General features: G+C 35.6%; 1 long non-coding RNA gene across 1 annotated transcript; it reads left to right on the top strand.

Annotated features, from left to right (window-relative positions):
• The first annotated feature begins 39,695 nt into the window (after nucleotides 1-39,695).
• LOC116963270 lies at nucleotides 39,696-59,926 on the top strand. Its single transcript, XR_004408058.1, has 3 exons — nucleotides 39,696-39,707; nucleotides 46,734-46,738; nucleotides 59,843-59,926. It is a non-coding gene; the product is annotated as an uncharacterized LOC116963270 (long non-coding RNA).
• Nucleotides 59,927-72,089: the final 12,163 nt, after the last annotated feature.

Raw genomic sequence — 72,089 nt, 5'->3', positions numbered from 1 at the left:
ACATTTTTAGCAAATCATTTTTCTAATTGAGATGATAGAAAACAAAGACTAGACTCAGGATAACAATTTGACCCATAACCCATTGTTCTTCATTGTTAAAATACTGGCCTCAATTCACTGGTAAAGAATGTGGTCACAGTAACACTTGCTTATGAAAATTTCACATTTGTTATATTTGCACATCGTACAGTGACTTTTAGCTAGTAACAGTTATGTTTATATCTTCTAATGGTAGATAATACAGATTAATCTAGATGCTGGAGAGTAACACTTTCCGACTGCTGAAAATAGATTTAAATATGGGAAAAAGCCCCAACCAAACAAAAAAAAAAACACAAATACCAAAAAGCAGTAGATTGGTTTGAGCCTGCTCCTTCAACAATAGAAACATGTAATACTATTGAAGTTCCTGGGATCTCACTTTCATGAAGTTATATTAACTATATGGGTAGTGTGGTTGAAAGAAGAATAGTTCACTAGCCAGGTTGCAAACCTAAAATAATTACTGTTTCATGTTAAGATATTTTTGAGAAAATATTGAAAATAAGGTATCCCTTATTCAGAGGTGTGTGCATTATCAATTTTATGCTGTTTGCTTGCTGACACCAAGAAAACACAGCTATCACAAAAAGACAGGATGGCAACAGGCAAAATTAGTAATAGTCAGCACAGAATACCCAATCTCCTTTCTTCTCTGACATGTATTCTAAAAACTGTAGTGAGAGCTCTAAGTTCAGCACATTGATTTTAACAGATGTTTCCCAGTCTGTCTCAGGGACTCTTCATTTCTACCGCTGACAGTTTAAATCACTTTTCTTTTGATACAGGTATCCCAGGAATCTACTGTATGACTATCCTAGGGCTTAGCAACTGACAGGTACAAAACATAAATAATTTTTCTGTCCCTAGAATGGAATCCTTAAATTTATTAATATTTTAAAGAATTTTGATATTTATAGCAACTGCTTTAGCATCTTGAAGGTTTTCATCACTCTTTATTTTGATTATATTTACATTTTGTGCAATTTCTATCGTCCCAATGTGTGGAGGTGTATTGGTTTGGCTGGAGTTGTATAGATGACTCAGTCATGTGAGCTTTAGCCTATGAATTTATTATCTGCCTTGTTCTTTTTGTCACCTGTGTTTTTTATAGCCCAGTGATAGAAGAAAATACTGCTGCAATAGAGAAACATCACTTTCAACTGTATTGCAGTAGTCAAACTTTATGTGAGAAACTGCATGATAATTGTGAAAATCTAGACATGATATGTGAGGGCTTTTTCCTTTGTTTTTTGACCATGTCTTATTTACTGCTTCACAGTGGCCCACTTTCACTAGAATTGGACACCTGCAACAATTCATTTAGCTTCTGACCTGGTGTCTAGGTCATGTGTTTCCGCACTGAAAACATGTTTGAATCATGGCAGGCTGAATTATGCCTAAATCTGCTGAAGTTGTCTGTTTGGTAGGACACTATATAAAAAGAAAGCATCTCTACCCCTTGTATTTTTAAATGGAAGAGACCTAGACTCCTGTCCTTTTTCTTGGTTTGTTTTTGGCATCTCAGGGAAGTCTGTATATGCAGAGTGTTTTTGGAGCATTAACTTGTTAACTTCAGGACACTAAGATCTTGCCAGCCTATTTTCTAATTCCAGTGGGTCTTGTTTGGAGAGTAAACAACCTGACTGTTCAGATCAGGAAAGTTCTATCTATTGCTACAAAAGCTCTGGAGGAAAATTTCAGATCAAAAAAGGAAGAACCTACTGAATTTAGGTAGCCATTTAGCAAGTGTCTTCCCAATCACAAAAGCTCAACTGAAGCAGTTAAATGCAATCAAGATTTTTCTTTCAGTCTGGCCTAAATATTTTTAGTTAAAGACATTATGGGATTCCATTTTGGTCCCTCTGCATTCCCTTCTGCAGCAAAAAGAAATGAACAGTGTAAAACATCAACAACCCATTAAGACTGGATTATCATAACATCTGAGCATTATACTTATTTTAATTAATGTATCACCCATATTCAGCTCTACTGGGACTTTTCCGAAGGTATGGTCAGGGCTTCTATTTGTAACGACATATTAAGAGCTTAGTATATGATAGCTTCATACTATTTTTAATGATAAATTTAAGAGGGAGCTGAGTGACATCTCAGATATCAAGCACAGTTACATCAACTAATCAAATAAAACAATGCATAATTATCACAAACAGTTGTCACTGAACAGAACTCCATGGAGCTGCCTTGATCTATGACACATGAAGTTCTACACTTTGAATGCTGTTTTTTTTAAGCTGCTGTTGTGAAGTTGCATAACTGGAAAAATAATTAAAGTCACATCAGTTATCATTCATTTCTTTAAAGGTGCCCTGTAATTAAATAATAGCCACTCTAAATGTTTCTATGGTTATTTTTGAAGTTACTTATTTTTAGCTTTGGCAGTAGATTTCATTAGCATAATATGAACACTTCCCCAGCTTTAATTAATTCATCATTATGACATGTCTATGAGGTAATGTCCTTGCTTGACACACCATGAGGATGAGGCCAAATTTGCAGTGTTTACTTATTGTGAAAAATATCAAACAACCAGAAAAAATATTAGGACTGATAAAATCAATAATTTTGAACAACTGGAAATTGAAATCTGACAAGTATCTCAATTTCCTGACATTAATAGTCTCTGTAATTAAAGTATCTCAGGTAATTTTTTTTTTTTTTTTTTTTGTAATTATTCTGTAGGCTTCTTGCTTTTCAGAAGTCAGCCAGTGTAATCTTTTTACACACACAGGGTATAGAAAAGTTTTATCTAAGAGTTTTTTCATTTCAGAGACATTTTCTACTATTTTATTAACACTATAAGCCACATTACCTAAAATTCATGGTATAAAAATTGCTATAAGGAAAATAATGTTATTTCCTATGTATTCTATATATCATTAATTTAACCCATGCATTAAGAGTTAAGTAATCAAACCATATCTTTCCAAAGGTTTCATCATGAAAATAATATTATAGACTTTCAAGACCTAACACTTTTAAAATGTGAAGCCTGACAAATCTTGCAGTTTGGCACTGTTATTGATATCTTCTAGTCAAAGCTAGAGAGGAGCAGCTGTCAGTTCCATGACACATGGAAAATGAAAACAGAATAATATCTCTTAGCTACCAATCACCAACTGCAAAACCACACAAACAATTTAGTATATGGATCATTTTCTCTCTTGTCTGCTTTTAGAGAACATGTTACAGCAGTACAGTGCCAGTCCTAAAACTTGTTTAAATTGTCTTAGATTTTATGAAAAGCTCTAGAATGGTTAGAGGTTTTTGTCAGATAGTCATTAAATATGATACTAACTGTTAAATTAACAGTATTTTAGACATTTTGAACAATAATAATTTTCTTTCAAAAGTTGCTCTCCTTAGAAAAAATCTAGTTTGTAATTTAGGTAGAGGGGTGAAGACAGAATAACTAGCAGAAGGTCCCTCTTGAGAGAAAACTTCTCTAGTTCATTTTTTGTGTGTAGTAAGCAATAAATATATATTTATTACGTATATAGAGATTAAATCCCATAATGATGAAATGCAGATTTAGACGTGTAATTTTGTTCTTATAAAGTTAGAAATATTTAAGTGTTTAGGAATTGGGCAGCAAAGTTGACTAATTTTTTAATATTGAGCTCTTTAAATTACTTCAATAATATTTTGTCTAGGTGTTTTTTTTTCTTTGTTTTTAAAATTAATTTATTATCCAAAACAGTTCCCTGGAGTATCTAACAAGATGTCAAATAACCTGCCTAATTGTGGCCCTGTTCATCAGCACTTTTATATAAGGTCAGGCTGCAACAATCAACTGTAGATGCAAATGGCTTAAGAACTCATTTATCCAGAAATATAGGGCAAGAATGTGTCTGTTTATGAGACTTCATGTGCATTTACAACTTTGTATTAAACAAGCACCAGATAAAATACATAAAAGGCACAAGATGCTTAGATGTCATCTACTCTGGGTGAGTACCCTAGGTACTATTTTGCCAAGATAATACTCTTGTTGAGTGAATCTTGAATTCTATTATGCATAGTAAAAAAGGTAGAGGAAGTGTGGAGAAGACTGCTATTTGGAGTAGCCTGCATTTCTTTTCTCTCATACGTTCATATTTGGTGCTGGATTCTTCCTTTCCAGAAGGCAGAATGTGTCCATACCCATTTTCCTCAAAATACAGTTATCAGTAGAAATTGAGTCATCTTTTATAGAATTTTCCAATGAGATATAGGTCCTCTAAAGTGGGGAGCTTGACAAACTAAATAAAGAATGGCCCAGTTTCTACAGGAGAATAGAAAACTTCTTATTCAAATACCTTCTATGCTTAGAGTTGTTTTCTTGGAGTGTGGCAGATGCTGTTTCAAGCCCCTTGCTCCTGAGATGGTTCTTGAATACAAGTCTTCTGCTTCCTGACAGATAAGCTATTATGCAAAAAAATTAACATCACTTTGAGTTAAAGTTAGACTGTTAAGCACCCCGAAGCATAGCTGTTAGCCATTCCAGATATCTCAGACAAGAGGTTAAGTGAGGAGTTTTAAAGCTCATCTGCCAGCATTCTGCTGAAATGGCACAGTGCATGCAGAAATCCTTTCCTGGGTATCTACAGAGTCTTTCCATAGAAAAATACAAAAATGTCTAATAGTTATCCTCATTTTGTTTGGGAAACTAGTGGTTTTCAGTTCAGTTCATGACACAACATGACACAGTATAAAAATATTTACATTTCTAAGATGGGACTCTTATCTTTTCTTGGATAGATGATCAGTCATCTGCTATGTACCTAGTGTTTATGATCATGTTGATCTTGCACTATTCAAAGTCTTACAGAAGTTACTAACACTTTAGTCGAAGGTTACATCAGCAATTTCATCACTTAATCTGATGCACCATCTGGGAAGAAATGTACTAATCTTTTTTTACTGTATGATAGTTATTGTGCCCTATATCATCTGACACATTTATGCCTTGTCTCTGAACATGGGATTTCAAAGGTACTTTTCATCTTGGTTGGATGCTATTTAGCCCACAGGGGCAAAATGCCTGAAAAGCGAGTTTGTAGATCAATTATTCCTTGATAAGAGTATTAGTCAGCATCAAATACAATGTTTAAAGTTATGAGGTTGACATTCTGATTTTCATAATCTTAGCCCCTTAAAAGTTTTCTTTCAGTACACCAAACAGGAATAACTGATGCATAGGTAAATAGATAGTGCTCTATAAGCATTTATTACCCATTGCTGCTCTACTTTTGTACTTCTAGCATGAATCTTCCTTTAATAAACATACAGCTGTAATGCAGTTTAAGCTTATGAGGAATAGATAAACAAACAAACAAAATAATAATGAGTTATGAGTAATGTCCATTTTGGTTGTATGTTCCAGAATGACATTATTGTCCAAAACCTTCACTTTGCACACTGACTCCAAAGAAAGTGTTTAAGAACATGGAATACATCTGAACAGTTTTTCTTATATATGGTATTAGACTTCAATCATCTCACCACACTTAGGCTTGAATCTAAGTTGTTCACACTGCTTGTACATCTGGATTTGAGTCTGAGTCAGTCCTGTCCTGTTCATCCATCTTTTCCTTTTGTTCTTAAAGGAGACAATCTCAAATTTTCAAGTAAGTGTATGAGTAAGCACTTTAGCATACAAGTAACAGAAAGTAGGCTCAGAGTGCAAGCTCAAAAGACCCCAGGTCTTCTCAAAGATACCATGTGAGAACTCTTCTATGTGGCTATCATAACTTTGAGAGAGCAACTTTTTATGCTGAATTATTTTTTCCCCCAAAACCCTAAAAGTAAAAATTAGATCTTGTTAAAACTCAATTTTCAAATGACAATGGCATTAATGGGAAAGTCATGACACATTTATTTGTTTCATTAGTATCAGCTCAGTAAGAACATGTGTCAATGACTGCTTTAGCTAACATGAAAAACTGGTAAAATAGTTAAAAAAGGGCCATAAAATTTCAAAAGAACAGATTTTTAGAGTATATTCTCTTTGATACTGAGACATTAAGCAGTTCATACTGAGGCAAGCAGGTGTTAGGCCTATTACTAGATTTTTCTAACCAGACCAGGAGGCTTCTCTTAGAAAGTGTATTACAAATAGAATGATAATTGAATGGAGGGACCTGGAATAAGTTAATACAATTTTCCACACTAAGCATGTCAAATACAAATATAAAACCCAAGGGTAATCTGTGGCTTTTGTTTCTTACTTAATCATTTAAAACACACTTGATTGTTTACCCTCATTCTTTCTCTTTGATTTCATTTTGGGGTTTTGCATTTTAACAAGTTATTTTTTTATGAATATTTTTAGAAATAAGTGAAATTATCAGCTGCAAATCACAGACAGTGATTTGTGACAATTATCTCTGCACCAATAATGTTAAAAAAAGCAAGAAGAAAAAAATTTGTAAAACCTTTAATTGTACATATGGCAAGGCAGAACTATTTCAATGATCAGTGAAACAGATACAGCTGTTTCTGATGGATTTCCATTTTAGATTTCGTACATGTGAGGTCTGAGGTTTCAGAATTTTTATATGTTTCATATAATGATAGTTCTGGGAATGAGTTGATTGATCAGTTTCAATTGTTGATTGAATTGCTCACTGCTTATTGTATTTCTATGAAAAAAAATCACTAACTTTCAGTTCAATTTAGTCAAATATATTTGCTCTCATCACAGTTATGAAGAAGCCAAATATAACCCTGATTTAGTAAATAGTCATTTTTCCAGCTCACACATAAAATATCTGAAATATTCCTGAAATATCATGGCATTCAAATTATTTACTAATTAATCAAATTATTTACTGTCCATGTCAAAATACACAGCTTGTTTTCTTAAAAAAAAAAAAAAGTAAAAGATAAACTAATTTCAGTGTACACACTGTACACTGACCTGCAAGTTTCACAAGAAAATTATTTATTAAAATAAGGTCAAAATTTAAAGAATTTATTTTGATGCCCAGGCTTCCAGAACTACCTGTTACCTCATCATATAACTTCACCATATTTTATTTCCCTAGACAAAAAAGTAGATACGTTTGAAAAATAAAAAGTTTAATATCTTCTCAGATAAACCAGTGCTAACTTCACTGCTTCAATAACATTATTTCTGATTTACAAGGATTTACAAGGAGAATTGGGACTCACCCTTTTATAATGTTTTACATTTTCTTTCTGTCCCTCATGTTATAATTTTACACTTTGCAATGCTGCTGTCTCTTTCAGTATCTTATTCCATAGGCTGTCTCTGACAGCATGTTGCTGAGCTGGACAAAGATATTTTCATCACCATGTCTCCAACTAATATCCTAAAGTGATAGGAGATTGAAAGGAAAGTTGTGAGATAATTGCTCTGACCTATTTACTGCAGCCTCCTGTCACTGCTATACTCCCACAGTACTGTTGTCAGTAGCCTGAAATAAGGAAATAGAAATGGACTCTTTACATTAAGAAGCCTCAAAACCAGAAAAGTTTGCATTCACTGAAACTTGGGTATTAGTAATGATATAACAAGTGAAGTAATGAAGCCTATATATTCATATAGAAGCAGGCATTTATGATTTAACTATAGCTTGTTAAGTTTCTGCCATCTCATTAGATAAATTACTCTTTTCTTTAACAAGCACTTGTCACAGTGGGGATATAATGAAGCTTAGAATCTTGAATAGTGATTCTCTTGTTGGTTAAACAATAACACTTGCAAAGGGTCTAATGTAATGAACAGGTGATGAAAACTTACAAGTGATCAGTGCCACTGGGCAGACATTCTCAAAAAATATTTTTTTAAAATATTATTGTATTTTTAATAGTTTGAACACAACATATGAGAGTTCTCATGTTCATTCCTTTTTAACTAGAGCTAACTGTTGCTATTACTTATTAGTGTAGTGTGGTAATGCCTTCAATATCTTAATGCCATATAAACAAACAGTAAATGATTGCCCTTACTGTAAGAGATTATAATCATGAAAGAAACAAGCAAAATAAAAATATCTCTTATTTTCTAAGATGCAATGTAATGTCAGCTATTCTTGATTTCATAGTCATGTATGCCTTCATTTATGTTTGAGTGGAGAGTTAAGAAAAGGGCATAGGCTTTATAGAGAATTTAGCAATGAGTGACACTTGCTGTGTGTGAGAATCGATATAAATGGAATATGAAACAAGGCACACATTGATACATTGGCAGAGGTCAGCTGTAGACTGGCAAATCAGACAAACAACAAGATGAGCAGTTTTTCTAACATTTATCTATAGCTGAAGTGATGAAATTGTTTTCTAAGCAGTGAAAATAGTACAGCTTTATTTCCTATAGCCTTCTGTACTATGCTCCAATGACAGAACAAATTCAGCTCCCCTGACATATGTCCTGTATCTGTATTTTCCCTTTTAGTATTTCCTACACTTCCCTATATTTTTTTCCCCTCTGACCTTACACACTGTTCTCAGGATACCTCAGACTCTCTCATTCACTCATTAATTAGCAGTTACATAAGAAGTGGTATATGTTGATCCATTTGTAATTTTTTGGCTGCTAACAGGCCAAACAGAACAAAAAATTAATGAGCTGAAGCCTTTCTCAGACAGTATATGTGCCAACATTTCCTTCCCAGCCTCCTGATTGATGAAACACAAGATAAATTGTCTTCAAGATTTCCACTCTTCTCAAATTGGCAGAAATTGATCAATCATTAAAAAAAATAACGGGAAACAGATGACAAACAGATGGACAGATAATTAACTCATGTAAGCTTCATTTCATTAAGTAATTTGATAAAAATGAATTTATCATAATGGATTTTAAGGAAGTCAGTAAATACAAGAAGTCTAATTTTGTGCCTTCTATAATGTCATTATGAATGATACATAATTATTAAAAATTTAAAATAAAGCAATAAGTTGAACTAATTTTATCTAAGATTTGACACCTATACTTTCAGTTCAACTAAAATCTTATAACTGGTTAGTTATAAATTTATATCACCTTATCTGTCTTCCTGTGTGAAGAAATTATGGTTTTAAACACTGACATTTCTATATTTATTAAAAAAAAAAAAAAGATTCCTCCAGCAATCGATACAATTATGAACAACTATGAATACTAGAAATAGCTAGATTTCTAAAGTAGAATTAATTGTGAGGCTTTGGGAAAGTTTTAATTAAGAATTTTAAGAAAAGTACAATTCTGAAATCTGTTCTTTTGTTAGTAGAAGTGAAAGGAAAGGAGGGGAAAAAAGTAAGAAATAGCAAACTGGAGAAAATCCAAATCAGAGACTAGAAACTACAGATTAAGATTTCCTTTTAAAGAAGAGCTAGTTAGGAAACCAGTCTGGACTAGTGGTCAGATCTCCACCTCTCCTTGGTTGATAGAGAGACTGTAGCTAATTCTTCCTATCAGCCTTGGATTTCTATGTAGTAGCAAGATAAACTGTGCTCTGAATTTACTTATCTCTATCCACCAATGGAAGAGAGTGATGCTTCCACCACTGCTAACATTTTAGACAGCTAAAGGAGGCTGCATAAATTCCATTTTACTTTTAGCAATTAGTGAATCAAATAGTATCTGAGGGCTATAATGTTAAGATTATTGGTATCTCAAAATACCAGGAGTGAGTAACAGTTATTAAATAATGACAGTAATATGTTAGCTGTTCATAATTTACACAAAGTTACAAAATGGATTTTGAAGTATCTCATTTTACTGTATTCATGTGCTACATTGTTCCTCTAGGAACATCACTGTGACTTTACTTGCAATATGTCATAAGTGGAAAGTACTGAATCCAATTAGAGCTATTGGCAATAATAGAACATAATGTGATATTGTAACTAAAACAGAAAAGATTCTTGGATTACAAATGCAAGACTATCAGTTAGTTGTAGGGAGAGGACCAGTTATCTATGCATATTCCTATGGCGATTACTAGTGTATTACTAATACCATTTCTGGAGTACCTGTGTTTATTCAATGACTTACTACTTTTTTTTTTTTTTTTTTTTTTTTTTTTTAAAAAACAAGTAGTTTAAACAAGTGCCAAATGCCCCAGTAACAATGCCACACATAAACCAACTAAGAAAATAATTTTTGTGTGTGTGTTTTGTTCAAAACTGCAGTTATCACAGAAGACACAAGTGAGTCTGATTAGATAAAAACAATAATGTCCAATGAGAGTAAAACAGCAATCAGCATATTAAACAAAAACTCACAATCATTTCTCTACAAGCAGATAATTTGTTTGCACACATAGTTTGTTAATGTAAGTCAGGATTATACTTAATCAACTACTGATGTGGAAGGAAACTACAGTTAAAGGCGATTACAGCCATGTAATCACCTGTGGGCATTTATGTGAAGTTTTATTTTAGTCTCAGAGGGCTTTAAAAGCAAGGACACAATTAAGGATACCCTTATAGACCCCTTTCTGAAGGGTTGCCCAAAAAGGGAGGAGAAAGAGAGGACTTCAAAAACTTTCAATAAAGAACAGATGAGCCATAGTACTTCCCTGTTTTATGATATTCAGGTGCTTCAGTCTTGTACCAATATTAGATAGAAAATTTACTTTAAGATGGTCTGTGTTGTTATCTCTGTAAAGCAGATTTCCCCTCCTGTGAATGAGGCAGAAGAGCAGAACAAAATGGAAACACAAGAGTGGAAATTTCAGAAAAGCTTGATTACATGGTACAAACAATACTATGCAGGTGAAGCTTTTGCATGGAGTACATTAGTGTATAAATATGCTTTTCTATTTCTTGATATGTTTTAATTGTCAACACAGATGTCTTGTCTAAGTATACTAGTGGTTTTCAATTTAAAACAAACAAAACTTTCTTCAAAAGTTACAACTAAAAATAGCTCTTCACAGCTCAGACATTACTTACACAGTTCACTGTATTATTCTTTTCATCAACTACAGCACGTCTATAATATTTTCAAATAATTTATTTGCTAGATATTGAAGTAGAAAAATGCAACAGTAAATGTTGCATAACATAAAAAAGCATAAGCCATAAAGGCACCAGCTATAAAACATGACATTAAGCATCTTTTACATTGCTGTGTGTTCAGCAAGAGTCAGTCTGTAGCAAATGTTTCTAGAATTATTATCTTACAGCGTGAAAATTTTGGCTCATTGAGTTTAAGACCAAAGAAACAGAACACTTCTCTGAATGATGACTGGATGGAAACTGCTAGATACATTGGTTTTGAAGAAATAAAAAGAGTTTTCCAAAGGAAGAAAAGAACACAGACTTCTAAAATGAACTACTACACTTTAAAGGGGCAATTATTCAAACAAGATTTCATTAAACAAGAGACAGCAACAGCTTGATTACTATCTATGCTCGTTTGCATGGAAGATAATTTTAATGGTTGTGAAGGTTTATTGGACTCTACTGATTTAAACACCCTTACAGTAAAGAAATATTTGCTGAATATAGCTGAGGTGCACACTTACAATGCAGTGGGCGCTCAAGGTCCAGAAGGAAATGAAAGTTAAGCAGCTGAGGGGATTCGGATGATATTGGTAGTAGATATAGTAAATCCAAAAATTTATGAACAATTTCTTCATCAATTAAACACCTTCCCTAAAGTCATAAAATACGATGTAGCTATGTTACAGATTCACTGCCGCCATGTTACACCATCACTACTGGGCACAATTCTATTCTGCAGATATTTATCAGCTGTTTATGAGAGGCAAAAGTAATATGGCCTTCAGTAAGATGTACTAGCAGTTCGGAGGTACTGAGGTACTTCTCATCAAGCTGTTTCTGAATGTGTTGGCTTAAATGAAAACTATAGATTCTACCCTTCTTACAGAAGAGTCCCCATACATATGCTTATAACGTGATAAGCATGACATAACACCACAGAAGCAACTATGTTGGACAATTCACAATAATCAGATAACAAGTCTACAGTATTCAAAAACACTGTCATCTTAAAGAAAAGATCATGTGCCTGTTCCTGAACTTAACTCCAGTATTATTGCCGGTGGAATCACAGTCCTGAGTAGTGATAAATTTTCCTGTGAATACCCTGCTTAGGAACAGGATCTAAAGAGCCCTCTCTGAGGCAGAGAATGAGTGATAGTCTTTCCTTAAAATCTGGCATTCCTAGAGATCACAGAGACATGGAATGGTTGAAGTTGAAAGGAACCTCTGGAGGTGTCGTGGTTTGAGCCTGGTCAGCAGCCAAACACCACGCAGCCACTCACCCACCCTCCCCTCCACATCTCAGAATGGGTGAGGGAATTGGAGGGGTGAAGGGACACTTGCAAGTTGAGACAGAAACAGTTTAATAATGGTAGTAAAATGAAAACAATGACAGTAATAGAAAATATGAACGAGCAATGCACAATGCAATTTCTCACTACCCACTGACCAATATCCAGGCCACTCCCAGCTAGTGATCCCAAAATACCAGGATCCTGCAGTTGCAATCCCAGAAGTGAGAGAGAGTCCCTTCCTGATCACCCCTCCTCTATATAGTGAGCGTGACATTACATGATATGGAATATTTCATTGGCCAATTTGGGTCTGATGCTCTGGCCGTGCTCCCCCCCTGCTTCTTGTGCAGTTGCGCACTGGCAGGACATGGGGAGCTGGAAAGTCCTTGAAATCTCAGCAGCAACTGAAAACATCAGTGTGCTATCAGCATTCTTCTGATACTAAACCCTATGCTGAATCCAAAACACAGCACTATTCTAGTTACCAAAAAAACCCCATTAACTCTATTTCAGCCCAAACCAGGACAGGAGGTCATCTTGTCCAACCTCCCTGCTCAACCAAGGCCACTTACTGCAAGTTTCCCAGGACTGTATCTAGATGTTTTTTTGTTATTTCTAAGGAGGAAGACTCCAAAACCTCCATGGGCAACCTATGACAGTTCTTGGTCACCTTCACAGTAAAAAAGTGTTCCTGATGTTCAGAGGGAACCTCCTGTGTTTCAGTTTGTGCCCACTGCCTCCAGCCCTTTCATTGGACATCACTAGAAAGAATCTAGTTTTGTCTTCTTTGAACCCTCCCTTCAGGTATTTATCGATATTTAAGAGATCCCCCCTGAGCTTTTTCTTCTCCAGGCTAAACAGCCCCAGATGTCTTACCCTTTTCTTATAGGAGACAGGTTCTGGTCCCTTCATCACCTTAGTGGTCCTTCGCTGGGACTCTGTCCAGTATGTCCATGTCTCTCTCATACTCAGAAGCCCAGAAATGGACAAAGTACTCCAGGTATGGCCCCACTGGTCCTGAATAAAGGGGTAGCAACACCTCCCTCAAACTGCTGGCAATACTTTGTTCTAATGCAGTTAAAGATACCATTTGCCTTCTTTGCAGCAAGGGCACATTTTAGCTCATGTTTAACCTGGTGTCCACCAAGACCCCCAGCTACTTTTCTTCCAAGCTGTTTTCCAGTAACATCCTTGTTCAGACACCTTCATTCATAACTGCTTCATCCTGATAAGTGATGGCTCTAACATCTGGAAATTAGTAGACCATCTGATTTAGGAATAATAAGAGCTAGTTCTGGATGTGTTATGAGTCTATTTCCAGAATCATTGAAGAAAGGTATTGGAAGGACTGATTTCTACTGTGACACTTTCTGTTTCTAATAAAGAGGCGCTTTATTCAGATGAGTTTTCAGATTTTTCAGTTTTTTGGTTTTCTCTGGTTTTGTTTTGTTTTCCTATGTGTACAGATAACATTTATTTTATTGTAATTTTTATTAATAATGTTTAAAATTATCATACTGTATGTGATTTCTCAGATAGACCTGACAGAGGCACTAGTCATTAGTCTCCAAGTGTATTTATGGATAATCCTGTCTGTCTCTCCCACTTTTCAACTGGTCATAAAAGGACTGGAGAAAACTGGTCATTCACAGCAGTTTCTCATACTGTTATTAGAGATGAGTAAGGGACTCAGGAAACTAAAGATTATAGTACACCTTTTAATTTAAATAAGGGTAAGGCCGTTTTATTTTTTCCTCAACATAATATATAGTAACATTTGCTTATTGTGAAAACAAATCCACAAAATTCGAAATCAAACCCCAAATGTCTCCTGGATTTATTTGTTTTTTCTGATGATACTATATATAAAAAAAAAAAAAAAAACAAAAACAAAAAAAAAAAAAAAAACAAAGAAACAACAAACAGAAAACCAAAACAAGCATGACAGAAGTCAGACACAATACTTAGTAGAATATTTCAAAATTTAGGTATCATAGTGATAAGTGCAGATCCTACATATAAAATAAAATATGCTGTGCTGCATTATCTGTGGAAGATTAAAACAAGGAAAGAAATTCAAATAAAGGAAGAAGGAGATAGGCTGATAATGTTAAAATTATCTATAACATTTTTCAGATGTTCTGATGAATACCTTACTGTTGCTTGTTTGACAGATATTCTTGCTATGGTGTAGCATGGATTTTAATGGAATAATATTCTTAGCAATGTTACACTCAAAATTTTGTAATGGGTAGAAAGTATATGTAGTTCCATATATATGTAGCCATTGCTAATCCAATTCACTTTTAACAGACTAATAGTTCAAATCATCTAATTCATAGAGAAAAGCCTCGCTAATAAAACAAATGAAAATATTTTACATAATATTTCTACTACCTACTTCTATTCTCTAATGTTGTGCATGTCTTCTGTTTCAGTCTAAGTTTGATGGTGCTTATCTTCCTTAAACAGAGACATGACAGGGTATAGAAGTGAGCCATTGGGATTCCAAACTCATTGGTAGGAGCGTAATGTTCATGGTGGTGCCACTTTCTTCCTCATTCTTGTGTCATATTAAGGTTACTTTTCTGTGTTTTCATGTCCCTGTCTGCTCTCTCCTCCTTGGTTGACAGTTGGAGCATGACAGTTACTCCCCAGATTTACTGAACTACATATGCACACACAAGATACATATTTATGCATATCTTTTTTTTTTTTTTATATATAATCAATTTGCATTTATACTTTGATGTCAATGGATTGTGTTCTAAGAAGAAAAAGTGACCTCAACTACTCTGAAATCAATATTTCTAAGAGTGGTGATCCATGTACCTTCACATGTCTGGTCTAAGTGGATTTCTTCATCTTACCTAGAAATAAATGAATTAATTTCTTTAACTGGAACCCAGCCAGAGAGCCACCCCTGCTCTTCTGACAATATTTAATCAGTTTTAATACTGACCCATGTGCACTATCAGTGGAAGCAACACTGGACCTGCATATCATTTTACACAATTCCTCTGGAATATTCTGTCATGGGAAAATTCCCAACCAGAAATTAGTTCAGAAAATAATATTTTCAAAAATATTAATTATCTATTGCATGCTAGTCTATATATATAATTTTTAGCATTTCCTCAGGGAAAAAATACTTCAGAGTTCAGAATCTTAGGTAAATTTTCAAATTTATGATGAATAATAACACATGTATGGTGATTAAGTCTCAGGTCTGTTGGTATTCTAATACATTTCTTGATTAACAAATTTTTTAGACCTAAATATCAGCTTCTTTGTTCTTAGACTGGTAAGTTATAAGAAAGATTTTGTTCAAAAAACACACAGAGGCATTGACTGTTCTCTGTAATCATTAAACCATGTTTTGTAGTCACAGACTTCTAGGGTTTTTGCATATCGCCTTAAAATGCCCTCATGCGGAAAAACTAAGAATTGGCACTTCCTGCTGATAATCAATAGAGCAAAAGGAACATCTCATGGTGTTTGCTGAAATTCTGTATTGTATATATCTTTTGAAGTAATACAAGTCTCTCATTCCTTATTCATAAATTCTGATTATTATCAATTTGTATTTATGTACCACAAATAACAGTATTTTGTAGGACTGTCAGTGAGTGTCTAATACCAAGAAATCCCTGTGGCTGAAGAAGGCCATTGTACCAAAGTAGATATTTTTTATTTAAGATACTGATGACCAATTTGTACTTTATACTCCACAGTCTGTAAAGAAAAATTGAATATTTCAAAAATAAGAGTAGAAATAAAGCAGTTTTAAAATGTTCTTCCAAGATTTCCAAGACTTTTCAAGATGTTTTCTTTGTACTATTGAAAACAAAAACTTTTATATTTATTTTTTTAGTAGAAGTTCAGCTTAGCATGATTCCTAATAGAACCTTCCCTTCTGTTAAAACATATCTTTAGGTTAAATATTTCTGTCTCTTCTTTTAAGTGAATACTAATTTAAAAGCAATTGGCCTTACTTTGTTCTTTCTGAAGAATGAAGAATGCAGTGTCTTTTTACCACTGCGTAACTTTTACTGGTTTTAGAGATGATTGACAGAAGTGTATATCTTATCTTACCTCTTTCCTCTTACTCTTCCTCAAAGTCATCTCAGAGACCCCACTTATCCCTAAAGATATTCCATATGGTACAGAGCTGCCAGAGATACACAGCCTTACCAGATGAGATGCATTACTGAACCTGTTGGTCACCAAGACAAGTGAGCTAATCAGAAACATCAAGATTGAAGGCAGCCTGGGCTGCAGTCATATTCCGCTGGTGGAGTTCTCAGTCCCAAGAGATATGGGACAGGCAAAGAGTAAAGTCAAAACACTGAATTATAGGAAAGCACAATTCCAGCTGCTCAATGAATTAGTCAATAGGATCCCCTGGGAAACTGCCCTCAGGTACAAGGGAGCAGAAAAGACCTGGTAAATATTTAGGATCCTTAGAGCACAAGAGCTCTTGATCCCCAAGTGTAAGAAATCAGGAAAGGAAGGCAAGAGACCAGCATGGATGAGTTAAGACCTACTGGTCAAACTAAAGGACAAGAAGGAAATGCACAGGCAGTGGAATGAGGGGCAGGTATCATAAGAAGAATATAGGGGTACTGTTTAGCTATGTAGGGATGGGGTCAGGAAGGTCAAGGCACGGTTGGAGCTGAACTTGGCAAGGGACACAAAGAATAATAGGAAGAGCTTCTATATGTATGCCAGCTCAAAAAGTAAGGTCAAAAAAAGCATACCTGGTGATAATGGACATGACTGGCAAACTGGTAACAATGGATGACAAGAAGGCTGAGGTACTCAACACCTTTTTGCCTTAGTTTTCACTGGTAACTTCTCTTCCTACAACTCTTGAGTGGCTGGACCACAGTTCAGGGACTGGCGCAGAAAAGCCCCTTCCACTATGAAGAACCTGAATATACATAAGTCTATGGGACCTGACAAGATGCAAACAAGTCCTGAGGGAATGAAGTAGTTGCCAAGACACTCTCCATGACTAAAAAGTCATGGCAGTCAGGTAAAGTCCCTGGTGACTGGAAAAAGGAAGAAATAACACACATTTTTAAAACTGGTAGAAAGTAAGATCTGGGGAACTACCAACCTCTCAGCCTCACCTCTGTGCCTGAGAAGATCATGGAACAGATTCTCCTTGGAGTTTTCTTAAGGCACATGGAGGACAAAGGGGTGATTTGAGACAACCAGCGTAGCTTCACCAAGGTCAAGTCTTGCCTAAGCAACCTTCTATGATGGAATGACTACTAATTTACTAATTACCTAATTTGTAAGGCAATCAATACACGAAAAACTATGAAAGGAGAACTGCAAATTCTGTAAATAATATATTTACATATATATATATACATGCATGTTATATTGTCGTTTCTTCTATATTTTTAGGTAGTAGACAAGCAGTTTATGAAGAAAGGTTTTTTTCTTTCCAACACATCAATAATAAGATGTGCTACTACTACTGATATTTTTATTTAATCGCTTGGATCTAATTTTTTTATTACAGTTTTACCTTTTGTACATATCTGTGTGGTTTTACCCTCCCCTCTATATACCTAGTTATTGGTTTCAATGTTACCTGTCCTTTTAGCTTTTACAAATTTTTGAAACAATGAATCTGACTTTTCAGGAAAGCTAACTGCAGCTTCGTAATAAAGCTGTTCCATTAACACTGTTAGTGTGTCACTGATTCTCACATATATAACATTGTCATCCAGATTATTTTTCAAATTTTAATGGGACTGTTTGTGTAAATAAATTCAAGTATATACTACAGTTTCTTGTAAAATGAGATGATAATAGAGGTAAAAGGCTTTTCTGGATAGTAGTATTTATTTTACGAATATTTAGGCTTTTGTCCTTGGTTTACAAATAGCTTAGCAAAGCTAAGTGGATCCTGAAAATAGGCTCATGCTACAAAATAATTGTCCATCCATTCCAAGGTGTAGAAAAGAGACCTGGATGGGGGTCTAAAACATCTCAGAATTTCTCTAAATTATACTTTATGTAAATAAAGGATGTTTTGTTTGCGTTTTTTTTTTTGTTTTTGTTTTTTTTTTTTTTTTTTTTTTTTTTTTTTTTTTTTGTCTCAATATCTTCTCAGATAACACAATATTTCCAGTGGAAAAGAAATTGAAACAGTGACTGATACTTTATACTAGTGACTTCCCCAATCAGCTGCAGAGTAAGTTTTCAAGATTCAAATCCCATGTTTAATCAATGTACACTGGTTATCTTTATTACCTTCATTTAACTACAACATTTTCAATAGAATGCCAACCACATTGGATGAATGTACTTTGTGTGTACAGTGAAACTGATCCAAAATGTCTATAGTTTATTACTTACACTAAATAAAATAATTACAAAATACTAAGTCCCCAGGCAAATCATAATATGATGATCAGAGAATATAATGTGTCATATTCACTGTCACATTTTTTAAAAAATGCTTGAAAGATATTTGGGTACTCAGTAATTGTGAAGAAATAAAAAAAGTAGGTGATGCTGCACCACTGCTACACTTTTGTAGGCATTCTCACCGATAGAAGGTGATACGGAAGGCATTAATGTTTAACTTTTGGTTATAGGAAGTTCAGCTTTTCAGTTGAATGGTAGACTACTCTTTTACCAGGAAGCTGTTAAGAAAAATGCATTTTCAAGAAAAATGGAGCAAAGTAAAAGGAGCATTTTTTTTACTGTAATACAAACACATGATCTGAGAGATCTACAACCAATTATTCTTTGGTAAATGGAATTTCTGCAGTTAAAAATGCAGGATTAAGACTTTTTCACAAGAAAGGATAGAATGTTGACTTACTACTGTTGACTACAATAACTTTATATAGAATTTAGGAATTTCTGGATTCAAAGGTAATTTCGTTTGTGAATACTATGATGTTGGCATTAATTTACTATGGTTTTGGTGACTTGTATGGCATTTTCATTTGTTGGTTTTGACCTGAAGACATTGTTGCCCAAGTTGTATAGCTTTCCAGTTATAAATCCTGATTTGCCTTCTATTTTTCATTGTGCTGTTTATGTTTCATTGAATTATCATTCCTCATGTCAATACTTTTATGTGAAAATGCCATTTTTGTGGTGAATTGTAGATTTTATATGTATATACTTACACATATGCTGAGTGTAAGATACAAATAAAACATGTTCTGAAGATATAATTATCACACTTAAAAAACTACCTGAATATTTTATTCAAATAATAAAATTTTGTTTTGGCTTTACCCTTAGATATTTTGTTTTCCTGGAGTCACTACAGAGAAAATTTTTCATTTATTATTGTTGTGAATGATCCTGGCACATAGAAGTTAATAGTCTAAATGTAAACCAAAAAGCAACAAGTGGGTATTATACAGGAGAAACACACAGGAAAAAAAGGAAATATTGATTACCATGGTCATCTATGCAAGAATGAATGCTTTAAAAACTGACTTTAAAATTAACTCTTCTTCCCCACCAACTGTATTAGATACAGAATAATAGTTCAATTCCCATGTTTTTGATATAATTAATCTAAAATAAATTGTTTCAAATTGAAGAAAAAAGAAAAAAAAAAAAGAGTAGATTGAACAATGAGTTCAGAGGTTACAGAAAAAAATTGAAAAAGAAACATAAAGATAGTAAAATGAAGTAAACAAAGGTACTTATAACTGTGCTTTACATTCCATTAATTTCATTATGCTCAAATTATTACCAAAGGTGGATTTGTAACTGTATTTCTATTTTGAAGTCATAAGCATGTGAATAGGCAACTCAAATTAAATGTCATAGTTTGTAACAGGGAAAAAAAAAACAGGTTATTAATTTGGCTGTGTGCTTTTATATGTGAATAATGACCTTTTTCTCTTTAATGAATTTTTTAAATAATCAGGAGATTTTGGAGGAAAATACTTGATTTCTTTGGCATATAAAGAAAAACTGTTAATGCAAAATACTCCTTCATACACTCAATACATTACTTTGAGATTCAGGTTGTGAAATTATTTCATAAGGCAATTTTAAGATATTGTAAAGCCTCTCAGAGACCTTGTGAAAGATTTGTGCAAAGATTTTGTGGTTTCATGCTTCCAGCAAATATGTTTCTCAGGGGTGTCTGAACTCATCAGGATCCCTTATAAGACATATGATAAGGCTAGTCTCTTCTGAACAGAATGCCCTCCTAAACAGGGTGACTGGACATGCAAACATTGTATGGATTAGGGAAATTTGCATCCCCTTCATCTCTCATCATATACTTCAAGGCCAGGTTGGATGAGGCTTTGAGCAACCTGATCCAGTGGAAGATATCCCTGCCCATAGCAGTGGGGTTGGAAATAGACAATCTTTAAGGCTGCTTCCAACACAAACCATTCCATGGTTCTATGATGCTATGATTTAGAATGTATTTGTGCCTCTTTTCTGGGGATGTAGCTTGTACCAAGGCAACTCAGAGGCTTACATTAAAATAAAGGTAAGATCAGAAATCCATATTACACTGTATTGACTTACCAAGCAAGAGTCACATTTTTAACCAGTTTACAGCACGCCTAGGTAAAACAGGTAATTTTAGGGAGAGGAATGGGAAAAGAAAATATAGTAATGCACCAGAGATTAAATGCAAAACCTGACTACTGTAGTCCCACATTTTATACAGCTGTTTCCTAGAAGCTGGATGCCAGCCTTATATTACCATATCCAGCCTATGTTCTGCCTCTATTTACGATATAGTTGTCAGTTACACATGGAGTTTGAGATTTATGTAACTTTACCTGTCCTAGAGGCAAACATCCAGAACAAGTGATCTAAGTTCCCTCTAAGTCAAGGAAACCAGACAGGTAACTGCAAAAGGCAAGCTTTTCTATCTATCATAACTGTCTAAGAAAAATAAGATTAATTGCTTCTAGAAGGTGCTCATCTTCTCTAAACTCATTAGTTTAGATAAAAAGGCTGACATTTAGATGACCTACAGTAGAAAATATGAATCCGATCCTTAAGTTTTAAGCACCCCAGGGGTACTTTGTTTGCCCTTGCACAGGTGTCAGGTGCCATTTGAGATGAACTAAGCTTTCTGCTGCAGTTGCCCTCTAGATTCCATGTTATACTTTCCAGCTCAGTGTAGATGCCTCAGATACTGTAGGCCATCACACGTAGCGCTGTATGTTTACTTGATGGCAACTGAAAGGATCCTTTAAGGTTCAAAGAGCTGTATCTAGGAAACAACATAGCAGTTTCACAAATCAATTATTTAATTCTCAGTTTTCACCACTATGCAATTGAACAGTAAGGGCCCAAGCTTTATGTATGTATGTTTTCATAGTTTTCACTGACTTCATGGGGAATTGTTTGTAAGGATCTGAGAGCTCAGTTTGTAACTTCCTTTTTTTTTTTTTTTTTTCCCTTTTTTTTTTTCTTTTTTTTTTCCCTTTTTTTTTTTTTTTTTCTGTAAGAATTGAAGACATTGAATTTACAGCTACTCTCCCAGTCTAGTCATTCTTTAAAAGGAAAAGCCTTATTCCTCTTCCCTGCTGTCTGCACCTCCCTTCTGCTATTAAAATAATCTGTTCTTTTATTGTAAACATAGGCATCTATATTTATATAAAAGAAAGCCTAGCCCTTCCAGCAGGTTTTCATGAAGTCTGCTTGTCTCCAGTAATCATCTGGTCATGTCACAGTGTTACACATGCAGGGATCTGAGTCGTAGTTGACCTCTCATCCCTGCTGGGAGATACAAGGTGCCTATGGTGGATGTGGGCCCCTCAGCCTGGGAGATTGCCTGGGGTTCTGTGGGTGCATTTCTCCCCACACACTCTCCTCTGACTCCTTCTGAGGGTCCCATGCGGGAGGGCAGTGGATGCCCATCACACAAAGAAGCTGTTGCTCTGGCAGGATGGTTACAGACACATGAGCATGATGAGGTGGGTGTTGACCAGCTCCAACTGGCTCCAACCAGCTCTGACCAGCCAAGGCCTCCATGGCTTCCTGACAGTGACCTTACCAGTCCCTGCCATGGACACAATGCCTGGGGCTCTAATAGTGATAGATATAAATCAGAATTACTGGGCTGAAATTTCTACTATGCACTTTGTTTTTCATGAAGTAAACAAGTACTACAGAAACAGAGGCAAGGGCTGTGCATGAATGAAAAAAATAAACTTCAGAAATGTGTGTAAGAAGTACATTGAGCATTATAAATTATGCATTGGTGTCAGCATACTTGACTACCTCACTAAAATACACAGGCATGTATGATGAAAAGAAACATCAAACCTGAACAGTGACAAGCAAATAACAAATTTAAGAAGCAAGTGTTCATAAAATTTTGCATGTAATGCAGATATAAAATCTTGAAACAGAAAAATTACTGATGAATGTAACAAGAGTGAGGGACATGCAATCATTAGGAAATAACACCTTCATGTGCATTAACGGTGAAATTACATTGGAGGTAATCCCAGAAGTGTTTACTAGATACCTGATTGACTGAGATGGAGGCATTCAGAGTACATATGCATTTTCACTTTATTCAGCTTTATGTCCTTTTAGTGATTTCCTTGATTTACTAAAAAATTAATGTACTGAAAGTAGTGAGTTGATGGGGGATTGAAAAATAATGAGAAACTTTTATCAAAATTATTAATAAACTAAAAGGAACTCCTCAGACTATTGGAATTTTGGTTCTACAGATTTCAGCTGCATATAAATAAGAAGAAATTTTTCAAAGACTGTGGTAAGCTGAAACAGATATTATAGTTAGTTATATAGAAGATAGTAAAATCCCCCAAACTTCCCTCCTTTCCCATACAAAACTTATTGCATAATATATGAGCATACCTTTACATTTTGTCCTTTTCCACACCAAATCATAAGTGATTAATTTTGGAGGTCAAATTTGAGCAACTCATTTAGTTGGTTGGACACACCTTTGGGTCTTCTTCAAAACATCCATTTGAACTAAATGACCCTGACATATTTATTAACCAGCTGCACTGTGTAGACAGAAATTAATTAATTTTTCATTTGAGATCCTCTAGTAAGATACCTGAATGGAAGGAAGGTGTTCTGTCTTGTACAAAGCCATGATGATCAGCTGCAATACCTAGGTCTCAAATGTTTCTCCTCTAGCACAAGGTATCATAGAATCATAGAATCATATAATAGTTTTTGTTGGAAGGGACCTTTAAAGGTCATCTAGTCCAACCGCCCTGCAATAAGAAGGGACATTTTCAGTTAGATCAGGTTGCTCAGTGCCTTATCGAGTCTGACCTTCAATGTTTCCAGAGATGGGGTACATACCACCTCTCTGGGCAACCTGTTCCAGCATTTCACCACCCTCATCATAAAAATTTTCTCATCCATATCTAGTCTGAAGGTAGTGCTGCTGCAGGTGGAAATTCCAAGAAGTTTTAAGGGCACATGGTAAATCACAGATACATCGTAGAGTCATCAGGCGATGTTATTTAGATGACAAAAGATGCATCAGGAATGACCTGGCCAACAATTATGGCAAGTGAGAAGCTGTGGAAAAGCGAAGTGTGCAGCAAATAATGCTTTTGCTTGCATTGAAACTATTTTAATAGGGTAAACTAGATTTCTGTAAGCCCCAGCATGCTGGGGGAAGTGTGATGAGATGGTGGAGTGTGTTGAATATGCTGAAGATGGGTAGAAGAAATCTCTGTTGTCTAACACTAAGGAGATTGTAAGCAGTCACTGATGGTTTAGGAGATTGGAGAAAAAGAAACTGAAAAAACAAACAGAAAATAATTTCTTGGCCTAACATCACCAAAGAAAGTCATCAGAACTTGAGAAATAGCACTAAAACCTGGACTTCCCTGAGGGTTTGTGTGAGATCTGATTAAATCTTGCTTAACCATAGATTTGCTTATTTGTAGCAGACATGGAGCTGATCTGCTGTGTCCTGTATAGTTTGTAAGTTCCATCTTGGTTTATATGGTGTATTTCATTTGTACTTGAAGTGATGTGGTAAACTGCAACTGCTTCTTGCCCTGCCTACACAAACTCCTTTTCGCACTACCTTTAAGGATCAGCTGGTGAGTGAGAGGGAATTATCCCCTCAGTCAGCCAGTCTTGTTGGTCATTGGCCACAGTCTTCATTTGGTGTGTAGTCATGCTGCTCCTGCACAGAAGGTGTGCTCAGCTGGTGGTGGCTGGAAATGCTTGAAGCAGTTGGAAGAGACTGTGAGAAGCAGGCGAAAAGGCAAAACCTAATGGAAGTCACTGCCAGTAAGTCATTAGTAATACATTGCAGTAAGGAAAATCAATACATTGGGCTCTGATGGCTTTCATCATTCTCCTGCTTGTACAGTCACAGCATGAAAAGCTCCAGTAAGAATTAGATTCTCCATCCTGATATGGTTGCAGGGATGGATGCTTCTCATGTATCCCTTACCACGTAACATTCCTTATCCATCAAGTCTATAGTACGGTACTGAAAAATCAGTGTATCAGAGATACACAAAAGAAAATCAAGCTACAGCTAAAAATAGCAAAGTTAATTTTAAAAGGATTGTTCCTCACTGACAAGTTCTCATTGATAATATTTTAATAAGCAAATACGTAACAAAAGATGAGTCAAATAGTGAAAAACAATATAACTAGGACTTTTGTAAAAGGCATAATTTATAGATTTATTCATATCACAAGTAGCTACTAAAATATATTAGAACACCTAGGAAGAAGTTTTACATTAAAAAAATAGACAAGAAACCTTGAAATAAAATGCAGGAAATAAAATAAACAGTTTTATTTCAAAATATATCTAAAAATCTGAATGTTGAGGTATGCTAAAGCCATAAGTCACTGTAAACTTTATGTTTTTTTTTAACAGATCTGTTGAAAATTAGTACAAGATAATTAAAATTATCATTCTTTCTATACATATAAAGTTTCAGAAAAAATAAGTCAAAGAATTAAATGTTTTCTGCAAGACCTTAGAAATAGTGCTTTCAAAACTTGAGAAGTTTAAATAAGTTTGAATAATAATTTTGCACTAACAGAATTCTTTCTTTTTACATATCTTTCTAAATTAAAGAGAACTTTTCATGTTAAGTACTTAGCTACATAATTTGTAAAGAAGGTTTGGGACAACAGTGGTAGGATCTGAATATGACATTTTAAAAGTATATGAAATATAGTTAATATCAAATGTTCAAAATACATGTAAGAAAAATAAATTTTCCTCCAACATTCTCTTTTAAACACTGGAGTTTCTTTTCATACCTCACTGACCGCATACCATGACAGCATGCCCATTATCCTTAGTTACCAAGAAGCACTTAAAGGATGGACTTCATGTATACTTAGAAATATTAAGGAATATATGTGTTCATAATAGAGGTTAAAGCAGTTACATTCAGATCTCTTTGGCTTTATGAGCATGATTGTTATGGTAAAAGTCTTTATACTTGGGCTATAGACTAATGGTGAAAATCACTCAAATGTGTAGCAACATAATATTTCATAGGTGAAAAGGAAAAGAAGTGTTGGTCTTTGCAGGTTAAGCTTTGGCAAGAAACCTTTGTTTCTAGATGCCTGAAATGAGAGAATTCATTTTAATTTCTATTGAGATTGTTCAAGAGAGTAATTTATTCTTGTGCCTTGCATATCGTTCTTTTTCTGTGCAGAGATTGAAGTGATGAAAAATAACAACCTTAAGACATTTCTGCCAACTCAATGTACTTACTGAGAGATTCCTAAGAATTTATAAAATTGGGAAGAAAAAACAGATCATCTTTAGGTGTGGTAAGTAACTAAGCTATATCAAAAATCTGCAGTGCTGCTCCCTAGACATTTATGTTATTGGTTATTTGCCAGAGTTTCTTTCTGAAACAAATGAAAACAAAATATTACTTGCACTTCATAATATTTACATATATGGAGCAGTATCTCATTTCAACATACATTAGGGCTACAGTCAGTGTACATAGGAAAAGTGGGAAAATGAGAAGTGTTCCTCGGTTCCTCACTTAGAAATTTGTAGCTGGAGAGTGATGAATGTCTTTGAAGATGGTGAACCTGAGGTTATACAAGTGCCAAGTATTTGCTCAGTTAATAAATGGCTGTCCTGTTCTTCAAAGGGCTGGACACTGAAAACAATATGACATCAGAACCTTTGAGAATCAGGCACCTGTACATAAATGAAGATGTATAATTGAATTGAACTGAATTACAACTGCATTCATAATGTTCATTGGGAATGTAAACTAAATTAAAAGAATGAAAATCTGTGCAAAAAAAAAAAAAAAGCTTTGAATTTTTTTTTTCTTTTTTTTTTTTCCATCTACAGTTAAAGTCAGTGGCCATGGACTAGGTTGTGTAGTAAAAGTAAGGCGTCTTCTGGGTAATTAAAAGAAGTAGAAGCAGATCTAGTGTGTGTAGACAATTGTTATCAGAAGGCTGCTGGAATATCGACAAGATAACACGACATACTCAAAAAAGGAAAAAGAATATAATGCAGAAAATGAAACATAAACTTTATGATAAGAAGATTAAGAAGCAATCAATTTAGTTTATTGAACAGAAGACCTAGAAGTGGATGAGTATTGGTTTAAAAGAGATTGGCAATACAGTGTTATTCAATAGCCTTCAAGTGAACAGAGAGAGATGCGCAGATTACAACCTTAAGGTAGATAGATTCAATTTTGAACTAAAATGCAAATTTCTGAAAGTGAAGGTACTTTATTTTCAGATAATCTATTTAAGAAAATTGAAAAATAATTTTATATATATATATTTAATTAAATGAAATTTAGAAAGAGAATAAATTAACTGGGAAAGCTTTTAAAAACATAATGTTTATTTCTGCATCTGAATGTTTTTAGAGGTTTGGTGGTCACTTTATAGTCTTGAACTATACAAAATCTATGACACACTGATTAAAGAGCCAACAAAACACAACTTTAAGTAATGTATATTTGGCCTAACTCTAATAACCGTTTCACTCTGAAACATATTCCTTATGTAAAAGAGTATCTGGAAGTGTCACTTATGAAGAAATTTGTTGTCTTCATTTTACTAAAAAAAAAAAAAAAAAGGCATTATGACTACAGGGTTTCAGAAAAAACATACCTTGGTACCCTGGGGTAGTGGGGAGAGGAAAGTGAATTGTTCATGATCAACAGAATTCTTAACTAATTACTAATGGAAGAGGCATACTTGTGCTACCTCATTGCCTACAGTTTCTGCCCTCACTTTACACTGTGTATCTCATCAGAGATAATAGGATTTCAAAGTCATTTCTCAGAATGTAATCTGAATAGTTTAATTGTAGAATCATAGAAACATTGAACACCATGTTGGAAGGGACCTCAAGAATCATCTAGTCCAATCTTTCTTGGCAAAAAACATGGTCTAGAAAAATGGCCAAGCACCCTGTCCAGATGAATCTTAAAAGTGTCCAGTGTTGGAGAATCCACCACTTCCCTGGGGTGATTATTTGAATGGCTGATTGTTCCCACTGTGAAAAACTTTCCTCTTGTGTCCATTCAGAATCTCCCCAGGAGTAATTTGTATGCATTAATCCTTGTCTTTTCCATGTAAATCCTTGTAAAAAGTGAGTCTCCATCTTCTTTGTAGCTACCCTTTAAATGCAGGAACACATTGATAAGGTCTCTGCTAAGCCTTCTCTTCTCAAGTCTGAACAAATTCAGTTCTCTCAGCCTCTCCTCACATGGCAGGCTTCCCAGCTGTAATGACAGGTTATAAGAGAGAACTTGATCTGAATGTTCTTTGACATAGATGATGAAGGAAAACCTCAAGTTTCTTGGACTTTAGCCCTGATTTGTACAAATGTTTATTAGGACTAAAAAACCTTCATAAACTGAACAGTGGTATTCCACAGCATTGTGGAATAACTTAGGGAGAAAGACTGATTTTCAATTAGTCACCTTCCAAAATCCTTAATTTGGATGTCATGAATATCAGATAATCTCAGTTGGCCTCATTTCTATTATTTATGCACCTTATCCAGTACTGTGTTCATCCAGTGTTGGCTTCAGACATGGGAAATTCCAGGCAGTTAGTTAGGGCAGCAGACAGCCAGGGTAATAAAGCAAACACAGCTCAGTTGTGTACTTCGCCTGTAATGAAAGCAAAAGAAGTTGCAGTTGCTGCTCATGAAAGTGTGGGATTGAACAATGGCTGTTACTATTGAAAGAAAAAAAATATACACCAAAAAACAGGAGAAAACAAGTAAAGAGAGTAAAGGGCCTTCTAATGTTTTTCCCTACTGATAGCCATTACACGAACCTGCTCTTCAGGGGTCCAGGCAGCTGCCTCAACTCTTCATCATATTTTTATTTTCTTTTATTTTATTTTGTTTTCTTTTTCTTTCCCCTTTTTATCTCAGTGCTTTTCAGAAACAACCGGGCTTCTGTTCCTTTTGGTGCAGTAAAATTCCCTTTTCTGTACACAGCTGAGAAACTTTGAGTTGGATCTTCCTTAGTTGCTCATTCATATATAGAAATCATCTTTGTATGAATGACTTTGTCTGGCCTAGCTTTTTAATTTCAATCTACTTTATTTATATATCTTATAAACTAATGGACTCTGATCTGAGCATTGTAACTGGAGAGAAATACTTTGAATTTATAATAGATAATTTTGTGAATAGATAGCTGAATAGAAATCAAAAAAGAAGTCAGAAGTAGAGAATTGTTAGTAAAACATCATTAAGACATTTTACAGATACATAGCCTGCTGGTGACAACAGTGGGATAGATACCTTGTTTAGAAAGCAGTTGTCAAGGGTGGGCTGTGTATCTGTACAGCCTCTGTGTATTTAGTAATTTAATTCGATCCATTGATAGATTGCTAAAATACAGAAGATGGCACTAAATGCAACTCTGGCAAGTGTATTTGTAAATGTTAATGATTTATCTTAGTTCCCTTATATAATGCTTTAGGACCACAGCTAATCTTTTAAAATTCCTGCCATACCTTCAAAAAAAATGTTACCCAGGGTTGTGATACAAACTGTATAGACTGGTTGTATAGACTATCCTTCCTGTTTTGGCATCAAGTATGTATATTAATCTTTGCTCTTATTCTACATTCCTAGTTTTTCCTGCTCTCCATCTTAAAATCATATATGTCAAAAATGTGTATGTATAATTTTCGCATGAGCCAAGTCATTCCATTAAATACAATCTGAGCTTTGCATCTTTAAGCTATAAGCAAATAAAATTTAATGTATATTTTTATTTTGCCTTGATTATTTTTCATCTTCTCCCAAAATAAACATTTCCAAGAATGACCTTGTATCTTACTTACCTTATATTTTCCTAGGATAAAACTGCATTCAGTAGGAACTTTTAACTTATTTTCTTAGTGAGCAAACAGCAAAATGTTACTAAACCAGCCATGAAGTCATTTAAACTGCTATTATAGTCAAGGACAATCCAGCAAATACAGTTCTTGATTCTGAGGGATCTTCTCCTGTCCAGATGTAAATGCTTTTTCACAGAGCGGCTGGATTACTCTCTGGTATCTACTGTCAATACTAAGAAGGATCTTGAGCCACTTACTTAAATGCATGTTTCTAGTGTTATTTGTAATGTCTTGAGGTGTCTGGGACACCTGCAGAAAGCAACAGGTATGATCCAGGGAGATCTGCACCCAATGAACCAGAAGCCAGAGGCCAGACAGGGTACGCTGTGACATCTTTTCATGGAGTTTACATTTAGGTAACTGATCCTTCCCTTAGCTCTCCACTGAACTGTAATAAAAGCTCAGACATCTTTCCACACAAGTATCTTAAATATTAAACAAAGATTTTTAGTGTGATTTGGGAGACATATAAAAAAGGTATTTTATATGTCCTCCACCTGGTGCTCCAGATGGCTGTGGTTCTCCTGTAGGTTCCGTGTCAAATCAGCCAACCTTCTGCAGATACTATGGATTTCTTACAGTGTCTCATATTATACTACATGCCTGGTTTTAACTTCCAAATGAATTAGTTTAAGAAATTAATATTCCATACAATTTAAAGGATTTAGCGCTGCACCTGCTTTTTACTGGGGTATCACAGATGCTTTGAATGGAAGATTAAGGAAAAAAAAACTTTGCATAGGTATGAAGAAATGTTTTCGTTTCGAATCCAGTCTCAAATTTTTCACGTATAGTGATTGTTTCATAAGCTGGAGTGAAATTAATATGTCTTCTAAATCATAATGTAAATTGAGACAAGCTTTTTTTTTTTCTTATTTTATTCCAGTAATTAATTCTTTCTTGTATTCATAGTGCACTGCTTGCATTCACCTTCATTTAGATTTGGTGCTGGTCTGCTTACTACAGCTTCATTCAAATCCAACTGCTCTTGGTATTTTTCTTATTATTATACAGAAGAATGAATTTAAGTACATGTAAAATCTGCTGGAACACCTGCCACCCCCAACACCACCCACACATGACAGAAATGTACTGCAGAAAGCGACATTTTAGATGCTTTAGTCAGACTGAATAGATATTGTTTATATTCCTTGCTGCCAATATCAGCAGCCAAGGATTCCCTTTTCAGACTTCTATCTTTTTATCTGGGTGCATAATTTCTCCTTCTCTAAAACTTCCTGGAGCTTAAAAGTTCACATTTGCCCTCACATTTCTAAAGCACCCAAGAGCAGGGGGTGAAGGGGCTTGCCTGTGTTCTGGTAAAATATTTCATAGTCCATTTATTCCATTGATAGGATGTTACATCATAGCACTGCTGCTGTGGACAATGCAAGAATAAATCATCCATAATGTAACATTATGTTTTTGGATTTCTTAATGAACTATTTAAAGTGAAGGAGGATATGAAGAGGCAAATATTCTAGGATGTATGTTTCACTGCTATTTATTATAAGGTAAGTTATTTACTTAGGCTACTAAAATTGTGATTGTTTTTATTAAGCTCTGCCAGTAGGGCTCTCTCTTGCATTATATTTGAATTTAATCAGGGCATTTTAATTTTGTGTATATAATCTCCTTTCCTAGGCAATTTTAACCCTGCAATGATAAATCACTAGTCTTATTTAAGGAACCTATTAGCCAAAGAATGTGTGCCTTTCTATACAGAGTTCTCATAGGAAGATATTTCTAAGCTTTCTTTTTAAGTAATTTGATTCCTGTTTAGTGAAGATGTGAATATGCAGTTAATGCCCAACACCTTAACTGCAATATCTCCTAGGAAGTTTAAATACCCAAAGTTCTAAAATTTGACTACTTGCCACTGAAGTCTCAAAACCTAAATGTATACTACCAATAGGAGGAGGGAATCCTGATTGTGGTCCAGATTCCATACCTGTCCCAGGATAGACATCTATTATGTCTCTACCTTGAATTTATGTTGGGACAAGACTCAGGTATAGGGCATCGCTCCATGTCTTATGGTTCTTACTGAAAAGAAACCAGAGCCAGTATACAGTTCCCCATTCTGAACAGAGATCAGGACTATACCCATAACAGAAACCAGACCTACCTTCAGTTTATATCAAACCATCTAGATCCTTAAATGGATGAAGAACCTTCTTTCAAATGAGTCAGAACTCCCACAGAACATATACACTATACATATGCCTTCTCAGTATGTAAAATTTTAACAATTTTTTTTTTTTTTCACAACACCTAGTACCCCCACTGTCAAAATACCCCTGTATATTTCTGTGTAGTAATTTTGTTTTGATATTTGAAATAGTATCTCAAGGAAGTTATTCTTCTTTTCAAATACGCAGAAAGAAAAATTTCCAGCGTGAGCAAGAACATCTCATGACTTAGTGGACAGCAGAGATTTATCTCATTTATCTCAAATGCTTATCCAAGACTTCTGAAAATGCCTATCTCTCCTCATTAGATACAGCTATGCCTGACTTAGACTAATCATCTATCTGTTTACACAGTAAAAATTAGGTGGCGTGCTTCCATATTTCTCTTCCTTTGGAAATTTCTCATTTTAAGTCCAGCAGCTATGTATAGTCTTTAGTATCCAAATCTTTGATATCTTCAGAAACATTACCATCATGTAACAGTAAAACACTCATGTGAAGTAAAAGAGTCATAGTAGACATAATGACAGTGTCCCAACAGTACCTAACTCACCTAAGAATAGGTACATTGCTTGGCAGAAGTTAAGACTTTGTCATAAATTCATTTGTGTGATTTTAAGTGTCACTGTGATAGAGGTGTTTTTTTATGCAGGCCAGCTTGCCCCATCTGTTACTCTTCTGTTGTTATTTTTGAGACCTATTTCCCTGGAGTTCAGTAGTGATGAAAAAATTCAGAATTATCAAAGACTGTCCTTAAGCTTTTTCTTTTTTTTTTTTTTTTTTTTTTTTTTAAGGTATTTGTTTTGAGGTTTTTGGTTTTGGTTGTTTTGGTTTTTTTTTTTTTTTTAATGGGCTATGTGCACCCTAACTAGCATGCAACACCTTTCAGCTGTTGCATTTATTCCAATGTCATAAAAAGAGGTTTCAGGACATAATTTTAGAGCAGAGATTTTCAGATGTTTGCCTGCTCATGTTCAAGTTTATAGTTGTATTCCAACCCCTAGAAAATCTTAGGAAGGATTCCAGAAGCTTGAATACAAGCAAACAGGCACCTAAATAGGCATTTATGCAATTTGTTTTCAAAGTTGGAGATTGCAGACTTGCATATAGCTAAATATGTTAACTGTATATCACAACAACCAATGATCTAAGATTCACCTCATCTAATATAGATCAATTACAAATTAGATTAGAAATTATTCAGAGCACAGAATAAAATCAATATCTTCCTGGTATTTTCTAGCTTTTTCCATTGACTGAAGACAGAACCTAGATGTCTGCCTCTGAAGCAACTCAAGACAAAAGAGATTAATACTTTCCTACGTGACCAAATTGTGAATACATTTAAAAATTAAAAGTACGTGCCGAAGTTTCTTTTAAATACTAGACACAATAAAATTCAACAGGGTAAATGAAGATTGAACCAAGACTTAAGTTAGTTCTGAATCAGTAAGTAGTCTGGAGATTCTTAATTCTTTGCCTTTGCTTTTCATTTCCTGTTAAGGATTATATCTGCAACCAAAAATTATAAAATACTGATATAAAGGCTATTATTACAGAATTTCTATCTATGAATGGGACCAGAGCAGAAATAGTAGTCTATTATTATTACTATTATTATTTTAATAAAGTGGAATGAAAAAAGTATAGTATTTTCAGGGTTTTTCCTATGGGAAGGTATCTATGTTCTGATAAACCATGGACCTTTATTGAACCAAACCAAAACTGAGTGCATCTTACCTAATGGCCTTCTGCCATGGAATATTGAGCATAGACTGAGTGACATTGATCAAAATGAGATTCCACGTAAATCACAATACTTTATAATATATCAGGTAGCTCTAGCAGAAACTAAAGGGGTGAGAGATAAGAGTTTTTACTAAAAATATTCCCCGCTCCACATCAGTGCCACATAATGCTAGGATTCATTTATGATTCTTTTGTTCATATCCCACTTCCTTCATTTCTACCAAGGTCAACATGCTGTACTAAAGACAGTAACAGATCAGACTCAACTCAACAGAAATCCTACAGTAAATTTTATTTCAGAATTCAGTCTTCACTGTAAAATAAAAAGATCATTTATAAAAGCTATGTCCATAAAAGTAATGTGATCAGTATTTAAAGGAATACATGGGAAACTAAAGGTGTATATAGTGTAATTGTGGAAGAAACATAAAATATGTAAATTGTCCTTCTGTTCTTATTTATTAATATTGGTTAATCCTAGCATTTCATGTATGCATTTTTTGTTAGTAGAACCATATAAAAAAAGATATATGTTTATTTCAGTAAATTCATATTAAGACAGTAACAGTTTACCCCTGCAAAACTACATGTTTAGAAAATTTAAAGATTGCTGGAAATGACAGAGGGGGATGGAGGATGTCAATAAGGCAGAGAATGACATTTTCAATTTATCACCCTTTTGCTTTTTCTGTATTGACAAAAAAAAAAAAAAAAGGCCTTTGGACAATGAAGGGGAATGTGGCATAGGTTCATAAATTTCATGAGTAAATTCATGACCATTTGCACATTTGTGAGAAATAGGCACAGAATCAGAGTGATATTCATGATAGAAATATTTCTGTACAAATTAGGTCCATGGTCAATTAGCATGACTGAACATTCCCCTTTAATTTGACATTTGTGCACACCTTTAATAATATGCTTTATACTACCAGGAATCCATATATTGATAGACTGCTTTTTTTCAAAGTACTTGTTCTCTGAGAGGTAATTGCAGTCAAAAGAGAAAATAACAAAAACAAACAAACAAACAAAACCTATGAACTAGAAAATATTCAGCATAAGGAAACTCCATTTAGTTGCTCACTAATAAATGGTATATAGATGGCATTTAAATAAGACTTTTAATAGACAGAAATGTGAAAAATGTGGCAAAATTTGCATTTTTTTCTGTAGAATGGTAAGGTCACTACCATATACGATTGACTCTTCAGGTGACCTTACAACTTCTCAAACGGATTTATCTTCACACATATTTGCTTTCAGGTCTATTTCTGTAACAAATAGTTTCACTTTTATCAAGATTGTACTTTAGAGATCAAATTGCTTTCAACTTTGTGCCTTGCTCTGCCATGTGTTTAGTACTTCAAAGTGCAAAGCTGATACCAAATTAAGACATATTATTCTTCTCTCATACTTAAAATCAGCTACAATTTGCTACTAGTTATCTCTTATGTTATCACCAGAAGTTGTATTTAATGTGATGAATTTAAAGAGTCAAGATATACTGTGAGTCCCTCAACTGCTGCTCCACAGGGCTTGTGTCTCCTTCAGGTTCTGACTCACATTCTGTCTCATGCCCTGTGTTCTTTAGTTCCTCTTTGCTCACCAGCCATGTGTGGATGTTTCAGATATCCTAGGGCAACTTAGAATGGTTTTCTGGAAGTAATACTGAAGAATCTGGGTCTTGTCCGTGTCGCTCAACTACTCTTGTAGATGTCCTTTGGAATTCTACATAAAATTCATTCTTAAAAAACAAGATCTCCTTAAAGTTGTGACCTTTCTTGGGTCAAGCTTATGAGGAAAACCATTCCACGCTACTATGGTATCTATAGAGGTGCAAAAAATACCTCCAACCTTTAATTTAATCTTTTTATTAGGCTGTTCTCAGACTTGCACTTAGAGTTTACAATAGACCATTTGTTCTATTACCAGTTTCATTAAATGTTTACCTTTTTGGTTTGTTGACATATGCTTCACAAGATCTCTAAAATTATTTTTAAAATTATGTGCTGGGTTTGTGTGTGTGGCAGGGATTTTTGGTAGTGGTGGAGGGTGCTACAGATGTGGCCCCTGTAAGAAGCTTCTCAAAGCTCCCCTGGTTCCAAGTCAAATCTGCCTCTGCACCAAGGACAAACTAATTAGCCGTGCCTCTGTGATAACACATTTAGGAAGGAGAACCTGGGAGAAGGAGTGGGAATTGTGATGAGAAGTTGAGGAAGACACTTATGCAAACACTGAGGTCAGTAGAAGAAAGGAGGAGGAAGTGGGAGAGGTGTGCTAGTGCAGAGACCCCCCTGCAGCCTGTGATGAGAGGGCAGGGCTGCTGTCCCTGCCACCCATGGAGGTCCATGATAGAGCAGATGCCCACCTGCAACCTGTGGAGGGCCCCATGCCAGAGCAGGTGGCTGTGCCTGTCTTCTGGGAAGAAGCCCCCATTGTTGTTGTGCAGTACTGGGAGAATTGCAACATGGGGAGGGGGACACCCATGCTGGAGCATCTTGGGAAGAATTGCATCCCATGGGAAGAACTCACCTCAGAGAAAGTTCATGGAGGACTGTCTCCTGTGAGAGTGACTCATGCTAGAGCAGGGGAAGAATGCAAGGAGTGCTCCCCCTGAGGAGGAAAGAGTGGCAGGACTGAATGCAATCTCCGTTCCCTGCCCCCTGTGCCACTGCTGGGGAGGAGGTAGAGAAATTGGGACCAAAATTGAGCCTGGGAAAAAAGGATGGGTGGGGGAAGGTGTTTTTAAGATGGGGTAATGCTTCTCACTGTCCCACTCTGTCTGTTAAATGTTATTGTTAGAATTTGAATTCAACTGATGTTTTTTTTCTTCCCCTAACGAGTCTGTCTTTTGCCCATGATCATAATGGTTGAGTCATCCCTCCCTGTCCTTATCTTGATACCAGAGCCTTTTGCTTTATTTCTCCTTCCCATTCATGCAGAGGAGGGGGTCAGTGGTGCTCAGTTGACCTCTGGGCTTAAATTAAGACAAGTTATTATTGTCATTATTCTGTTATGAAGTCAGGGAGTAAGTTATTTTCAACAGAAGAGACTGACAATACCATGGTAAAACAAAAGAAAACAAAACAAAATAAATGAGATCATAAAAAAAAAAAAATAAGAGAAATTTAGTTTATTGTGTTATCAACTATTAAATCAAAAGTGTTTAAGAAAGATTCATTTATTATTCTTCAACTAAAATGTGAAACCTTTATCTAAAACCATCTCTCTGTAGGATAAGTATATTTAGAGATTCTCTAAAGAAAAGCTATGATCAATGAATTATTTGAGTAACTGGTGGGTTGACCCTGGCTGACTGTCAGACCCTTACCCAGCTGCTTTCGCACCCCTTCTCCTCAACAGGACAAAAGGAGAACATAAAATGGAAAAACCCAATGGTCAAGATACAGACAGGGAGATCACTTACTAATTAGTGTTATAGAGAAAATAATTGACATGGGGAAAACAAACTTAATTTGTTGCCAAATAAGATAGAATCGGATGCTGAGAAACAAAGACAAAAATTAAAACACCTTCCCCTGACCCATCGCTTTTTGTCAACTTCACTCCTTTATTCCTGACTTGTCTACCTACCCTTAGCCTGAGCAGCACAGGGGTGACAGGGAATCAAGTGTTGTGGTCATTCCATAACACTTCACCTCTGATGCTCCTTCCTGAAAATACTTTTCTGCTGCTCCAGCATGAGTCCTCTCCATGGGGTGAACTTCCTTTAGGAAGTGTTCACCTGCTCTGGTGTGAGAACATCTATGGGCTGCATTGTGGATATCTGTGCTGATGTGATCCTCTCCACACAGTGCAGGAGCACCTCCTCCCTCTCTATCTCTCGCCTTGTTGTCTGCAGGATTATTTCTTACTTTTTTTTTGTTTGGTTGTTTGGTTGGTTGTTTGGTTTTTTTTCTTTTTTTTTTTTTTTCCCTAATTTTTCCCCTACTCCTCTGTCCTGGGAAGCATTTTGCCTTTTCTTGAGTACATTTTCCCAGAGGCACCACCATCCTGGCTGAGGGGCTCTGCTGTGTCCTGTTGTGGGTCCATTGGATCTATCTAGAACTGTCTGTGTCCAGCATGGGACAACTCATTTTATCTCATCACAGAAGCCACCCCTGAAGTCCCCTCACTGCCAGAACCTTGACACCTACACCCAATAAGGCGACCTTTTCTGTACTTCCAAATTTTCCTTCTTTTCGTTACATCTGTAGTACATAAATTGATTTGTCAAATATGTGTGTGTCTTCTGACACTAAATACTTTGGACTATGTAGACTTCTTAATCCACACATGAAAATATTTCACAGGGTGTATACAATGTGCATTAAATGACAATGATACAACAATTTGGCCTCATTCTTTTCTTTGGATGAGATGTTCTGTTTAGGATATAAGCAATATACCAAGTGGTAACTGTGTTTGAAGACTTCCGGCACCTCTGACCTACAGAATACACTGTTTTCTTCATTTCAGACACTGTTTTTTAAAACTCATGATAGATATTTCTTTTTCAATAAAATGTTATTGAAATCTTAGAAAGGTCCACAAATGAGATATAATATCAGCAAAATCCTCAGGGAAGGTACCAAGATTCTTTCGTTTAAATTTATTTTTCTTGATGATATATTTAGAGAAACAAAATCTTTCAGATTTGTTATAATATGCCTTGGGTATCTTTGATTTTCTTTTCCTTTTGGTCATTTACTGGTGAGAAAAAGGAAATATTTTAATTTGTCCAGGAAAGCCATTTTATACTATTATAAGATTTCAAAGGTCTGAAAGAGACTTCAGACTAGTTAAAGGCCTTATCTGTATTAGTGAGATGGAGAAATTGAAAATAAAAATCATCATGGGCTAGCTCATCTTTTTGAAATTTAATATAAAGAGTCATTCAATACATTACACTATCACCTCTTAAGTTTGCAAAGCAAACTTAACTGACTTAGATGTTTAATTATACCACCACCCTTGCAACATCAAGGAAATATTTGTGGGGTTTTTGTTTTTCCTTTTGACTATTACAGGATACAAGAGGTCTATCATGGCTGATCTTCCTTGCGTGTGCCTACCTTTAAGAAGTGGTTCTAGATTTTAGATTCTGAGTAGACATAAGTACTATGCGTAGTCAAAATTCAGGCAGAAAATCTATGATGAATAAAAAAAAATGTCAAACACATGCTTACTGTTGCCCATGATAAGACTCTTCTCATCTAATTTTAGCCATTTAAAAGTCAGGTGTCTAGTTTAAGTTATTGATGGAATCTGCTTCCACTGATAGTGGAGAGAGAGTGGCATCTCCATCAAGTTGCTCATCCTTGTAACAGATGTAGGCTGAAGAAGTCATTACCTGAACGGTTATTATGTTTCTATATTAACTGTGGAAGAAATTTGAATAACTTGAAGAAACATTTCTGGAGACCTAAAGATAGGTGAGATGAGTCCTATTCTTTTTAAATTTTCTCTAGACATTTTTATTCCATGCATTTTTGGCTTTCTCTAGATAAAATATGAATCAGGGACAGTACTATGCAAGCAAATTGTTTAAAAGAAAGAAGAAAACCCAAAACCTTCAAAGAATATTAATCAGCAATATGCAATTAGTGGCTATTTTCTAAAAGCTGAGTCTGTTATTGGGATGCAAAAAGCGGCTAAGAGATGTTCAAATTCACTAGTGTTGTCTCCCCTGATCCTTTGAGAGCAGGATTGAGAGTGGCTCTGCTAAAGGATAAGAAACCTATAATTACTTTTTTTTTTCTCAGTCTATTTTATCATACAAGCAATTTTCTGTCTTACAGAGAAGCTCGTTTTATTTCAAAGACTGAAAGTGATCATTAATCTCTTTCATAGCCTCTTTTTCAAGTGAATCTGAAATTAATCAGAAACTTTCAATTTAACCAAAGTGAAGCAAGTTTTTTGTTGCTTTCTGTTTTGTGTTTTTTTGTTTTGTTTTGGTTTTGTTTCTTTTTTTTTTTTTTTTTCCATGTGAACTTAAGGTTCATCATAACCTTTATAAAAAAGCAACATGACATTGTATGGGCAAGGTATAAGTAAGGAGAAGTATGGAAAACTATGTTTCTTTTCTGTTTCTGTGAAGAATGCAGTGTTTTGAATGAAATTCTTCACATTTGTGAGCATCAAAGTAGTGAGCAAATGACAAGTGCGCTATATTTCTGTCATTTATCTGCAAGTGGCACTTGTAGGAAACAGAAAAACAAAATGTATGTAGAAAATCCAATCTAGGTCAATTTTGCATTGATCTGGATCAACTTTCCCTTATATCTAAGTCCTCTATGCATTTTGTGTGAGTTCTGCTGCTGAGTCTAATACACGAGTCTACATTTTCAATAAACATAGTATTTCAGTGATACTGAAAACTCTTTAATATATTCACACACAAAGCTTTAATGAAAAATTATGCAGACTTTCATAGGAGCAAACAGGATTTATTAAAGTTTATGACAATTCTGAAGAAATTACTCTAGAAAAAACCAATTTTAATAGAAAATGCTATTGTTTTTCTAAAGGCTTTATAAATCATCCCCCCCCAAAACATACTGAGAAATACAATTCTCTACTGTATTTGTAAGATGATCAAATATTTATAAAAAAGTCTTTTTAATGTTCTATAGTATTTCCTCAAATTATTTTTAAAAAGTAATAGATACCTCAGTTCTTAATGAATGTTGATTCTGTTTCAATTTCCTATAATAGTTCTTAGCATTGATTCTCTTTTTTGGGGGGTGGGGGGATGGGATAAATATTTTTTCTCTCAGTATCTGTATGTTTCCATGGAAACCTCATTCCTTGACTGTTACATCTCCTATGTTGTTTTTATATTATTTGGTGGGGGGGTGTTTGGTTTGTTGGTTGTTTTGTTTTGTTTTGTTTTGTTTTGTTTTGTTTTGTTTTCCTTGTCCTTTAGTATTTATCTTTACAATGGAGTTTCCTCAAACTACATCTCATTGATTCATACAGGAATAGCATCTCTCACTGCCACTGTCACATCCTTTTCAGATGGAAGGAACCAGTTCTGCCATAAAGTGTCTCAGTAAGTTTTCCATTATCTACAAGGATATAGAAATTCTTTACTTCTCATTTCTTTAAAAAACATTCAAATCCCAGAAGAATTAAAATCCTTTCTACATGTACAGAGTCAGCGAAAAAAAAGAGGTGGACATATTTTCAGTACTGGTTCTTATGGCAAGTTCAAAAAACTTTTTATTTGAAAAATTTTACTATTTAAATGTTTTGTTTAATTAACAGGATATTAAAATCCTTAATATCATGACAGTGTAATGCAACAATAATCTGATGTGATTGAACAATACTAATAGAACACAATAGTCAATAATATAATGTGATGGACAGTCACAGCTATTCATATGTTATTTTGATGGGCTGGAGTTTCAAAGGGCATCATATCAGAACACTTAGAATGCATAACTTCTGAAACCCTAAGACATGATTATAATAATAATCAGATTACTGCTTTGTACTTGCTGGAAGCTGTTTGCTATTTCTATGGGTTCACACTAGTGCTGCTATGTTATCTCAAAGAATTTCAGATGAGATTGCATCAGAATGAGAACATTTATTTGTAGAGTTTTTATACATTTATGCATCAACAGAGAATGTATAAAAAGGTAGCTTCTGAAAATACATATTGCTTCAGAATTATAATGAAAGGATCTTTATGAGAAGGAATATTTTGGAACTTCTCAGTGCATAGCCAATCACCTAAATACAGTTTTTCCCCCTAAAGTTTCAGTAATTTTTATGTCAGGTTTTGGATACATTTTTATTTATTAAGCTTAAATAATTATTTAAAAATTTCAATTAAATATTCCCAAAATGAATTACTAACATTTGATAGGAATTTAGATTAATATTATTAAAGGTAGAATACAAGTAATTTTTGAAAAAGCTGTATAAAAGTGGAGGAAATAAACACATCATCACTACCTTCATTATATTGTATGTGACAGTATTAAATGGAATATCAAATCTTATCGCATTGTGTTACAGATTTGTTACTACTGGTTCTTCCTCCAATGCCTGAATGTCTTATGCTGTGATTATGCTTACAAATTTCTAAATTCTATGTCAATCTTCTTCCAATAATGTTTTTCTAAGACCTCCCAAATGTATACATTTAGTATCAGACCATATTGCAGTATGCTATGTGGCATTCTCTAGCTCGAAATACTCGATGCACTCAACATAGTCTTTATATTTTTATAGATTTGTAAGGCCGGATGGAATTATTATATATTCTTAGCCTGATCCTCCATATGACACAGGATTATTATTTTTCTGTATTGATCTCTTTTGGACTAGAACATATCTTTCAGGAAAACAAGCAAGTAAGCAAACAAACAAACCCAACACATGTAACAACTTTGTTTTTTAGTAAATTTCAGTAATAATAATCCACTACACCTTTAATAAAATTTTCAACTACCAAAAGTAATCTCTGGCAAAGATTTGTCAATTTATTCTGGTTTAAATTTGGCTTACTCTAATAGTGAGAAACTCAGGAACAGGCAATCTATCTGACTGTATATTAAAATATTTTTGTACAAAACAAACCTCATCCTTTGCTTGTAAAACAGTCTGGTATTTTTTCAAAATTTCACTTTTGACATAACTGTTCTTTTGTGTTAGAGGGATTAATGTCTGTCTACCTAAAATGAGCTAAACTACATGTTCTTTACTGAAGCCTGTACTGGTTTTGGCTGGGGTAGAGATAATTTTCTTCATAGTAGCTAGTATGGGGCTATGTTTTGGATTTGTGCTGAAAACAGTGTTGATAATATAGGGATGTTTTAGTTATTTCTGAGCAGTGCTCACACAGAATCAAGGCTTTTTCTGCTTTTCACATCACCCCACCAATGAGCAGGCTGGGGGTGCACAAGAAGTTGTGAGGGGACACAGCCAGGACATTTGACCCCAACTGACCAAAAGGATATCCCATACCAGTATGACTTAATGGTCAGCATATAAAGCTGGAGGATGAAGCAGGAAGAGGAGGACATTTGGAGTTATGGTGTTTGTCTTCCCAAGTAATGTTTAAGCACGATAGAGCCCTGCTTTCCTGGAGATGGTTGAATACCCTCCTGCTGATGGAAAGTGGTGAATGAATTCCTTGTTTGCCTGTTAACCTGTATTTATCTCAGCCCATGAATTGTCTCACTTTTACCTTTCTGAATCACTCCCCTATCCCATCTGGGGCGAGTGAGCGATCAGCTGTTTGGGGCTTAGTTACTGACTGGGATTAAACCATGACAAAGCCCTATAATTATATTTTCCTGGTATATTATGACTACAAGGGATATAATCTGAATATATTCTATTTCCTGATATATTCTGAAATAAGTTTGCTTTGCCTTAGCTCTCAGTATATGTGAATTTTCTTTGCTTAATTCTGAGATGACCAAAGACTTTGGGACTGTTAACACAGAAAAAAAACATATCAAACCAACCCAAAACCTCATGAGTTAATGAACGATTTTCCCCCAGTAAGTTTTATGAAATTGAGCTCTGCATCTCATTACCACTGTCACTGAGCTTTTGGTATGTGCAGAGCTCGGGCGCAGCAAGTCATGTCTGCCTAACACACATCATTTAAGCAGTGTAACATCTATACAGGAAAAGGACCTTGTGTCTATGGCTATTAGGAGGTGAAATATGAATTTTCTGTGTCTCCTGAACATCTGTTGTTCATCATGGTGTACTAGATGTCCTCCAAAGGAACCAAACACATTTCTGCATCTTCATGTCCAGAGAAAAAAATTTTACCTTTTCATCATGCTCATCCAAAGAATGCATTTATATTTTCAAAGTACATCTCCCCTGTCTTTCATTTTGATAGGTTAAGAAAGGAAAACTTTTCATTTTCTCCTGTAAAACTTTCCATTTCCTAGATCTTTACAGTAACCTCCCTCAGTCCAGTTTTAGTTAATCTTTCAGAAACATGGATAAGCTCCTTCAATGCCTTCTATGTTGTAAACACGGTTCTCCTTTTACTGGAATTACCTTTACTGATGTATGCCAAGATTGCTTTTACAAGCTCAAGACACTGTATGAATCTAGAAAGACACCTGGATGCCAAGGTGTGTAAAATGACACAAAGATTGGAACTTTCACTTCTAACTTGTATGTAGACACCTTCATGTAGAGCTTTACATTTAGGAGTCTTAATTTTGAATCCATTAACACCCTTATTTTGGGAAAACAAAACAAACAAACAAACAAACAAAAGTCTACTAAGTTTGCTGCAGAATACTATTGTTACTACTAAGCAATGGTTCAAGTCCCTAAATAAGGAGGGAAACCATAGGCAATGACCAGTATGATAACTTTCACAGGTTCTAGAAAACCTACAAATCAGACTATGTATTTTGACACAATCTGCTATTTATACCTGTACATTGTTCATGAAGTCTTCTCCTGTGAGTGTTCCATATTATTTATGTTCCATTATAGTTTACTGTTGTCATTATTGTTATTACTTTACTGTACTTGACTAAACAGTATCAGCATTGAGAAAGAACTTAACAAACCAGTTATATTCAAAAGTATCCATTTACCATTTCTTGCCTGCTCTTTTGGATGTTCATATAAGGAAAACCAATATGACAAGCCTAATCTGTTATATGCAATTCCATATTAAATAATACTATTATTAAGTTAAATTTAGTTCATCAAATTCCATGGTAAAAAAACATGAAAAACAAAAGTAGCACACTGAAACTAATGGTTGAAGATATAAAATCCTGTATGAATTCAACTGTATTTTTATATAAATAAATTAAAAACACAGCTTTCAATTTTCTAGAATTAGTATAATATCCAAAGTGTAAGAAAGAGATATGTTGTTCTTTCTTGGCCTTACTCTACTAGGATGAAGGAACTCTTGCTGCTGGAGCATATTTCTGTATCTTTTATCCACATTTTAACACGTAGAAATGCATGCTGACTTGTGGGAAAAGGCTGTAATCATTATAAAAACTTTCTTCAGCCCTACAACTCAAGTCAGATTTATAGGACAGTTTACCAGTTGTGCTGCTTTTAATCTCCTGACAAGCTAAGGATTAAACTTCAATTTTTGTAGTAATAGTGAAATACCCTTCTTAACTCTGGTCTTGTATTTTCTTTATAAAACAAATCATCTGAATATGGGAATTCAGATTTTTCAGTATTTTGTCTTTCTTAAGTTTTCAGATGTTCCTTCTTCCACAGAAAATACCTCTTCATTTTTTAAAACCCCTACTAAATTGCAGCTCCTACTTGTTTTATGTTGAAAGAAGATAATTTCTTTTTTTTTTTTTTTTACATCATTTCCATATTTTTAGTTTTTCCTCCAAATTCTTTCAAATTTAAATGATTTTTTCTTTTTAAATGATTGTTATTGCTACCAAAAAAATTAATCCTTAAAATAACAACAAAAAATAAAAAAGGGTACAGTCTGCTGGTAATCCATTAACCAGACTATTAATGAACCCATTAACAAATAAAACCCGAGACTCTCAAATCAGTGAAAGAGAAAGAGATGGGTCATTATTCTGAGTAGCCATTGTTAATCAATCTCTAGAACCTCTGTATGTAAAAAAAATTGCGTCTTTAGAGAACACTGAACTTATTCTATGTCTAAAAGAATTTATAGAAATTATGTGGAGTAGCTGACTGAAGCATACTGAAAATCCATGGGCCAAAAATTTTCTCTCAGTTACAATAGTGTAAATCCAGAGTATCAGCAGAGTTCTAAATTTTCCCCTGATGTCAGATTCAGTGTGGTATAATGAATAGAATGAGTATCACCTTCAATATTTAAGAGAATTCCAGCTAAATTTAAAGGGGATTCCCCTGGTGGTATAAAATATATGTGCATATAATTTTTATCTTGAGAAAGTGGAAAATGAAGGGTTTTAGCTGAGACTAAAATAAGCAGTCATGAATATATCTTCTGCATTTTTTCCATCACTGGTGTACTTCCTTCATCCCGTGTCTCTTCCTCATTTTTTACTTCTCCAGCCATATAACACTTCATTACTGCTATTAAGTTTAGTCAGAAAAGGTGGCTTAAGTTTTAATATTTGTAAGAGAAATATGGTTAAAGATATTGCATTAATTTAAACTGAGCACTTTTTTTTTTTTGTTCTACAGGAAAGTTCCATATGGCATTTCTATAGTATGGAAAAAAATAACAGATTCAAGATTTTTTTTTTAATGTAGTCATTTTTAGATTTTTATCTCTGTTTAGGTCAAAGAATTTCAGCTATGCATTTCTGTTTGTCTGAAGAACCTCATTTTCACTTGTACAAGTCACCTTTTTCTGGATGTCTTATTATGAAGAATAAGATGAAAATAGATTAAATAAGTAGACTTAATAAGAAATTGAAATGTTCTGGTTTTGCCTTGTTTTTACAGTAGACAAGAAACTACCTATAAAATACGTGTTTGCATTTTTAGGCTCTAAAATAGTGAACAGTCATAGAAGTTGCCTTTAGAAATTTAGAAATACTCTATTTTTTTATTTTAATATTTACTAATATGGTATCAAAAGATTTAGAGGTCAGTGACACATTACACTTTTTTTCCTTTACAAGTAAAATTTTTATCTTTTTAAAATAATATTATTAAATTACTTTATTAGACCTTTTTTTCTTTCTTTCTTTTTTTCCCCAGGGTATTCATTCCAGGGTGATTGTCATAATATCTCCCTACTTTGATACTTCTGCTTTATCTGTTGCACTCAGCAGCCAGGAGATGAACATAAAAGCTCCAGAAGCTGATTAAAATTCTGAAGCACATTTGTCATCTATTAAGTTATCACTACAGTTGCAAAAATTTCGTAAGGTTAATTGTCTTACCAGGTAATGCAAAAAAGTATGCATTAAAAAAAAAAAAAAAATCAATCTGTATCTTCCTTGATTAAATAACCATTCAGGATTTTGTTACAATGTAGCTGTTAACACTTTCTTACTGTTAACACAGAACAGTCTTCATGATTACATTGTTTTTAAATCAAGAATTTTGGTCTAAGAAGCTAAAGAAGCAAGAGCCTCACACAATGTAAAGAATATTTGTCTGGCAGCTCTGAAGCTGCGGCTAGTGTATGTTCCTGCATTTTAGTCAATGACTAATACAAAATAAATAATCTACTTGTTTTGGGATAGCCTAGAGGATGTATTCATTCTCTCCTGCGTGGCCTTCTGTTTAGAGTATTCAGTAAGTACAGTCCCCTTATTTCCCTGTGATGTCAGGGAAAATTCCTGAAAAGTGGGAGCTGTGGTTATGTATTTCTTTAGGCTTGCCTTGAAACTGACATGCTGTTTTAGATGGTTTGCGTTGTTCTAGCTATAAAGCTGTTCTGCAAAGGCTGAAGATCACCTCTTACTTTCCATAAGTCCTTCTTTATGATATCTCCTATCAGGTTATATATGTCTTAATACATTCAAAAGATAGGGTAATCTGTGTGGCTGGATATGTTTTTATGTGCATGTGTATTGTACATGTGACTTTGTGTGTCTGCTGAGAATACATGCTCAGGTTCACTATTGAAGCCTGAGGACATGGAGCTGTGTCAGCCTTGCCTTCACTGGACAGCTGGATTTGGGTCTCCTCTAACAGATATTCCAAGATAAATGATATATGTTTCCTTCAGCATAGCTCTCTAAACAGCACAGTTTCCTGAGACATTTTGTAATGTTGCTTTTCCCCCTGGCCCATTTCTGGCCCATGTTGGGAGTATAGTTTCAGTTCCACTGGTTTGGATAACTAGGCTAGGACAATCCTGTGGATGTTGTACTGCCTAACCCAAGGAAGTTGGTCTTAAAGAATAACTATTGAAACATAGGTAGTGACACAGCCACATGCACACAGAGATAGTTTAATAAACTGAAGCAGAACAGGGAAGAAAACTAAGGACATACATACATTTTAGTATTGTCTCAGGAATAAAATTATTTTTAATTACAAAATTTAAAAAAAATGAACAAAGAGAAAGGAAACCAGAGTGAAAATTATATTATATAAAGGGAGTGAGAAGTGTTCACAACATAGGTAGATTGAAAACCAGATTCAAAACCATCAAAGAAGATGGAAAGGGAAAAAAAATATAGAGATCAGACTAAGAGAGATTCTCAAATATCTATGTGAGAAAAGAAACAATAAGTCAATGACAGGCTTATATGTATAATTTTTTAAAAATTGGAAATACACACTAAATAAATGGAAATAGATATTTCTGAATAGATAGGGAAAAGTATGTGATGGAAGTTGGAGTGGAGGTTAAGTTAATCTGAAGGAAGAATCTGGTATTGAAAGAAGAAAAAAAAAAAAAAAACAAAACAGAAAAGAACCTGGAGAGCTTTAGACAAAGAGCTTTTTGTAAAAAGTAACAGAACTGTTACACTGAGAATGAAGAAGAATAACTTCAGTAGAAAATGTTTTGAAATATATAGAATAAGTTGTCAGTTTATCATTGAATTTAGTCCCTTGCAATCACATACACCCAAGAACTCAAAATTTTATTTGAAGCATTTGTAAAGTAGCCACTGTAAATTCTACCACACTCGCAAAGCAAAATCCAGTTCTACAAATTAAGAAAATCTATATATATACTTAAAAAAAGACTAAAAGACACAGCTGTGAAGCTCTGTTAAAAGGGAGCAAGAAACATCAAAGGTGCTGCAATTATTCTACTTTCAGCAGTATGAAATTTGATGATCTCCATGTCAAAGGGGAAAGGAAAATAATCCCAAAGAGTATCTCAAAATTAATATGTTGAGGCTTTATTCTTGTGCCAAAGTGTGGTAATAAACTAAACACTGAGTACTTGAGCAAGACATCAACAAGGAACATTTGAGATTTTAAACAGCAGTGAAAAGACTTTATATTCTGTTATGCACACTATATTTTTCTGTGATCAGTATCTAATGTTTGATAGGAAAGTGAAAAAACCTTAAACATTGTATATGAAGGGCAGAGAAAAAAATCTTCCCAGGCTGCTGTAAGAGATAAGCAGAGCTATGAAATATGCATTTAGTATAATAAAACATTCTGAAAAGCAGAAGTACAGCTGAATCTAGTGTTAGGTCTATTTGAAATGGGAATGAAAGTGGGACTACAACTAGAAAAAAGCTCTTGCAGATAGACGCTGTATTTTTTCAGATGGAAAAATGTCATAAAATTCAGATTTTTAAAGTTTGTTTGATATTTTTTATCTGCCATTTTCATTTAAAAAAAACAGAACAAGTATTTTCTGAAAAAAAAAAAAAAAAAAGTTTTCAACTATTAGTGTAAATCTCCATTTAGTTCTTGGTGGTTAAAATTTACTGTTGTACCTGCAATGGATAATAGCCTAGGGTATGTTAACCCTAGTAGTTTGTGGCCTGAATTACTGTTCTCTTGATGTTAGAAACCATGATAATGAACTGTTATTGCTGTAATATTTTGTGAACTCTTCATATTTGTAGACACAATAAAAGCAATTGAAATACTCATGTATCTTTCTCCCTGCCAAAGCACTATTCTCTACAATATTTTTTTTTTTTTTTGTCTTTTGTTACTTACAGTGTGCAAGGCACTGAAATTTCCACTAATTCCGTCACAAAGCCATTTTATATCTCACTCGGGGAAATGTTTTGTATAACAACTTTTTAAGAAATTTATCTATTTATTTCCTGTTATTTTCCTTGCACCTGGTTAAAATACCTCTAATTTTTCATTACTTTTTAATTTTCCAGCCAAGCATTACATACTTATTTTATTTAAGACTTGCTCATGTGTCAATTCTTCAGGCACCTGGTTCTGAAGTCTTTCCAAGTATTGATTATCTTTCTGGTAAAGAGGTGCCTATAAAAGAAAGGAGGATACTGAGTACAAAGGGCTGGTCTCCAGGCAGATGTAAATAATATAATTATACATCCCTGGTCTATGGCATTGATTTCTTTTCAGATTATGAGAGGATTTTTATCTACTTATGAGCAGTAACCTAATTTCTAGTGTTCTGCTTAATAACTCCTTCAATTTAGTTTTATTGTCACAGCTTAGTGGTTCCTTAGTGTCATTATATTCTCTGAGAGAAGAGGGATAACATGAGGATTTCTATAGAAAGCATGACTGTGGTAGAAGTGCTACTTCTTATTCTTAACAGACGTGGTATGATGGCCTATAAACATTTCAGATATACTGAGGCTGGTAAGTGGAAGTGTGTAGCAAGTACAGAATCCCACATGAAGAATAGAAATAAACCTGGGAAATGACTCCTTAATGAGCTATTAAGCAGATTATTGCACAATAAACATATCCCTTAACAAAAAAACAAGCAGCACAGTAGGTGCATTTCTTTATTAATCCTTAAAAAATTCTTGTTTATTTTTTATTGCCCCTGTTTTTCTGGATTCTCTTAGGAGCAGTTCCGGGTCATTTAGCACTTGTCTTTCCTCCAAAACAGAGGCTTGATCATATGGGTTTGACATTTTACTTTCTGCTGATTTTAGTAAAGATAGATCAGTGTGATGGATGGTAACACTGAAATACACAACCTGTCAAGAATATCTTACTTGGTTTAGAAATAGAATATATTTGTGTGAGATTTTATCAGTATATCTAGAACACACTAACAAGATGTTCCACATACTTTCAGTGATTACTCTGAGGTTTTAAAAAAATCATTATAATTTTTCTTGGTGGGATAGTGAAAAGAATAATCTGTGTTATCTGTCCTTTAAAGGATACATGCTGTCATCTAAAGCAGAAAGCATAACATTTGGATAAGAAATTATATTATCACCCTTGGCATAATTGTTATTTGGTCATTAATAAATGATAACTCATTCTCAATACAATTTTATAGTTTTCCCACATACAGATGCCTAGCCTCAGAAATTTTTACTGAAACCTAAAGATCAGAAAATACTAAGTTCCTATCTCCCCTTTTTAAAGATGTTTTTTTTAAATGGACACATCAAAATTATTTATTATCTTCCAGCCTCCATAAACTATTTTGAAAAATTACTTCTTCTCAGGGAATAGTAATTGGTTGTTAAAAAAATACACCACCACTCTTCAGAATTTATTACTGAATAACAGTAAACAACTCACTTCATTCGCATCCTGGCTTCTGAAGTTAAAATCATATTCTGGCAGTTTGTCCAGTTACTTGTTCTTGGTATACCTGTTGACATCCAGCTTACAAAGCAGAAAGGTTTGGGTTTCCTGGAAGTCATTTACCATATTTACTGCCTGTGTGTGGATGCCTTGCATAACTTGTAAGGTCTCGTATCACACTAGAAAACTATGTTCATCATAAAATCTTTGTTACAAAAAGACCTCAGGAGACCTAGATCAACTTGTCCAATTACCTACTCAGAGCAGGACTAGTTAGAGAAGGTTGTTCAGGGTCTTTTCCAGTTGTGTTTAGAACATCTCCAAGTATCAAAACATCTCAGCATCTCTTGGCATTCTATTCCAGTGCTTGATCACCCTAAAGACGGTTTCTACCCCCCCTTTAACCTAATCAGAATTTGTCATGCTCCAACTTGTTTCTGATGCCTCTTGTCCTGTCACTGTGTGCTTCTGAAAACAGACTTGAATATAACCTCTAATTGGGTGTTTGCACACATCAGTGTGGTCTTCCCTGAGCCTCTTCTTCTCAAGGGTAAAAAACACCTGATCTCAGCCTCTTCTCCTTCATCTTGTGTTCCCTAATGATTTTGGTGACTCTCTGCTTGACTTGCTCCAGTTAATTCAGTACCATTCATATCCTGGAGAGCCCCAAATTTGCTACAGTACTCCAGATATGGTTTCACAAGTTCTGAACAGAAGAAAGTAATCACTTCTCCCAACCTTCTGTCTTCACTTTTACATATACATCCCAGTAGACAGTTGATCTTTGCTGCAAGAACATCTGTTTTTCTACCAGGATACTCACACCCTTTTCTTCAAAGCTGTATTCTAGACAGTCGACACCAGTCCATTCTGTTGCATCACTTTATTCTGCCACAGATGGAGAACTTTGGTTTTGCCTTCATAAGGCTTCTCTTGGCCCATGTCTGCAGCCTGTTAAGGTTTCTCTGAATAACAACTCAAACTAAACGCTCCTCTCAATTTGTCCAGGACATTAAGAAGTTAAACAGTATTGGTACTGGTTTTGACCTCTGAGGCATCACACACCTAACCAGACACCAGTTGGACTTTGTGCCACAGATCATAATCCTTTGAGACAGAACATCCAGCTTGTTTCCCTCCAACCCTGTAGTCTGCTTATTCAGTCCTCACCACACTAATCTGGCTGTACAGAAACCCGCACATAGAATGCCACTCCCAGAGATGGGCACCTATCTTCAAAATGCTGCAGTGTTAAATGTTACAGTATCTAGTTTACAATTCTTGAGAAGTTTTGGTTTGGTTTGTTTTTTTTTTTTTTTTTTTTGTTTTGTTTTTTTTTTTTTTTTTTTTTTTTTGATCTTGTTGCACTCTTTTCCCTTAATAAAACTTGAGAGAAAATGTGCATTGCTGATTTAAACCTGAAACCCACCTCTCTTCATAAAAGACACATTTTTATAAGTTTGAACTTATATTTCTGCCTTTAAAATCTAAATTTCATTTCTTTTAGCTATTTATATTTCTAAGTCTCAGTCTTGATTTTTCATTCTATTACACACTTATTTTTTCCCTAGCTCTGCTCACCTACCACTGAAAATTTAATCAGCTTGTTTTAATCAGTCTATTTTCTTTGTAGGGCAAGTAACACAATATATTTTTTACTTAGATAACAATATAATGCTTTGTTGTGCAATATCCAGCCACACCAATAACTTTAAAATTGTCAACTTCTGGCTGCCAGTTCTGTGTTTTATCTCATAAGATAGCTTAAAATACAAGTGGACATGTAGTATGATTTGCATTTTTGTAGCTACCGAGGTATTTTCACTGGCTTTCTACCTGTCATGATTACCTTATCATCTAAACTAAACCTCTAAACTATAAATTTAATTGTTGTCCACAAAATTTATGCATTCTGATACTGTACACAAGTTTCTAAATGAGAAAGAAAATGCTCTTCTAACAGTAAAGCTCATTACAGAAAAGTTTACAGGCACTCCAATACGGAAAAATGTTAATTTACATTTATGTTAGAGGAGAATCTCTTGATAAATGTTTGTGAAAGTGTCGTGGTTTGAGCCTGGTCAGCAGCCAACCACCACGCAGCCACTCTCTCCCCATTCTCCTCCGGCAATAAGAAGGGACAGAGAGCCAGGTGTGGGGTTCAAGATAGGACTGGGATGGGGAAAAAAATCACCCTTTATGGTCACGAGCAAAAGGCAGACTTGTTAGGGGAAGAAAAAAAGAACATACATTTATTACAGACACTAACAACATGTAACAGAGTAGGAAAGTGAGAAACATGGCTACATCTTAAGAACACCTTCCCCCTACCCCTCCCTTCTTCCCGGGCTCAGTTCTGCTCCCGATATCTCTACCTCCTCCCGCCAGTGGCACAGGGGAAGAGAATGGGGGGTGCAGTCAGTGCTGCCACTTCCTCCATCTTCAGTGGGAGAAACTTCTGGAACTTGTTCTCCCTGCTCCATTGTGGTCCCCCTCTCACAGGAGACAGTCCTCCACAAACTTTCTCCGACATGAGTCCCTCCCATGGGACGCAGTGTTCCCCACAATGCTTCGTTGTGTTTCACCAACTTTCTCCAACTGAATTCCCTCCCATGGCTGCAGCCCTTACCGAGCTGCTCTGGTGTGGGACACCCCCACATGCTGCAATCCTCCCAGTGGGGAATTACAACAGCGGGGGCTACTGTTTCCCACAAGACCCCAGCCTTCTTTGGGCACAGACATGTTGATCAACAAGGCAGAAGCCACAGGCCATAAATCAGTGTCTGCTCCACCCTAGATCTTCATGGGTGGCGGGGGGGGGGCGCCCTGCCGTCTCATCACAGGATACAGGGGGGTCTTTTCTCTGGCATACCTCCCCCCTCCTTTCTTCCTCTGTTCCTCCACTGACCTTGGTGTTCATGCAGCTGCAGCAACTCCTCCTCACAAGTCCGACTGCACGTCACCACGTCCCTTCTTGAATATGTTATCGCAGAGGCGCAGCTGATTGGCTCAGTTTCCAAACAGAAGTGGAGCTGACTTGTAGCTGGGGGAGCTTTGAGAAGCTTCTCACAGGGGGCCGCCCCTATAGTCCCCTCCACTGCCGCCAAAAAAAACCCCACCACTCACTCAACCCGGGACAGAAAGACAAAAAATGGCAGAAATGTATCCTGAAAAGGAGAAAGAACTATTTCCTCTTTCAGGATTAATGAAACTGTGATTCTGATGAATTTCCATATACAGACCTGCTACAGTTATAAAAGACTGTAATTCTTTTATTTTTTGGCTTTTACTTCCACATCACACTGATCAATAAATTGACCAAACAAAAGTATTTTTGGAATATGAAATAATACTGCAGTTTCTTGATTTAGATAATCTCTTAAAGAAATCTGTGCTACTAAACAAAAAATATTTTCCTGAGCATGACAAACTTCCAATTGTGCTTAAACTGTTATTAGCAATGGAAAACTCATATTATCAAAAAATACATTTGCAAAGTGAAAAAAGATTAATCTTCGATTTGGGAGTCCTAGCAGGGTGAGTTGCAGAACCTGTTAGGAGATTACCCAGCTTGTACTTGCAAAAATACGGTTTAGATATTGCAATAAGTAAATTAATCTTGAGTAGGAGTATAATAGAAATGATTACAATGGAATTGTTGGTTTCAATAGAGAAGAATGAAGATTTGTTGATGAAAAGCATATTTATATTAGAATGATAATGTCAGTGCTGTGGACTAAATTAAAGAAATTATATGACCTTGTCATACCTGTAAAAGTCCAAAAGGCTTTATTTAGATATATGAAGAGGTTGAAGAAAAAATTAAATATTAAAGGAAGCAAATTAATAAGGCACAAAAATGACAGATTTTATAATGATTGTAACAGAAGTGTCTGTTACAATCATTTTGTAATGATTGTAACAAGTCAATGACATGTGTCATCATTTAAAATCTTATTTTGCTATTCAGCAAAGGCTTACATTTTTCTTATTGTTAACATCATTAATTAATCGTTCTGTATGATTGTTTTTCCCTTTTAGTTCATATTTGCAATTAGATTTCTACACTTTCCCTTTTCTACTCTTCAGTGTTAGTCTAAGATTAAAGACTTCAGCTTTCTTTAAAGTTAAGAAATCTGTTTATAGCTTAGCTGAAAATAATCTCACTTAATTAACAAGTTGCTGGAAAGTGTTTAAGTGTATCTAAGATCATAGAAAAATAAAAAGGAAAAAAAAGAACACCTCTCCCCTCCCTGCTGCTTTGTGGTGTAGGCTTTTTTATTACTTGTACTGTGGTAACACCCAAAGGCCCCACCTACGAAGCTACATGTGCTACAAAGCTACATGTGCTAAACAGTAAAAAACACCAAAGGAAGACAATTTCTGCCCCCAAGAGATTTTGACCTGAACAAAAGTCACCGGATATTTAAATTTCACTAGAATTTGAATATTTATCTTAGAAGTATTTCTGAATTCAGACAACTTGAGTCTAATGTACTTGAGAATTGTCTCACCAAACTCTAGAATGGTAGCTTAGAATGCATTACAATTATTAAGAATGTACACATTGTTGTATGTTACACTGTACTTCTACCAAAGAGATAAGATTTCCTCAAATGACAAACATTCTAAAGGAAAAATTGCTCAGTAATTCAGAAAATAAAATAAAAAAAAATAAGTACACCTCTGATATACAGGTAAACTCCACATTAACACACAAAAATTTTGAAGTCTATTTCTATGCGTTTCCATGTTAGCAAAGCAGATTGGTTTACTAGCATTCACAGGATCAGATCACATTTGAGAAATATTTATTGAAATTTGTTAATATATTCTTGACTTCCTGATGGATTTCTACAAGGTATAAACCAGCTGTATACCATATACACAAGTCCAAGGTACCTATGCTGGATGTATCAAAATGTCTCAGATGTCACTGATCTAGTTGCTAGTCAATGCAGAATCTAGAAAACAATTCAGCTGCCTGAGCTGAGGTAATGCATGACATATGAGGAAACCTTGGGTAACTTTCAGGTCTGTTGCTACTGCCCCATAAAAACATAAGTATCTTAAAAATTCTGGGTCATACCTGCCAACTTCCTATGGATGTTTCAGGTAGGCACGGTTTTAAAGGAGCAACAGACACTAAGTTGAGGTGCCTGAATCAATCCTGAAGAAAAGTAATTTTATATGTATTCCTGGAAGAACTGTGCAATAGAACCCACCCCAGTAAATGGCAAACTGAGTAAAAACTAAAATCATTATGCATTTTCAAATACCTGGACATTCTCAGAGTAGATTTTTTTGCTGATTTATTTACACACACACACACACACACATACACACACACACACACACATATATATATACACACACACACTTATTTATATATATACATAAAAAGCATAGGCAACTTTCAGAAAGCATTCGAACATCAAGGAATTTGAGGCAATTTGCATAATTTAACTAATTTATATTTTTTGCTAAAGCAATAAGTCCTGGTTTTGAGTGAGTGGTGGGGTTTGGTTTGGTAGCAGAGGAGAGGACTATAAGAGTGGCCCCCTGTGAGAAGCTTCTTGAAACTCCCCCAGCTCCAAGTCAGCTCCAACTCTGCACCAAAACTGAGCCAATCAGCTGTGCCTCTGTGATAATGTACTTAAGAAGGGATATGGTGAGGAGGAGTTGGACATGTGAGGAGGAGTTGCGGCAGTTATGTGAACACCAAGGTCAGTGAAGGAATGGAGGAAGAAAGGAGGGAGGAAGTGTGTCGGAGCAGAGACCTCCCTGGATCCTACGGTGAGACAGAAGGCCAGCCCTACCCTGCCACCAATGAAGGTCTACAGCGGATTACACAATGATTTATGGCCTGTGAGGTGTTTCACATGGTTGATCAAGGTGTCTGTGCCCAAAGAAGGCTGGGTTCTTATGGGAAAACAGTAGACCCCTCTGTTGTAGTTCGACGATTGGAGGATTGCAGCATGCAGGAATGTCCCATGCTGGAGCAGCTCGGGAAAGGCTGCAGCCCGTGGGAGGGAATCCAGTTGGAGAAAGTTTGTGAAGGACTGTCTCCTGTGAGAGGGGGACCATGCTGGATCAGGAGGAAGAATTTCCAGAAGCTCTCCCCTTCTGAGACAGTAGAAGTGGCAGCACTGATGGCACCCCCATTCCCAGCCTCCTATGCTGCTGGGACGGGGGGAGGTAGAGATATCAGGAGCAGAGCGGAGCCTGGGAAGAAGGGAGGGGTGGGAAGAAGTTGTTCTCAAGATGCAGCAATGTATCTCACTGTCCTACTCTGTTAAGTGTTGTTAGTGTCTGTAATAAATGTATGGTTTTTTCTACCCCTAACGAGTCTGCCTTTTTCCCATGACTATAATGGGTGATTTGCCTCTTCCAGTCCTATCTTGAATCCCACTCCTGGCTTATTTATCCCTTCTTATTGCTGGGAGGGAAGGGAAGAGTGAGCAGCTGTTTGGTGCTCTGTTACCCTCTGAGTTTAAACCATGACACAGTATTACTACAAAATTTTTCAAGTGAAGACCTAGTAATATATCATAAAGCATTTATTTTTATTGTGAATTTATCAATTACAGCTGACCTATCTATCCAAGGCATTTGTCAATTCAGATACCCAGATAATAAAACCCTTTGCAATTGTCTACATAGTGATAACTGCTTTAGACTGTGCAGAAATAAAACAATTGGCACCAGAATTGAGAGAAATGCTTTCTCTTGATGACTTGAAAAGTCATGGAATTTGTTGAATTATTCAAAGTAACATTAAGTTCTAGGTCTCTGACAAACTTCACAAACCTTGCAAGCACGACTTTAATACCAATCTCCATCTCTCCTTCCCCAAGCAAGCTCACTGAATGCAATTTTGCTGACAGTTTTAACAACATGGAATGGGACAAATCATCAGAACACTGTGAAGCAATGTTTGGGATAAGCCATGAAGTTTCTGGAGCATTTAACATATTTGAACAGCTAAATCACCATTTACTGGAAATTTAAAATTTTCTTTATTCTACAGAAGAAAATTTCCAGATAAATCCATTTTTTTTATTTGAATAATTCTCTCTCCATTAACTAAAAGTGTAAGCTTTAAGAGGGATATAAAGACCCTTTCTAGAAAACATGTGTTAATCTGTACTTGGAAATGTGAAACCAATGTAGACTATAACTCTGTAGCCCTGTAATTACAGTATTTCCATTGCTAGTAACAGACTTAAGGCTTTGTATTAACTCTGCATGGACTCACAACTAGGATATGCTAGGCTTGCTTTGTCTGGACTTCTCCTGATCTGCTAGGAACTTTTGTTTTAACTTAGCTAACAGCAACAGTCTCACATACAGATGGCTCTTATATTATTAGTCTTAGTTGTTGCTTAGCTTTTTTTTTTTTTTTTTTTGTAAAACATCTACTGCCCTAATGTTTCGGTATAAATTTCTTTAACCATCAGTACAAACCAGTTGTCATTCAGTGTAGAATGATTTATGACCACAGAACACAGTACATGAGAATATCTCTTAAAATGTGGGCATAGGATGAAGCCAGAAAGCCCTGTGCTACGTGCTGTTCATGGATCACCAGTTATCGAGTATCAAAGGAAAACAACCTTGAGTGCTGGGTGAAAAGCTCATGGGGATAACTAAGAGGAAAAAACCCATGTATACACAGTATAAAACATACCAGAATAGTAATTGGGGGATAAAATATGAAATCACTAGTTAATGAAGAAAGAACAAGATTTACTGTTGTTGTGGTTTACACTCAGAGGGCACCTGAGACTACACAGCTGCTCACTCCCCCCTTCCCTCCCAGCACTGAGAAGAAAATAAAGCATTAGACTTGGGGAAATGAGATAAGGACAGGGAGGGATGACTCACCCATAATAGTCACAGGCAAAACACAGACTCGTTAGGGGATGAAAAAAGAACATAAATTTAATTCAGACATTAGTAACAACACCACTTAATAGACAGAGTAGGACAGTGAGAAGCATTACCACATCTTAAAACCACCTTCCTCCAACTCTCCATTCTTCCTGGGCTCAGCTTTGCTCCCAATCTCTCTACCTCCTCCCCCCCCAGCAGTGCAGAGGGGAGGGAACGGTGGGTGCGGTCAGTCCTGCCACTTATTCTTCTTCAGGGTGGAGGGAACTCCTCACATTCTTCCTGTGTTCCTTCTTGGTTCTCCTCTCACAGGAGACAGTCCTCCACAAACTTTCTCTGACATGACTCCCTCCCATGGGCCATCCAGCCAGTTCTTTATCTATTGAGTGGTCCATCTGTCAAATACATGTCTCTCCAATTTAGAGACAAGGATGTCTTGCAGGACAGCGTCCAATGCTTTGTACAAGTCCAGGTATATGACATCAGTTGCTCTTCCCCTATCCACCAATGCTGTAACCCTGTTGTAGAAGGCCACAAATTTTGTCAGGCACAATTTGCCCTTAGTGAAACCATGTTGGCTGTCATCAATCACTTCCTTATTTTCCATGTGCCTTAGCATAGTTTCCAGAAAGATCTGCTCCATGATCTTGCCAGGTATGGAGGTAAGACTATAGTTCCTCGGATCTTTCTTTTTTCCCTTTTTAGAAAAGGGTGCTTCCCGTTTTTGAATTAGTGGGAACTTCACCAAACTGCCGCGACTTCTCAAATATGGTGGATAGTGGCTTAGCCACTTCATCTCCCATTTCCATCAGGACCTGTAAATGCATCTTATCAACTCCCACGGACCTATGCACCTTCAGGTTCATTAGATGCTCTCGAACCTCATCTTCTTCTACAGTGGGCAGTTCTTCATTCTCCCAGTCCCTGCCTTTGCCTTCTGGGATTTGGGTGGTGTGCCTGGAGCAATTGCAGGTGAAGTCTGGGGCAAAATAGTCACTGAATACTTCAACCTCCTCTATATCCCAGGTGACCAAGTATCCCTTTTCTTTTTGGAGAAGACCTATATTTTTCCTAGTCTTCCTTTTATCACCCATATACCTATAGAAGCTTTCCTTGTTGCCTTTGATGTCCCTGACCAGATTTAACTCTAACAGGGCTTTCGCTTTTCAAACCTGATCCCTGGCTGCTTGGACAGTTTCTCTGCAGTCCTCCCAGGCTACTTGTCCTTGCTTTCACCCTCTGTAGACTTCTTTTTTACGTTTGAGCTTGTCCAGGAGCTCTTTGTTCATCTATGCAGGCCTCCTGGCTTTTTTACCTGACTTGCTCTTTGTTGATATGCATTGTTCCTGAACATAGAGGAAGTGATTCTTGAATATTAACCAGATTCCTTGGGTACTTCTTCCCTCCTGGGCTTTATACCATGCTACTCTGCCAAGCAAATTCCTAAAGAGGCCAAAGTTGAAGTGCTAAGGAAACCACAACATTCATGGTTTTATTAAAGAATCAGTCTTTACTTTATATGAGCTAGTATTTGCTGAAAGGTACATACAGAGATCCAAAAGTAGATGTTGAAATTTAAAGTTTCAAACAGAAGTTTTAATATAAAATATAAAAATATTTTCATTTTATGCACTTCTTGTCAAAAAAATCTAGTTTATTTCAGTTGATACTTTAACACAAGAAAATAAAAGGCTGGAAGAATTTTCAAAAGCTTTGAAAGTCTGTCTTCATCTGTTACAAACTCAGTTCTATACTTTGTGAGAATCATACAGTACTGAACACACAGTGCACCATTATACAGAAGGGAGCTACTTGTTTGGAAAGTTTAGCTGCTGTTACTAGGTATTGGAGAATACTTAAGAAACATTGTAGAAGCCTCAGACATTTGTGCACATCATCATTTAAGAAAACAGGAAACATGGTCTGTTTCTAAACTACACTACAATATGTATAAGTATTGTGGTCTCCTGATGGGCAAGCCCAGTCAATCTGCTGGAAAGCACCACAGGTTTTTCCCTTCTCATAGATTGGGTTTCTTCTCAATAAAAATGTGAGCAAGAGAGAAATATGTGCTTCCAGGACTCATATGTGCTGAAGCTTTTCAGTGGTGTACCAGGAAACAGGGAAATATCCCTAAATCCCTCAGTTTAGACATATGTCATCTGAGAAATTAGGACAGTATTTCCTGTCCTGGGGTCCACTCTGGCTTATTATTTCATGGTAATAAGCTGAACCAAGGGTATAGCATCACAAAGTATCTAAGGAAAGTAGAATCGGGTAAACCCCAAGTTATTACAACAATGGGACACACTAAAATCCTCTGAGGCAGAAAAAAATGAAATTTTTTTGTCATGGAAATTAGTGACATACAGTCCCCACTGTTTATTCTCAATCTTTATGTGAATCTCCCACAGGTATCATCTGGTACTCCATTCTATGGCTAAAAAAAAATGCAGTTCCAAGCTTTTGTTGGAGTCTTCTGACTAAATTTTCCCCTTTCATGTGAAAAGAACAGATTTGTAGGGCTATTCTGATCTTCCTGAGTATGTAGAAACACCTGTGACAGCAATGAGAGTTCTTTTCAAGGAAGAAGAGCAGAATAGATAATAAGTGGTCCATTGTGCAGACAGGAGAGGAGAATTTAGTTTTAATGATCCCATTACTTTCTGCTAGACTGCTAAAAATTGCTACACTGGATAAACCAGTTCAATAGATGCTGCTCTTTTTTGGTTGTTTTTTGGTTTGTGGTTTTTTTTTTTTTTGAAAAACTGGAATGACTTTTATGAAACAATTTTTTTAAAGACTCTGTAGGGCAATTAGGGCAGCTTAGTAACTTCTTTATTTCCCAATGGATATTGTAATTCATAACAAACAAATTAATATTTAATCTGAAAATTGTACATACTTTCATTGTTGTTGATTTTTAATTAAAACTAAGGTGCTGAAACAGTCAATGACAATTACAAATACAGGAAAGATTAAATATGATAATTTGAATTGTTAATTATGCATTATCACATTGATATGCTAATCGTGTCTGAAGAAAACACAGGATACTTTACTTAAATACTAATGTAACTGCACTGACCATTTCAGCTACTGAGAAAATGTACATAGTGCCTGTGCAGAATTGTAAAACTTAGAGAGAATAATAGTATATGGGATTTATTTGTCTTTTGAAATAACAAAACATTCACCATGAGGACATTTTCAGTCTTATATATGAGCTGTAAAGGACCGTAATGAACTTATAACAGTGCAAAACCAGAAGACAAATTTTAAAAGCTTTTTCAGAAACAAATCCAACTATGTATTTAAATATTGCAAAATGTGCCACTGTATAAAATAGTACAAACAAGACAGGCATCTAGATGTATCCCTGGTGGAAACTGATTTTCACAGGAAGAGGTATGCTAGAATGCTCTTATCATCAGTTGTATTGTGTAGCTGCTTCAAAACAACCAGAAACTTTGTTGGAAAGCTGAGGGTTTTTTTATTAAGACACCAAAATGAACATCACTGGTTTTTGCCCCATGCTTTATCATAACAACAGAAGCTAAAGTCTAATTAGCGTTTTAGTCTTCTCACTTCAGAATCATGAAAGAAGCAAAAAATTTGCCAACTGTTCTAGAATCTGATTGCCTCTGTGTTACAGCTGATTTCCCTACAGAATGCAAAGAAATAGCTACTTGGAAAAAAAAAATAAAAGCGTTAGTTCTGACAGACAAGTGACACAAATATCTCATAAAAAAGAATGTAATAGAATACTATTCCTTTCTGTCCCTTAAGGGCATGAGACAGTGGTTGCATTCCAGAAGAGATTTATCCTATATAACAAAGGCAACAGGATTTCAGTTACCTAGTTGTGATTTCACAATTCAGTGTGTATAGTTTAATACAAGTTACTGTCTGGTCATAAGCCTGGATGCTTTTCATGGATGCCAGTGTATGGTCACTCTCATGTATATCTGTTTCTCAGTATCCTTTATGTCTTTTCAAGCTGTACTGGACATGGTACCATTACTTGAGACTGATAGTAATGATGTTTTAAAAGCTATTTTTCACAAACAAATTTTATGATCAGTTCTTTCAGAATATATTAGATATGCTCTGTAAATACTCTCATGGAATCAGCTTGACTACATCTATGTCCTGGCATAAATGCTGAAAACCTTTCATAGTTGTATGTCTTTGGGCTGAAATAGAGTTAATATTCCTTTTCAGGGACTAGATGAGTGCTGTGTTTTGGATTTAGCTTTGGGTTTGGTATGGGAAAAATGCTGATAGCACACTGATGTTTTCAGCTGCTACCGAGACTTCAAGGACTCTCCGACTCTCCATGTCCTGCCTGTGCGCAAGGGCACAGGGAGCAGGGAGGGAGCACAGCCACAGCACCTGACCCTAACTGGGCAGTGAAATATTCCATATCATGGAACGTCATGCTCACTATATAAAGAAGGGGTGGTTGTGAAGGAGCTCTCTCTCGCTTCTGGTATTGCGATTGTGGGATCTTGGTATCTCGGGGTTGCTAGCCGGGAACAGGCTGGATATTGGTTAGCGGGTGGTGAGCAATTACGCTGTACATTGCCTGTTTATATATTTCTTTTTGTTTTCCCCCCATCATCATTATTGTATTCGTTTTATTGCCATTATTAAACTGTTCTTATCTCAGCCTGCGAGTCTCCCTTCACCCCTCTAATCCCCTCCCCCATTCCCAGGTGGGGAGGGGGAAGGGAGGGTGATTAGCTGCTGCATTGTGGTTGGCTACCAACCAGGCCTAAACCACGACATTGTAGTCCTTGTATCTGTCTTATTTTATATGTTCATGATTATTTATTACTTTATTTTCCCCCGTGTTACTGAAAATAGAGATAGAAGTTTTCTTCACAGGTACACGAATGCACAATCAAATTTTTTAATAGTGACTTATTAATTTATACAATTAATAAAATAAAATAATTATTTTTGTGATAAAATAAAATTATTACATTGGCAGTCTCTATATTCTTCACAGGAATTATTATTTTCTCTGTAAGCACCATTGTTTTATCAGGCTGCAAAACACTGGATATAAAATTTATTGGAGAATGTCAATAGAGTAAAATTTGTGCTCTGTTCTTTGTATAAATTCTTCTGTTGGATCAGTCAAAGGGGAAAAAAATTGAATGGTGTATAAGCTTGCTGATAGTGGATTAAATACTGAAATACATTGCAAAAGAGTCTAGCTTGATTTATCAGGCTTTACTATTTCCTGAGCAAATTCTATTCCTTGGCTGGTCTCAAACAGAAAAGGGTATAAAATTGCACTAATTGCAGATTGTCTGCTTAATGTCCTTAATACTTGTAACATTCTACTTTGGCTGAACTGAAAAAAGGAGAGTGAGTATGGTGATCAGACTTTTCTACAATCTATATTATTTTTCTACACAAAATTATGATTATTCCTATTAATACCAGCTGCTTAGGATCTCTATAAATGAAGTAAAGGTGGGATGAAGGGATGTATAAAGGGAGGCAGGGAGGGACAGAAGTAGATACAGAAGGAGGGAGGGACAAAATAGAATTTGGACTGTCTGATAGATAAAATGCTAGTACTTACCCAAAAGACAGATATAATAGAAAGGTACAGTTCAAATATAATTTAGGTTAGAGATAGGTCCTTAGATATTTTGAAATGTATTTTATAGAAAACAAATTTATTTCTTTCATCCTTTGAGCATTGAAACTCATCTCAGGATCCTCTGAAAGGAGAACCAGTTCCCGTAAGATTTTGTATAAGACATAGAATCAGACCCAACTTTCCCAGTGTGGAAATGGTACAATAATGCAGAATAGCAAGAAGAATTTGCAGACCCTGAAGATATGACATGAATTGCAATCTTAACAGTGGTTTTGCATATATAAGTCATTATCAGGAAATGAAAAACATTTCTTAATGCAATTTTCAGAAAATGATGAACAGAGCTTTGTAAATTCAAAAATATACTTAAGCTCTATAAGACATAAACATGAAAATTAAAATTTTATTTAGACAATGTAGTGTTTTTTTCTCATGTACACGCAGAAAGTTAATTCTTCTAGTATTTTTCAAAGATGAAGCGTGTGTCTAAGACATCTGAAGGAAAAATTTCACTTACTGTAGTTGAGCAGATAGCTGAAGAGTATAGCTGCTGGAAATTGTTTTAAGAATGAGGCTGAAAAAACCCTGCCTAATACCTAAAAAACTTTTGAATATATCTATATTCTATATCTCTGATCTGTATGTTCTAGAGATAACGTCATTCAATGTGCCAAACTTTCAGTCAGAATCAGGACATTCTCAGATAAAAATCTTGGGTATAATAACATTTTCTCTATTTTTGCCCTATATGAAGGAAGTTGTTGTGGTTTAGGCCTGATTGGCAGCTAACCACAATGCAGCACCTCTCTCTCCCTTCCCCTCCGGCAATGAGAAGGGACAGAGAGCCAGGCTTGGGGTTCAAGATAGGACTGGGATGGGGGAAAATCCCCCTTTTATGATCATGAGCAAAAGGCAGACTCGTTAGGGGAAGAAAAAAAGAACATACATTTATTACAGACACTAAAAACACATAACAGAGTAGGACAGTGAGAAGCATTGCCACATCTTGAGAACACTTTCCCCCCACCCCTCCCTTCTTCCCGGGCTCAGCTCTGCTCCCGATATCTCTACCTCCTCCCCCAGTGGCGCAGGGGCAGGGAATGGGGGGTGCAGTCAGCTCTGCCACTTCCTTCATCTTCGGTGAGGGGAGTGTCCAGAACTTGTTCCTCCTGCTCCATCGTGGTCCCCCTCTCACAGGAGACAGTCCTCCACAAACTTTCTCCGACTTGAATTCCTCCCATGGGCCGCAGCGTTCCCCACACTGCTACGTCACGGGTCACTAACTTCCTCCGACTGGATTCTCTCCCATGTCTGCAGCCCTTCCCGAGCTGCTCCGGCGTGGGACTCCCCCGCATGCTGCAATCTTCCCAGCGCTGAATTACAGCAACGGGGCTACCTTTTTCCATGAGACCCCGGCCTTCTTCGGGCACAGAACCTTGATTATCTGAGCAGGAGCAACAGGCCATAAATCAGTGTCTGCTCCACTGTAGATCTTCATGGGTGGCGGGGGGGGGCTGCCCTGCTGTCTCACCACAGGATACAGGGGGGGTCTCTGCTCCTGCACACCTCCCCCCTCCTTTCTTCCTCTGTTCCTCCACTGACCTTGGTGTTCATGCAGCTGTAGCAACTCCTCCTCACAAGTCCCACTGCCCGTCACCATGTCCCTTCTTAAATACGTTATCGCAGAGGCGCAGCCGATTGGCTCAATTTCCCAAACAGAAGTGGAGCTGACATGGAGTTTGGGGAGCTTCAAGAAGCTTCTCACAGGGGGCCGCCCCGATAGCCCCCTCCCCTGCCACCAAAAAACTCTACCACTCACTCAACCCAGGACAGAAGTGCATTCTAAGACATTATTGTTTAGAGATGTGTCCTGAAATTCTCCTCATGTAAAACCTAAAATTTCATAGCCTTTGCTTTCATCACCTCAGTTGGACCCCCGGCCTGTTCAGCAAGTATTCTCCTCTGACACTCTGCAGAAGTCTTCATATCATATTAATACCTGGGATATTTCCAGTTCTTGACCTGTACATTTTTTCTTGAACATAAAAACATAAGATCAAAATAGTGGGTTAGTTCAGCATCTTAACTCTGAAAGCAGGCAGATGTCAGTCTGTCAGAAAGATCATAAGGAAAAAGGAAAGCTCGTATGGCACTTCTCCCTGAACATCTTTAACCTCCAAACACTTATAACTCAGATAATTAAGTGCCTGTGTAAACCATGATAGCTTTCTTTTTCATGACCTAATACAACATTCCTTTGAATCATGTAAACTATTGTAAAGGAGTTCCCCAGCCTAACTACATATTGTGTGTATGTACAGGGAAAATTAAAAACCCAATATTTTTCTTTCCATCTTCTGTTGGCTTCTGATGTTTCCTGACTATTGTGTTTAAACACAATGAACAATTCATGTGAACAAACAATTCCCGTCCACCTTGTTCATTCTGCTGATATGGCCATGAATTGTTTCCTGTGGTAGGTCAACTCCAAAAGTGCAAGAGTTTAATTTCTTGTGGTTTGGTACTATTCAGAATATGTTAAGATTAGACCCTCAAAAATCTGTTAGATGTTTAAATTGTATTTGAAATGGTAAGCCTTATATATGCAAAGACATTTTAGAGCACTGGATATTGTCTACAGATTTGTTACAGGATGGATTATCAATTACACTGAAATACCACTACAGAAGCAGAAGGAAATTATGAGGGGGTAAAAGTCTTTATGTCTCAGAGATCCTCTGGAAGACAAGTGTCCTGGTTGGGGCTGGACTAGAGTTCCTGTTGGTTTGGCAGCGGGAGGAGTGTTGCAGCACACTGAGACCCCAGGGGCTCCCCAGGTCCCAGTGCCCTCACCTGTGTGCGGGGGTGGGGGGAGCACAGCTGGAGTGCTGGGCCAGGATTGGCCAATATCCCATGTCATGTGACATTGTGCTCACTATATAAAGGCAGGAGTGGGCCAGGAGGGGCTCTCATTTTTGGGAGTGTGGTTGTGGTGCCTTTGTGTTTGGGATTGCCAGCTGGGAGCAGGTGGGTGTTGTTTGGTGGGTGGTGAGCAGCTGTATTGTACATTACCTGGTGATGCTGCTGTCAGCATGTTGTTCTGTTACTGTTATTAAGCTGTTTTTATCTCAACCCGTGAGTCTCCCTTTGCCCCTCCGATTCCCTCCCCATTCCTGAGTGGGGGGAGGGTGGGTGAGCAACTGCAGGGTGTTTAGCTTCTGAGTAGACTCAAACGACGACAAGAAGTTTGAAGAAATAACACTAAAAATGGAAATAACATTCTATAACTCTTTACATGTTGTTAAGGTTACGCAGTGTGTTTTATAGTTTTCATACACATAGTATGTGATGTACATTACTAAAGGAGAAAAAGAAAAGACAGACATTCAGTAAGGGCACATGTAAGTGTGCAAATAACTGTATACAAATTCAGGTGCCCTTTTTGTTGGGACATCTCTTTAAGAAATGATTTAATCTAATCACAATGGAATGGCAATGAGAACAACTTAATTGGGAGAATAATAAGATAATTTATTTTTATCAAAATTATTTTTCATTTAGTGTCATTAACTGGTGTTTAGTTGTGTGTGAAATTGGGGTAATATTCTAAAATCTAGTATTTTAGAAAATAAGCTATTAGTTAAAAAAAATTAGAGGTATTTTTTTTCCACTTCTTTTATTTGATAGTGTTGTACATGGATGGGATTCAAACATTTTCTTAGTCATTTAATTTATTTTTTTTAAGCAAGAACTTTCTTCAGTAAAAATGTTAACTGCCTTTAATTCTGTGGTAGTTTTGTTATCACTGTTTTTTTAAAAGCAAGTGGTTTTGAAATGTCAAAGTATAACAGAATGATTCAAAAGTGTTTTGCCATGTGAATGTAGTTTTTGTGATTAAAGAACAGTATCATAAATATAATTATAGAGATATATCTGATTTTTAAGAAGAATTTTAATGCAATTTGGAAGAGACAATATTCTCAACTGTTAAGGTAGACAGCATTGGATCTTAATGGTTGTTTTGCAATTTCAGGTCTGTCTTTATGTAGTAGAAGCGTTGTACCACAGCTCTCAAGAGGGAACACTACACTGCAGTGTAGTCAGGGATCCGATGATCTGTTATGTGCCTTCAAATTTCTGCATATTAAGTCCTCAGTTCTGTACCAGTTTTATATATCTTAAGTGAGTGATCCTTATACAGATTATTCATGTGGACATAAATGGAGTATCATTTTCTGAATAATAAAGCTGTTAGAGATAAAATTTATCTCAGCTAACTTGTTACCGGCATAACAATAAATTATATATGTTCTCATTTAAACTGTAGAAACAAAACAGATACTTGAAAAATTCACTTAACTCATCTTTAGGAAGAGTTGAACAGTACATTCTAAGGCTCTGTTATTTGCATGAAATATGAAGTGAGATGGAGAAGACCAGTTGAAACAGAAAAAAACATAGGGTGTTGATATCAAAATTATGTGTGAAGAATTCTAACCCTAAAAGTCTCTAATTTTCTGTAAACGGCTATTGAGTGAGGTATCTTCCATGTATCCTTAAATAAGATCAGTTTTATTCATCCAAATCCCTGCCTTGGACTGAACATGACACAGATTCAACCAATACCCCCAAACCAACATGTCACTTTGAATATATCAGACATAAGACTAATACATTTGTCTCTTCCCTTCTTTTTCCTTTTCCTGTCTACACCTGCATCTCATAGAATTATGGTACACTGCATCATGTTCTCTTGTTTTTTGGTCCTCTGCATTAGATATAACTGTTTGGGATGACCTATTTTTATGCTTATAAGCTATTCCTGGAGATATGGATTCTGCATAAGAGGCTGAAAATGCCATGGTTCTGGTTTATAGCATCTCTCACTTATAAGGGATCTTATAGCCGAAGAAGTCCTGTTCTTTCCTGAAATCTTATTTAGCAATGAGCTAAGTATCCATTGTCTGACCAGTGAAATACTAGAACCCCGGAAAGTGTGATTTCTGAAAAGTATATTTAAGATTCTAATTCCTTTTCTTTAATGGGTATTCAAAGCATGCAAATGTTAGACAGCTCAAATGTCTTTTTTACAGAATTCACTACCATTGAGGTCTTTACATTCCCTGAATACTTATTGATTCTGTGCCAGTCTTTCATTACTCAGTAGAAGATGATTTTGATGAGATATCTGAAGCTTAAAATAAGAAAATGCAATGCATTTATTTGAAAATTCACCCTAAAATGTATATTTTTTTTTTTTCATTATTGCAGCAAGGTATTTGCATGGCTTACTTCTTATGCATGTAAACACTCTTGTGCTTTACAATTCATTTTGATAGCAAAAGAAGTACCAGTGCTAAGCATTTGAAGATTCAGAAACCACTACATTTGTCTACAAGAGTATGTGGTTTTTATACCCTGTGACTGCCCGTTGAACTACTGTTCTGATATGGCATTGAAGTTGGATATGGACAACCCACATTCTGTAAGTCTGTGTGTAATCATATAGATACTTATATTTGTATGGGTTTATATATGTAAACAAAGGGTCCTACAGTTGTCTTCAGTAAGGTTTAGTTCTTTATAGAAAAATTTCAGATTAAATAATCAACAAATGTCAAGTTATTTGTGATAAAGATTTACCTATTGATTTAAAATGAGAGAAAGACACTTTTGCATTTCTTACAATAACAGAATTATGTTCTTAAATGAAGAAAACAAAATTACAGGAATGGTTTTTTTCCCCCCAAGGTATGTAGGAACAACAAAAGATAACAAAAGTCCTTGTTTCACCTCAGTCTGATAATAGTATATCAAAATATTGTAAAGCTTTTAGATAGATGCTGGAATAATGTAAATGTGAATTAAAAACTGATTAAAAGGTGTTGTTAATAGAAGAAACAAAGCCCAACAACTAAAAACAAAAACAAACAATAAAACCAAAACAGAAGCCAACCCCCCAAAAAACCTACTGAACAAAGCCTTTTCTGAACAGATGTATTTCTAATTTTGTCACTAAGAATCACTTTTTCTCCCTATGTTATGTTAGTATGGAATGGAAGAGAAGAGAAAACAAGAGGTGAAGAGAATATTTTTGTTTGAGCTAATTAAGGGTCATTCATCTGCAAGACAAGAAGACAGACCATATTATAAACCAAAAATTTATAAAAATATCCATGTTACTAAAACTACTGGCAAACACAAAATTAATCATTTTTCAAGCAAAAAATCGAGTTAATAAGAAAGCGAAATGAGTCAAAAATTCTAGTGGACCATATCTACTAGAATATCATAGTACTATAAAAAGGTGACTGGGAAACTAAATAATCAACAGAAGCAATGCATGAAGTGCTATAACTGACAGCTGAGATGAACTAATGTAATGTGGGCTACATTAAAAAAAGAAACAAACTGAAATGGACTCTATCACCTTGTGAGAATCTGAATGTGGACTGTATACATTTGGTAGATTATGGACAGCTATTTTACATTTACAGTATCAACGAATAGCTATACAGTAGAATATAAATGATATATGGGACCTTAAAAATCCTAAAACACTTGAGCAAATGGTCACAGTAAATATTTTTCTGTTAATAATTTATCAATAAAATCTTAGAGAATGGAGCACGTATTTATGCCAGTGTAATATCCCCTGCTGCTTTTGTCTAGCACCTCAATTTCTTTAGAAAAACAATATAAGTTATCTTTGGTACACAGGATATTAAGAGGATGTTTGGACTGGGAAAAACAGTTGAAAGCCATTGCTAGACTCTCTAACTAGTTTTGGAAAGAACCAGATTTTCTGAAGCACAATGAAAACATAAGTATCTGTAATTCTGAGTAAAGGTATACAATTCAGAGAAAATGTAATATAGCAAAGTACAAAGCAGATAGTGTGATAGCTGAAGCCAGATTTTCAGGATAAAAGTACAATTGTGTAAGTACAAGACACTTCTGACATATTGAAACACTCTGGCAGAATGAGTCTATACCTTCCCTAAGGAATAGGAGAGAGGAAAGAGGTGTAGAGAACCTGATCTGGAGGTGCAGACAAACATAGTTTGCTGTTTCTTCAGAGCAGAAATTATATTTTTGCAGATAAGCCTATAATCACACAGACTAGGGTATTGCACATTTTAGATAAATAAAACACAAAAATTTAATTCAGTTTTAATTGTACACTGTATTTCTCTAGAAATATAATGATATATGTGGGAAATATTGCTGTGTTTTAACATAGGGCTTGTGTTTAGATAGGAGGAGGAAGAGGAGAAAAGTAGGGCTAGAAAACAAATGATATTTCCCAGTCAGAGTTTAAAGAAAAAAAATCTGTGAAGCTCTTGTTTGTCATGTACAGTCAGTTAGAACCAGAAGCAAAACAAAACTTGTCTCTTCCACAAGAGGTAAGCAAGAATGATCACTGAACGGTATGTACCTAGTAGAAGAAGAAATCTGCTTGAGATTTCTCAGCAGAGAGTTTGGACACTGAAGAAAATAAAATGAAAATAAGGGAACTTTCTTTTTGTTTTTCATGTAAAAGTAATTGGTCACATAAAGAATCCACCAGGGTCTATAATGCGTCTGACATCATGGCCATTAAAAAAAAAAAAAAGTGTTGTGTTTTTTTTTTTTTTTTTTCCTGAAATATAATGCTCTAGAATGAACAGGTATCAGTTAACAGAATACACTGAGATGTGTGGCATTTTGGGTGCGATTTGATGATTGCTAGTGTCCTCTTGCTTCATTGATTGTGAATTTAAGTAACCTGTATTTCGTGATCTTGTGTAAATGAGAATAAGAATTTCTTTGAAAGATGGTGTGAAAAATGTTCTGATGTTA

The sequence above is a fragment of the Tyto alba genome, unplaced genomic scaffold, assembly GCF_018691265.1.
Source record: "Tyto alba isolate M040663 unplaced genomic scaffold, T.alba_DEE_v4.0 Super-Scaffold_45, whole genome shotgun sequence".
In the NCBI taxonomy this organism is placed as follows: domain Eukaryota; kingdom Metazoa; phylum Chordata; class Aves; order Strigiformes; family Tytonidae; genus Tyto; species Tyto alba.
Note: the sequence above shows the minus strand (reverse complement) of the source record. Positions and strands in the feature narration are given on the sequence as shown.